The 70,236-nt window shown below is 51.3% G+C and overlaps 1 protein-coding gene and 1 long non-coding RNA gene across 4 annotated transcripts; one reads left to right on the top strand and one right to left on the bottom strand.

The window, feature by feature from the left end:
- Positions 1–5,652: 5,652 nt before the first annotated feature.
- On the top strand, positions 5,653–47,335 carry RIMS3 (regulating synaptic membrane exocytosis 3). Of its 3 annotated transcripts, none has more exons than XM_072771725.1 (8): positions 5,653–5,930; positions 21,581–21,757; positions 27,328–27,575; positions 33,631–33,772; positions 36,914–37,026; positions 39,356–39,457; positions 39,784–39,923; positions 41,454–47,335. In XM_072771725.1, the coding sequence occupies exons 3-8, from the start codon at positions 27,359–27,361 to the stop codon at positions 41,664–41,666; spliced, it is 927 nt and encodes a 308-aa protein (XP_072627826.1). In that variant the 5' UTR covers positions 5,653–5,930; positions 21,581–21,757; positions 27,328–27,358; the 3' UTR covers positions 41,667–47,335. The 3 variants fall into 3 exon arrangements, with proteins under 3 accessions (XP_072627826.1, XP_072627827.1, XP_072627828.1); XM_072771726.1 differs by lacking the exon at positions 5,653–5,930 and adding an exon at positions 7,407–7,538; XM_072771727.1 differs by lacking the exon at positions 5,653–5,930 and adding an exon at positions 19,815–19,928.
- Positions 46,951–54,840, bottom strand: LOC140602360 (uncharacterized). Its single transcript, XR_012005308.1, has 2 exons — positions 53,447–54,840; positions 46,951–47,271 (listed from the first exon to the last, which is right to left on the bottom strand). It is a non-coding gene; the product is annotated as an uncharacterized lncRNA (long non-coding RNA).
- Between the last annotated feature and the right edge of the window lie 15,396 nt (positions 54,841–70,236).

Raw genomic sequence — 70,236 nt, forward strand, 5'->3', positions numbered from 1 at the left:
CCTGCCTTTGGCCCAGGGCGCGATCCTGGAGACCCAGGATCGAGTCCCACGTCGGGCTCCCGGTGCATGGAGCCTGCTTCTCCCTCTGCCTATGTCTCTGCCTCTCTCTCTCTCTCTCTCTCTGTGACTATCATGAATAAATAAATAAAATCTTTAAAAAAAAAAAAAAAGAGTCCAAAGTGAAAAATTCAAGAGGGAAAAATCTTTAAAATAACTACATAAACAGTCTTCTCCAGGGGCACCTGGATGGCTCAGCCAGTTGAGTGTCTGACTCTTGATTTCAGCTCAGTTTGTGATCTTGGGGTTGTGAGATTGAGCCCCATGGCAGGCTCTGTGCTGGGCACGGTGCCTCCTGGGATTCTCTCTTCCTCTCCCTCCAGCCTTCTACCCCTCCTCCTGAGGAAACAAAACTAAACAAAAGCACATACACAAAAAAAACAAAAAACGCCAATCCTCTCCACTCCAGATTTCCCACACAGCTTTTTTTCTGCCAGACTTTCAGATCTTGTCTTGGATGTCAGTTCCTCTAGAAGCTTCTTGGTCTCCCAGGCTTGCCTTTGGGCACTTGGTTTACTTTTTTTGTAATCACCCTTTGCTTTGTCTGTCTCTGCACCAGACGGAATTCCCTGAGGGCAAGGGCTGGGTGTTGTCCACTCTTCCATCCCCAGTAGAGCATTAGACTCCTAGTAGCTGCTCAGTAAAAAAGATAGATGAAAGAATAATAAGTAGCCTCCGAGGAACCTCTGCCAAATCTTTCAGGCCCATGGATCCTCCTTCTCTGTGGGCCTACTAACCTCAACAATTAGAATCTTATTCATGTTGGAGAAACCTTAAAAATCATCTAGCATCTCCTCCTCCTACCATTTTACAGATGAGATGATTGAGGTTCAATTTTCAGGTATTTGCCAACAATCCTATTTTTTTTTTTTTTTAACAATCCTAATTTTATATCTTTGGCCACAATTTCTCCCCTGAACTCCAGACCCAAGCAGCTGCTTCTGCATCCCTGTATCCAGGACACCCCACAATGCTTGTGCATGAAAGCATCCCCAACTGGTCTCAGCACCACCCCCAGGCCTGGTCCTCCTGCAGGCTCCCCCAAACTGGTAAAGAACATCACCACCCACCCTGTTGCTGGGTCCAAGGCGCCAAGATGTTGGGAGCCCCCTGCCACCTCCCACAGCTTCCCACCACCAATCAAACACGAAGGCTAGTTATTTTGCCACCAAAATCACAAAATATCTCCAAATGCTCTCGGCTTCCTTGGTTTAAATGCCCCACAATTCTCAATGGGCCCCTGCAAAGTGCCCTCATTAATTGCCCAAATCTGTTCTTTCCTTGTTTCAATTCATGTTCCTCACTGCAGCAAGAATGACCTTTAAAAAATGCTTCTTTATAGGGCACCTGGGCGGCTCAGTCGGTTGAGCATCCAACTCTTGACCTCAGCTCAGGTCTCAATCTCAGGGTCTTGATCACAGAGTTGTGAGGTTAGGCCCTGCATTAGGCTCTGTCCTGGGTGTGGAGCTTACTTGAAAAAAAAAGCTTCTTTATGATTTAACTACTTTGCTGATAGACCTTCAAGAACTCTCTAAAGAAAATGAAATAATTTTTTAAAAAAGATTTATTTATTTATTTATTTATTTATTTATTTATTTATTTATGATAGACATAGAGAGAGCGAAAGAGGCAGAGACACAGGAGGAGGGAGAAGCAGGCTCCATGCAGGGATCCCGACGCGGGACTCGATCCCGGGACTCCAGGATTGGGCCCTGGGCCAAAGGCAGGTGCTAAACCGCTGAGCCACCCAGGGATCCCCAAGAAAATGAAATAATTTTTATTATTATAGCCAACACTTATGGAAAATTTTTATGTCCTAAGACCTGTTCTAAGGACTTTATATATATTAACTCGTTTAATCCTCACAACTATAAATGTCCCCATGATACAGATGAGAAAACTGAGATTCAGAAGCACCTTTGGGGCTTTTTTGCATAAGCTCTTACCCTATCCTTGACTCGATCTGATTGACTACTATCTAAGCTTCAGATGAGCTACCTTGAGGAGCATTCTAGCAAGTTCTCCTATGGCACATATTCCAGTTTGTAATTATGTCTTATTTTGGTGTGGGGGTAATTTGATTGGTGTCTGCCATCCCAATAGATTTTATTTTTATTTTTTTAGATTTTATTTATTTATTCATGAGGGACACAGAGAGAGAGGCAGAGACACAGGCAGAGGGAGAAGCAGGCTCCATGCAGGGAGCCCGACATGGGACTTGATCCCAGGTCTCCAGGATCAGGCCCTGGGCTGAAGGCAGGTGCTAAATCGCTGGGCCACCCAGGGATCCCCTAGACTTTATTTTCTAGAGAGGGACTGGAGCAAGGGGCAGAGGGAGAGTATCTTAAGCAGGCTCCCTCCCAGTGTGGAGCCCCACATAGGACTTGACCTTCCAGCCCTAAGATCATGACCTGACTTGAAATCAAGAATCAGACACTTTACCAACTGAGTCATCCTGGTGCACCCTAATGGACTTTAAATTCTGTGTTTTGCCCTTTGTTGTGTCCTCAGCATTTGCAGGTGGCACCTACACCAAGTCAACTGAACAATGGAAAAGTTCTCAAAATCTTTGTGTCCAAACTCCTCTGTGCCCAAACTCTAGCTTGGCCCTGGTATACTTGTCCAGTCTCATCTCTAACCAACCCTGGACTCAGGGCAGGTAGACCACTGCTCCTCCCCCAAGTTCTACTCTTCCCCTGTCCAGACTTGTAAGTGTTGCCCCACTCTTTCACCCCACTCTTAAACTCCACATGACTCATTTCAAGGACATCTCCTCCTGCAGCCCTCCTCTCTTCCACTATTCCTTGTGGTTAACAAGTCCTTGGCTGTTTCCAGGATTCCCCATGTCAGAAATGTTTCTCTCCTGTCTCCCCTAATGATTATTTTTCCCAATTCTGAATCCCTAGCACCTGGGACAAAACCTGGAACAAGGTTGACTTCAAAAAACTTTGTTTTATTAATTCTTCCTAGACCTTGGCCTTCTTCTATCAAGAGTGTGGCCAGGAGTCGGACTTTGAGTCCTGATGCTGCCACTTAGAATTTGGACAAGTCACTTCTCTCGGACCCTGTTTCCTCATCTGTCAAATTGAGCTGATAATAAAGTAGACCTACTTAGTGGAGCACCTTTGAGCATTAAACAAAATGCTGCATGTTAAGTGTTTAGTACAACGCCTGGAACATTGTTAGCTCCCTCAGAAGTTTAGTTGTTAATTATTTTAAGAAAAAAAATTTCTACGGGGCCCTTGGCTGGCTCAGTCCATGGAGCGCGCGGCCCTTGATCTCCAGGTTGTAATCTGGAGCCCAGGTTGGGTGTAAAGATTACTTAAAAATAAAATCTTAAAAAAAAAAAAAAAAAAAAAAAATCCCGCCGTAAGGATGGGGAGTTGCATGAACTGGAACCAAGGATGACAGTTCTCAGGATGGCCAGGCGAGGGAAGCGGTGAGCAGCCTCAGGGCCGGCTCTGGCTCTGCTGGTTGAGGCACCTGCTGGGGACCCAGATGGCCCGGCTGGGATTTCCGGGGCTTCCCGGCTCCTGAACAGGTGGTCACTGGCCAGGGCGCTGTGGGAGGAACCTCCGCCGTGTGCTCGGGCCTCTTGAAGCCACTGTCTTCCCTCCTGCTCGCCCCCTCTTGGCTTCGGCCAGGGGCTGGCAGGCTAGAGGGGGCCCGAGCGCGCAGGGCTGCTGGGATTTATCCTCTCCAGTTTGTCCTGTGTCTTCCAAACTTGAGTGTGATCATTTCTTCTCTACAGAAGTTTTTATGGCCAAATTTATCGATGTTTTTTCCTTTGGCTTCTAGGTTTCATCACGCTTAGGAAAGTTCCATCTCCAGGGTTATTAAAACATTTCACTCATGCTTTCTTCTGGTACATAAAAGGTATAAATATGCTCGTCACCTGGAATGTATTTTCGTATAAGGACACAGTTTTCTCTGATTTCCTTAAATGTTTTGCCAGTTATTTCACCCGTTTACCTGAAGTGCCATCTTTATCATACACTGAATTACTTTTTGTAATTTTGTGGTTGGATCCACTTCTCTATTCCAGTTTGTTCCAATGATTGGTGTAGCCCTGCTTCAATACGATGGTGCTTTATGTTTTAATATTATATAAGGCGGAATCTCTTTCCATTCCTTTTTCTCTAGATTTCAAAAAAATTCCTGCATGTTTATTCCACATGCACTTAAGAATCAACCCTGCAGGGATGCCTGGGTGGCTCAGTGGTTGAGCATCTGCCTTCAGTTCAGGGCATGATCCCGGAGTCCTGGGATCTGAGTCTCTTGCAGGGGGCCCTCTGCAGGGAACATGCTTCTCCCTCTGCCTATGTCTCTGCCTCTGTCTGTGTCTCTCATGAATAAATAAATAAAATCTTAAAAAAAATCAACCCTTCACCCAATCCTTTGTCTTTGGGGTACCTGAAATTATATGCAAGGTATACATTTGCACATTCATCCAGAGAAAAGGCCCAAGTTTTTTTTTAAATTTTATTTATTTATGATAGTCACAGAGAGAGAGAGAGAGAGGCAGAGACACAGGCAGAGGGAGAAGCAGGCTGCATGCACCGGGAGCCCGACGTGGGATTCGATCCCGGGTCTCCAGGATTGCGCCCTGGGCCAAAGGCAGGCGCTAAACCGCTGCGCCACCCAGGGATCCCCAAGGCCCAAGTTTTCACCAAATGTGCAAAGGGAACATGATTCCAAAGGGAGCCCCTGGTTTCCCTGTCTGTGATAGGTGCATGGGAAGAGCACAAGGGGATTTTGATTCCTACCCCTCTCCCACTTCCTCACAGGCGCTGCTCTCCCCATCCTTCACCTCCACCATTGTTTCAGCTATTTCTCTGCCCTCCATCTTGTCCCTTTAATCTAGTCCCCCCCTGCTGCTCCAGAACAATCATTCTAAGACACAGGCCCTAGCTCTAGGCCTGATGGAGATGAGATGATAACAAAAGTTTAATCAATAGGTGAATAAAATTGAGTCCTGGCCTCACCTCTGGCCAGTTGTGGGACCCAGCTTCAGGCTCTCCACGTTTCAGGGTCTCACAAAGTCTTTTTCTTCCCAGCAGGAACTTGGGCAAGTCATGTCTCCTTGTCTCGGCTTCAATTGTTCCACCTGTACATTGAATTTGAGTTTGTAAGCCATTTCCCCCATCTCCCACCATCTGACTTTCCTGGATCCGGTCCAGGATGGAGTAGGGGTGCCGTGGTGCCAGTGATGCCCTGCGAGGTGCCCCGAAGAGGAGTAAGGATGAAAAAGTACAGATAGAAATGGTGGTGGAGGGGGGGACAGGCATGAGGCGGGAGTGTCCTAGGGACGTGGAGAGCCTTGAGGCGTCCTCTAGACCCCAACCCTTCGAGGTCGGTCTCAGGTCCGGTCTCAGGTCTCGTTAGCTTAAGGGGTCGCCTGCAACCGGGCAAACCCAGGCTGGATCCGTTCCCCTGGGTCCCGCCCACCGCCCGAGGCCCCGCCCACCGCCCGAGGCCCCGCCCACCGCCCGAGGCCCCGCCCCTGGCCCCACCCGCCGGGCCGAGGCCCCGCCCCCGCCAGGCCCCGCCTCCCTCTTCGCCTCCCGCCGGCCGGGGCTTGGGCTTTGCACCCGGCGGCGGCTGGGAACCGTGGCGGCTGCGGAGCCGGCAGCGCAGGCGGGCGGAGCGGAGCTGCCCGGCCCGGTGGCGGGCGATGCCCCCGTGAGCCTCTTTCGCCGCCCCGCCCCGCCCCGCGCCCCCACGCCCTCGGAGTCCGCCGCCCGCCGGGGACCGGGCCGCGCCCACCGCCGGGTCCGCGGGGCGGGGTCCCCGGGGCAGCACCTGCCCCGCCTTGCGGAGCCGCCTCGCCCGGCGGAGACCCCTCCCTGTCTGGCCCCTGGCCCCACCTCCGGGTAAGTCGGTAGGCCTTGCTCGCCTGGGAGTGGACGTGGGGAGGGGGCTGCGGAGGTCCGGGGGACCACCGGCGGGGGGAGGGGGTTCCGGCCGCGAGGCGCCACGTAGGGCTGTGAGCGTGCGGGGTCTGGGGGGAGGCGGGGGCTCGGAGGATGAGCAGAGTGTGTGTGATGGCTCTGGGGTGGGGGCCAAGGTAGGAGAGGGGAACGCGGGGTGTTTGAGGAAGCCTGGAAAATGGGGTAGGGGACCCCAGAGTCTTGAGTTCTTTGCTGATTCTCAGAGCACCTGGGCCCTGGTCTTCAACAGCATTGCCTCGCATGGCATTTTTGGAAAGTGCTTAAAATCTCTCCTGGAAAGGGAGCTGGAAGGCAGCCTGCTTTCTCCCTCCTGCCTGTGCCCTGGTTGAGAAGCAGCCACTCTTTCCTCCCAATAAAATACCATTGTGGTGCCCAGCGGACCCCCATTCCCCCCACCCCCCCACCCACCCCCCCCCCCGCCCCAGCCCATGAAAGAAAAGGGGTGGTACTCACTCCAGCCCTAGGATAGGAAGAGGGGCTTTGGGGCTTTGGAGAAGCTGGGAAAGACAATTGGTCAATCCATGGTGGAGAGCCCAGGTTTCAGGGAGGCATGGCAGGACTCTTGTGGACAACCTGGAGACCCTTTCATTCAGGCAACTTCACTGGCTGGCCTCCAGGCTGTCTGAACCCATGGCCACATCACCTTCTCTAGGTACCCCAGGCCAGAAGAGTGGGTTTGTTCCCAGTATCCTGGGCCTGGAAACCCAGGGAGGGCCCCATAGCTCCTGTGGTCTTGAATGGAGTAAGCAATGCCATACCCAAGGCCAGAGAACAAGGGGTGCTGACCGGCACTGCCCCTTTGGGGCTGGGGAGCCTGGGTGAACGTCAGTGTCTATCCCTAGACCCAAGGGTGTTGTCTGAGTATGAAGAGGAAGGCTGATACTCCTTTGGTCCTGTCCTCTGCCTATGATGCCTTTTTAAGTCTAGGGTCCTTGGGTTTGGGGCCTGAAATGTCAGGGAAGAGGGCCTTTCTGGGCTAGGCCTGGTCACCAGGGGGTTAACCAGCCAGCCCCCACAGTTGCTGCCAGCCACCAATTAGTCCGTAATCAGGCAGCTGCCAACTGTCCCTGGGGACATGTGGGCAGCCTACTGGGACATTCTCTGGTTGGGGGGAATTGGGGAAGGGGTTCATGAAATCAGTGCTTAAGCCAAGCACTATGCCCTTCTGAACCTGTTCAGGGCCCAGAGACCCCTTTCCTGCCCTCAGTGCCAGGCTGCCTGGTTTAGGGACCTCCAGCCCTAGGGTTTGACACCTACTCAACCCTCTGCAGGGTCTGAAGGCAAACTTGACTTCAAACCCAGGCTCTGCCACTTTCTGGCTGGGTCCTATTGAGGGAATCACTTCCCCTCTAGGAACCTCCTTTGGTAAGACAGACGTACCTTCCAGCTCTGCTGGGAGGAGTGAATGAAATGGTGGATCTGAGCTGCTTCGCACAGTGCCTGGCACTCAGGGAAGCTCAGAAGAGAACTGCTGAACTCACTAGCAACCCCTGCGTCAAGGACTTGACGGGACAGGCAAGCAGAAGCCAGGTGCTGAGGACCCAGCCAGGGACCAGGTTCCTTTCCCTCGGGGCATGTGGTTGTGGGCCAGGCGCTGTCTCTGTCTTAACTCTCATGTCTCCCTCCTTGCTCACAGACATTTCTGGTCCCGGACCTTAATTGGATTTTCCTCTGCAGAGCCTGGGGCCAAGCCGCTACTTTCTGGGCTCCCCCTATCCCTAAACCAGGTGCTAAGCTCTGTGGGGTCTCTCGGGGGGGTCTGGGTGATGTCTGCAGCTGCAACAGCAGCTGGCCCTTTAAGGAGGGAAGAAAACAATTATCTGGCCTGGGCATTGCATCAGCTGGAGCCTGGAGGGTCCCTGGGGAAGGGGGGGCAGGCTGGTGGTTGATTTCATTAGTGCCATGTGAGAACTCTCACCCCCGTCTGCCCGCTCCCCGCTCCCCGGCTGCAGCCTCCTCCCCCAGGCAGCCGCAGCCCCACTGCTTCCCCCTAGCCCACCCCAGGAGCTCTACCTTGGAGGACTCTGCGCACCCCTAGCCCATGTCTTGGGCCCCAGGTAGAGAGTGATGGGGAAGTATCTCTCGCATTGGCTTTTTGCTGACTTGGGGTCCAGGGTATACCTCTTGTACCAGCATTTTGCTGACATGGGGAGTGTCTCCCCCATTAGTGTTTGATGAGGGGTGGGGGGCATTTCTACTACGCTGTCATTTTGTTGACCCAGGGGAGGGGTGACTTCACACTGGCTCTCACTGACAGTGGAGCTGCCTTCTGCACTAGGGTTTTGCTGACCTGACAGAGAAGCTGAGCTGCTTTGGATGTGTGTGAACTGAAGGCCCGGGTGAGAAACAGCTGCTCCCTGGTTGGAAGTGAGCTGGCTGTGAACAGTCACAGGGGCAGAGAGGACACCAGGTATCTGGGTCTCAGCCAGACCTGGGTTCAAATCCTGAATTCTCCACCACCAGGCTCTGTTGCCACTTCAGGCAAGTGATCTCAGACTCCTCTGGAACATACGAATGATTTATACTCCTACTGCCCCACCCCCATCTGGAAGGTGCTTGGGGATTAGATGCAGTGACCAGATGCACAGCACCCAGCCCAGGGCTTGGCAGGTGGAGGGTGCATACTATATGGTGATTCTCTTCCCATTGCAAGTTTGGGCTTCTCCCATTTGGAGCTCAAGATGAAAGGGGAGTGGAGAGAAGGGGAGAAGGGGTGCAGGACCCTCCTGCCTCTGTTGCAGGGGGATGCATTCAGACACCTGACATACCGAGCTCCGTGAGCCAAGCAACCCTGCCTCCATGGAGCCTGCATCCTAGCCCAGGATGGTCCAGGGCACCTGTGTCGGTGTGTTGAAAGGAAGGATTCAGGGAGCCTAGGGCAACAAAGCGTTGAGGAGGGCAAAGAAGCAGGGATTAGGGGAAGGAGCCGTGTGTGCTCAGGCCTGGATGATGGTGGGAGGGGCCTGGTATGGTGGGAGAGGGCAGCTGTGGAGGAGAGAGGAGAGAGGGTGCACAGGTGCCAGAGGCCAGACCTTCCTGGTCAGTAGGATCCTCAAGGCTTAGGAGCTATCTGAGGCCAATGGCAGTCCCTAAAGACCTTGAAGCTGAGAAGTCAGGGTTTCATTTCCAGAGAGTGTGGGCTGGGGTCTGTGGCTTTCAGGCAAAACCTTCTCCGAGTGACCTTTTGCCCTCTCACACCCCCTTCCTTGGGTAGCTTGTAGCCGGCCCTGGTGCCCAGGGAGCTGGTTGTTTATGTGGCTCACCCCAGGAGGGAGGGGGCCGGTCCCAGTCCCTCCAGCTCCCTCTCTCTGGGCCTTGTTGACAAAGTTCACCCCTTGGGGCCAGGTTCTCCCTACCTCCCCCAGGAGCCAGAGGGCAAGAGGCAAGGCTTTGGCACCAGGCTGGTCTCTGTTCACATCCCAGGTCTGCAGTTCATGAGGTGGTTTGACGTCTGGCAAGGCACACCCCATCTCTAACCCTCAGTGTCATCAACTATAAAACTGAGTTGATGTTATTTCTATGGGAAAGATAAAATGAAATTCCAGATGGAAATTATAAAACCCTATCTCCATGTCAGTTGGCATTTTTATCTGTTGCTTGGGGCTGACACCTACTCCAGGCCAGGCCCAGAGCTCGGTGGGGGCGGGGACAAGGCTGGTTTCAGGAGTCTGTGGCTGCAGAGCCCTGGGTTAGGACCCCATGTTCGGGGTCCTTGAAATGCCTAATTTTGCACAAGGGGTCCCACATTTTCATTTAGCACTGGGCCCTGCATATTATGTAGCCCCACAAATTGGGTAGGGGTAGGAAGAGGCAGGGAGAGACACAGACCTGCAAATAGTTCCCCAGTGGAGGAGGTACAAGGTGGAGGGCATGACTAACTGTCCCAAGGTGGGCGGGATGTTAATAATAGTAACATTTATTTAGTGCTTACTGTGTGCTAGGTTCTCTGCTAAGTACTTTACATACTCACCCTCAAACAACCCTACGAAGTAGATACTATTATTATTTCCGTTATATAGATGAGGGAGGTGAGGTTAAATTTCTTGGCCCAAGTCACACAGCTATCAAGTAGCGGAACTGGGATTCAAACCCAGGTTGTTGGACAGCACAGTGCATGTTGGGACCAAGGAAGTCTTCCTGAGGAGGAGGGGCCCCCTGATCTGTGTGCTCAGAGGAGAAAGAGGTGCTGTGGGGGAGGGAGGGCTGTCTCAGCTGGAAAGTGTCTGTGCTGAGGCTAGAGGCTTGGCCAGGAAAGGTGGAGCCAAAGCCTGGTGCCTCCTGGGGCTGAAAGAATTAACCTTTGGATCTCATGGTTCTGATTTGCCAAACTCAGAGCTTCTAATCACTCTGTCCCCAGGCCCTGCTGCCACCAGGACTCCCCCCACCTCTCCTTCTCATTTCACTGCCCACTGCTCTTCCTTCTCCTCCTCCTCCTCAGCCAGGTAATCTCACCACTCTCTGGACTTGAGCGGTCTCTTCTAGGCTCAGGCCCTGCAGGTGTAACTGCTTCCTGGGCCACATTTAGCTATCTCACAATCAGCCTGGGGTCCAAACCCAGGTCCCAGGTCCCCAGCTCTGCCTGCCGGCACCTGCTCTGCCTCCAGCATCTCCAGCTCATCTCTGCTGCCACCATCCACCCACTTGCTCAAGCTGGAAAGCTGGAAGTTCTCCTGGACACCTCCCTCTCCCTCACCCCCACATCCCACAGGCGTCCTCAGCAAGTCGTGTTAGCTCTCCTGTGTCTCTCTCCCTGCCCACCGCCCCTTTCCAGACCACCCTCGGCTCCCACCTGGACCACAGCGACAGCCTAGAGTCCAGGAGCCTAGAGTGGGCTCCTTGTGTTTCTCTTCTTGCCCCACTTTATTTCATTTTTCACACTGCAGCCAGAGTGATCTTCTAAAGATAAACGTTTGATTGTATCGTCTCCCTGTGTAAGACCCTTCCAAGCTTCTTGGAACAAACGCCAGACTCTGACGCAGTCCACGAGGCCCTGTGCGATCTGGTCCTTGCCCACCTTTTTCTCTCATCTGCTACCATTCTCCCTCTCTCAGTGGCAGGACTTTCACACATGTTCCTTCATCCTGGAATGCACTCCTCCTCCTGGTGTCTTGTTAACTCCTACTGAGCTTTCAGAGAGATACCAGCTTGAACATCATTTACACAGTGAAGCCTAAAAACCAGAAACGAAACACCGCCCTCCTCCGTAGGACCTGGTACTTCTTCATGACACTCATCACACTTGAATTGCTTCTTCCTTTCTCTTTCTTGCTAGCCTGTGAACTCTGTGGGGTCAGGAGTCCTGTTTTGCCTAGCCCCAGCACACAGTAGGTACACCATGAGCTGTTCGGTGGATGAAAGGAACAGATGAATCATTGTTGCAGCGTCCTAACTGGCCTCCCTGCCTTCAGGCCTGCCTTCTCCAGTCCTTTCTTCCTGTGGCCCCAGGGCCATCTTTCTAAAACACAGAACTGACCCTGTCACCCCCTGCTACTTAAAATACTTCAATAGCTCCCTATTGCTGACAAGAAAGGCCTCAACTTCTTAGCATGGAATTCAAAGCCCTTTGTGATCCTGTGATCCGCACCCAACTGCCTCTCCAGCTTCGTCTTCTCTGCTCCACCCCCCCCAACACACACTTTGAACTTCTGGCAGTTCCTCTAACACGTCAGGCTGTTTTGTGCCCCTGTGGCTCTGCACTTGCTGTTCCCTCTACCTGTAATGCCTCCCCGCCCCTGCTTTGTCCCCCTGGAGAATGTCCTTCACTCTACAGAGCTGGCTCAGCTACCAGCTTTGTTGCAAAGCCCCCAAGGACCCTCCTGGCCCTTCCTGGGTGGTGTTAACCCACCCTCCTGTGGCCACATCTGTACAGAGTCTATATCTCTACCTTATTTCCAGTTGAGCTAAGCTCATCCAGTGCGGGCCCACTGATTCCAGCCCTGCCCCAGGATTGTTCATCTTTGTGCTTCTAGCTCCCAGCTTCTCCTCTGTCTTAATTAGGTCTTTGCTTGTATATAGAAACCCACTTAGTAATAAAGAAGGGTTTAATACCAGGTCACAAGGGATTCCTGAGAACGGAGGGGCAGAAAGATTGTTAGCTTTTGGGAGGCAGGACCTGTAGGCGGGGAGAAATTGAAGCAGCTGCTTTCTGCACCACCTTGCTGGCAGCCTTTACCTTTCTTTCTCCGCAGACTAGGTTTTCTCTGCTTTACCAGATCCTGGACCACCTAATAGTTGCTGTCTTGTGTCCTAACTCACCACCGCATTCAGAGGGGTCTGACAGATCCAGGTCGGAACTTGTATGACAGGATCTGATTGGCTCTGAGTGGGTCAGGTCCAATCAACTGAACCTGCTGGGAAGGCTCTCAAAGTCAGACCAGCCCACCTCGATCTTGACCCCCTTGGAGAAGGGTGGTGGTAGGGAGGGTCTTTGTTGTCTGAGCAAGTCCGTTAAAAGACATCTGCTAGGATCCTTGGAGGGCCAGGGTGCACCTGGCCCCCAACCTTCCATGGATGGCAGGTGGAGAAGACTGCCCAGGCATTGTGACTTAAAGTGGGAGGCTTTCCTGAGGCAGCAATGCCCAGGGCAGGCTCTGAAGAGCTTGTCTGTCGTCATCCAAAGGCCAGAGCAGAGAGATTGGAAGGTGACACCCTCAGTTTTCTCACTTCTCTTTGGAGTGGGAAGAGAAAGAAGAGGAGGGCTTGAGCAGACAGGATAGTTCTCCTTCTCCAAATCCTATTCATTCTCTAAGATGGAACTCATATCCTCTCCTCAGTGAAGGACCATGCCATGCCTACCCACCCCAGCAGCCATTTTTTACTTGAATTAATTCTATTCTTTGTACTTCCCTAGTAATAAGTGGTTTTCAGTCTTTACTCTGTGCCAGACTCTCTGCGCATGCATTATTCCATCGAATCCTTATGCCCCATATAACAGGTACTATTATTATCCCCATTTTACAGACAAAGAAACTGAGGTTCAGAGAGGTGCCATTATTAGATTAAGAACACGCAACAATATAACTCTAGAGTAAAAGCTCTTACTTGCCTGTTTGCCTTTGGGGGTTGTGAGGGCCTCATAGGCAGATGCAAGTTTATCATTTTACCTCTACTCCCCACTGCCTAGCAAGGGTCCAGCCCAGTGGTAGGAGCTCCAACAAGAGCTCCCCCAGTGATGGGAACAGATGGAGGCAGGTAGCATAGAAAAGGCATCTGGGCGGGAGTTGAGGACCTATCCTGTGTAGCTATGTGACTCTGAACAAATCTCTTAATCTTTCAGAGCCTCTGTTTTCTCATTCAGAAATGGGGATGATAATTCCTACTGTGTAGCTCATACTAGAGGGTGGCTGTAAGGCCAATTTATAAATAGGAAAAAATTGAGCAATATCTAAGGATTGTTATTACCAGAATGGACCTTGGCATCGAGGCTCCAGCTAGCCACTGTGCCCAAGCTCCTACAGGAGGCGGGCAAGCCTCGAGCTTCTCACTGTGGGGAGTAGCACCTTCAGCAAGACCTGAGGTGACTTTCAGCGGCTCGTGGACCTGTCACTATGTAGAATTGGCTCATGTGGTAAGAAAGTTGGCTCCCTTTCAACTCTGTCAAGTCCAAGGTTGTCCCAGGGAGAAAGTGCCAGTGTGTCTTTAACAACTTACCAACACTGCTGCCCTTCCCTTTATAATGAAGAGGTCTTACTGGCAACTCCATGTAGCTAAAATTTAATATTACAGTTGGCTTTTACTGTATTTATTTTACCATCATTTTCTATTTGCTAAAAGCAATAATAGGGGCGCCTGGGTGGCTCAGTCAGTTAAGCATCTGCCTTTGGCTTAGGTCATGATCCCGGGGTCCTGGGGTGGAGCCCCGCATCGGGCTCCCCACTCAGTGGGGAGTCTGCTTCTCCCCCTCCCGCTCCCCCTGCTCACGCTTTCTTTCTCTTTCTCTCTCTCTCAAATAAAATCTTAATTTTTTTTAAAAAAAGCAATAATAGCCTTTGCATTTGTAGTAGTAACACAAAGTTTCTATTTACAGTAAATGTATGTAAGTTAAAAGTGTCAATTTCAAGACTATAAATAAGGAGTAGTGCAGAGAAAGGAGATTTGGCAGAAATCGTTGAGGGGGCACACAGTGTTATGTGGATAATGCACAATGGGGAAGAGATATGGGGACATCGGGACATGGCCTGTTGGCCTAGATAATATCGAAGTGCCCTTCCACCTGCCTGGAAAATCTGGGAATCTCTTCCTGCTCTGCCAGCCTGCTTCCTCTCCTCACCTCGTGCTCTGTCTTAGATTTCTTTCAGAAAATCTTACCATGATTATTCTGCAGGCAGGAGAATTTGTGCCACTCTACCCAACCCTGCTGGAGAGAGAGGCTCCAGGATGGGGTTAGCATGTGCCCTTATCTCTGAGACAGCTCTTGGGCACTCCTGGGAAGAGCAGGAGCTGCAAACTCTACAGTTCTCCTGGTCCCCACGCACAACACAAACCTCAGGGCCCCCTGAGGGTGGGAGTCCCAGGGCGTACAGAGGCTGTGGGAGCTGCAGGTGAGGGCAGGGCCATCCCTGGAGCCTCATGCCCCAAAGCTTGGAGCCCCTGGACAGCAGAGCCGGGGAGGCTTTGAGATCTCAAAGGTCCCCTCTCCCCTGCTTCCCCCTTCCCACCCCTTTGTGCTGCTGTCTGCCCCTGGTAATTGGGCAGCAACCCTCAGAGGCCTCAATACACACAAAATTTATCCAGAGGACTCAACACCAGGGCCAGTCAGGAGGGATAGAAGTCCTGCCTGTCTCTTCCCCAGTCCCATGTCCACAGTGGGAGGGCAGCCCTGGGCTCCAGGAGGGTGGGGGGCCTGGGTAGTGTGAGGCATGTGCTTCTGTATCCATGGTGAATGCCTGAGGGCCTCTGTGAAGGTGTACAGTGTGTGTGTGTGTGTGTGTGTGTGAGAGAGAGAGAGAGAGAGAGAGAAAGTTTATGTGTGATGAAGTAGCTCTGGGTGACATGTCTGAGGCACTCAGTATGTGTGTGTGCACACACAGCGTGTGATGTGTGTGTCTGTAGTAAATGTATTTCGTGGCATATACCTGAGCTACCCTGCGGGAGTTTTTGTGCAGCATGTGGGTTTGTGCAAGTGTGGCCGGGTGTCTGCGTGCAGGTGGGTCTGCGGTGAACTCCTCTCCATGCGGTGTGTGTCTGCGAGGCATATCGTGTGTGCTGGGTGTCTGGGCGGCTGGCTGCTGGGTGTGGTGTGCGCCTGTTGGCCTGTGTAGCCGCCGGCTTTGGACAGCGCGCGTCTGGCTGTGCGGTGCGGCTGCGGGTCCCTGCGCCCCGGGAGGGGTCCGGGGCTGGAGCGGGCGGGGCATGGGAGCGCACCCGAGGGCGGTGCTGTCGGAGCCGGGGGAGGGGGGCGGCGTGTGCTGGGCTCCCGGGGAGGGTCCCCAGGGCGGGTGGCGCCTTCCGGCTGGTAACCCGAGCCCCTTCCCCCGTGAAATATTGATCAGGCCCCCGGCGGCCCTGGCGCAACAGGGGCGGGGGGCGGGGAGCGGGGAGCGAGCTGGCCGGTCGCTGTCCGTGGTGCTGCCGGGGGGGGCGGTGTAGCCGGAGCTCCCCGTTCACCAACATCCTCCGCCGGGCCCCTGCCTCGGAGCATGAGCTTGCCTGTTCCTAGGGCCTGCGACTCAATCCCGCCACCCCTCCTAGGAAGGGGAACAGGGAACAAACAGGCATTTTGGGGACCCAGTATCCCCCAGGGCTAGAGTAACGATAGGGCTGGGTTTGCCTGGGACAGCCGTAATGTACACCTGTGGTCCCGGTGTGATGGTTGGTGAGCGTCTCCGCTCACTCTCAAAAGAGCCCTAGTTGGGTGATAAATTATGCGCTTTGCGGCAATAAGGTTTTGCTCCGAAGACCTCTACTCCCACCTTCTCTGCTCTGCCCTGGGAGGTCAGTAGGTTCTGAGGTGTGCACATGTCATGTATGTGTGTTTGCAAGCTAGGGGATCGTCCTTACTGTGTTTGGGCTGAACTGGAATAAGTGCTTTGGAGCTTCAGCCCCCTTCTCCCCCCCGGGATCCTGCTAAAGTCCAGACCTACTCCAGGGAATCCAGTCCTCTTCTCCACCAATTCAAATCCTGCTTTCCATTCAAACAGCGCCCTTTTTTTTTTTTTTTTTTTTTTTTTTTTGAGCCCGGGCTTCACATGCCCTCCTGCATCCTTGGCTGGGCAGGCCTTTGCTTGGTTTTGATGTCACAGTATGGTAGGGCCTCCAGGTTGGCCATCTGTATACTCATGGTGTCTTCTCTGCCTTCTATGCTGATTCTCCCTGCTTCAATGGATTCTATTTTCCTCTTACCCCTAGCTGTGAGTATTACCGCTCACCCTTTGCTCACTCTGTACTCCCCTCTGGGCATTCTCTTTCCTCTCCATACCCCACTTTTCCCTTCAGGGTATGCATCCAAATCCTGCCTAGTCACAGTGCTCTCCTGAGCTCTACTGAATCTGCTTACCTGCCCAACGCCTCTCTGTGGGAGTTGCAGTATTATGTCAGACTCATCACATCTAAGATGGGACTTATCTTCCCCTTAAGCCAGTGCTTTCCTCTGGGACCTCAAGCTTTGCTGATGGTGCTTCTTAGTCTCCACCCTTCGTGTAAGTCACTTTAGATTCTGTTTTTTCCTCTCCCCAACTTTGTCCCGTCGCTAACTCCAAGCAACCCCCCAAGCCTTCTCGTGATTCCTAGCCACCCCTTCCCTCTTCCCATCTCCATTAGCTGAAGCAATGCAGCCTTCTTATCTGCCTTTGACTGTTCTTCCTTCTGTCAGGCTTTCTTCTGATTCTGCACTCAGTGTCAGATTGATCTCTGTAAAACATTACATCTAAGTCATGTCAGATTTCACTCCCTACAGGATTAAAGCCAAGCTTCTTAACCCTGCATTCAGAGCCCTTCATTGGCTGTTCCTAGCCTACCTTTCTAGCCCTCCCTTCCACAACTGTACCTGCCTCCTGTTCCAAGTGCACTGCTCTATTCACTATCCTGTGAACAAAGTACTTTCTCCCTGGACCTTCCCAGGCAGTTCCCATCTCTTCCCTGCCACCTCTACCTCTCTAAATCCCACCTATCTTTTGAGGTGAGGTACTCTGCAATGCACTTCCCAATGTGCCTTTTCTGGTCTCCCTATCCTGAAGCATTCACTCTTACAGAACAACAAGAATAGACCAGCAACAGTGGGGTATTGCCTGAGACCTTGTTAAAATTGCAGTCTCAGGTTCCACCTGGGACCCATGGGACTGAAATCTGCATTTCTTTTTTTTTTTTAACAGTTTATCTTTTTTTAAGATTTTATTTATTTATTCATGAGAGATACAGAGAGGGAGAGGCAGAGACACAGGCAGAAGCAGGCTCTATGCAAGGAGCCTGATGTGGGACTCGATCCCAGAACTCCAGGATCATGCCCTAGGCCAAAGGCAGGCACGCGAAACCGCTGAGCCACCCAGGGATCCCTAAAATCTGCATTTCAACAAGATCCCCAAGTGATTTGTGTAAATATTCAAGTTTGAGGGTACATTCATTAAGGGTAGGATTTTGCTTGTTTGGGAATGGTCTTCAACCAGAGCTGGTGATGTTCTCAAGCGCCAAGTCTAGCAGCTCCCATCAGGTGACAGGTACCACATCTGGACAGATCCTACAAGCTACGGGAAGGGGTAGATGGCTGAGAAGCATGCATACATTGCTTAGATCCCTCTCACCTGGAATCTACTCCTCCCAAGGGCCCGGGAGCTCAGGCTCTATAAATCTGACTCCAGAAAGCACTCTAGCGACACAAGAAGGAATCAATTAATCAATGAAAAAGTAGTTATCAAGCATATAGCAGAACTTCTTCCTCTTCACAATACATGTATTGGTGGAAATGGTTGTCATTTTAATGTATGTTTTGAAAAGAAAAATATGTATTTTAGTTTTTCTTTATGATAACATCAATATAGTTTCTGAAGTGGAAACTTAGAAAAACACAATATGTCACATGAAGAAAATAAAAATGACTCACCATTCTACTATCCAACTATAAATACTGTTAATTTAATATTTGTTTGAGATCATCATTCATTCATTCAACAGTTTTACAGAGCCCTACTGCGGGCCAGACCTATGCCAGGCACTGGCGGTTCAGGGTGAAGAAGACATGGTGTCTGTTTTTTGGCAGCTCACAGCCAGGGGCTGGGGGTGGGAGACAGGCACTGAACAAATTAGGAATAGCAGTATATGAGCTTCCTAGGGGAGCTCTAACAAAGTACCACGAATTGGGTTCCCTAAAACACAGAAATGTATTCTCTCATAGTTCTGGAGGCTAAAGGTCCAAGATCAAGGTGTTGGCAGGATTGATTCCTTCTGAGGGAAATGCTGTTCCATGGCTCTCTCTTCACTTCTGGTGACAGCTGGCAATCCTTGGCATTCTTTAATTTGTTGCTGCTCACTCCAGACTCTGCCTACATCATCACATGGCATTCTCTCTGTGTAGCTGTATTCTTATAAGGACACCAGTCATATTAGATTAGGGACCACCCAACTCCAGCATGACCTCAACTTAACTAATCACATCTGCAATGACCCTATTCCAAACAAGATCATATTCTGAGGTACTGGGGTTACTACCTCAACATATCTTTTGGCATGGGGGACACAATTCACATACCAGGTAGGGACAGAACAGACTCTGGGAGAGCATGACCAGGGGACTCACTTTGTCTGGGAAGACTCTCCTAGAAAATGACATTCCAACTGGGACCAAGCAACAAGTAGGGATTAGCCAGGCAAAGGTGGCACAACAGATAAATACGGGGCTTCAGTACATGAGGGTGGGGATGGGCTGGAGAAGAGCATTCCAGGCAGACAAGAGACAAAGGGTACTTTTGAGGAATGAGAAAAAGGCAAGTGCCGCTGGAATACAGAAGGGCAGGGGCATGGGATGAGCTGAGTCACTCGGCTTATGGGCCTTGGTGTGAGGGGGTTTTACTTTATCCTGGAGGAAATGAGGAGCTATGGGTAGCTGTCATGCAGGAGTGGTTCTTTCTTCTTTGTGAGCAATCTCACAAAACTGAGCTGTCTGAAGGCTGTATGGTTCCTCTATATCCCCAGTTCGGAGGGAAGACACTCAGCCATGTCCTCAGGAGTCTCCTGGCTGAGAGAAGATACATGGCAGCCCTGTCTGAGGAATGAAGGCATGACCATGCCTCCAGCAGCCCCTAGTGCAAGTGGGGAGGACAAGCCCTGCCCTCAGCAGCCTTGATCTGAGCAGGACACAGGGTTCAACGGCTCTGGGTCTCTCTTTCCCTTTGGTGTCCTGAGTCCTTGGAGTTGGGGACACAGATTTGGGCTTGGCCACCCCACCCTCTGCTCTGCCATGAGGACTGTGTCTGAGAATGTGTTCAGGGCAAGTGCATGACCCACATAGGTCCCTGAGGCAGATGCTGAGGGAGGCCAGGGGCTAGGTTTAGCAGGGGCCATCTTCTTAGTACTATGATCCCCTCAAAGAATGTCTGGCTCTCGCCTTTCTATGCAGGAACCAAATTGGCCCTCAATCCATCCCTTACTACATCCTCAGAGGGCCACCTCTTTACTGTGTGTGATGGGAGAGGGCCCCCCACCCTGCCCAAAGCTGCTTGTCCTCCCTTGCCTAGGCTGGGTGGGCCAAGCTGGGTGGAGGAGAAGTGGGTCAGCTCGGTAGCCATGGTGACAGCAGCTGCTCCCTGCCAGCCTTCTCATCTCCTCACCACAAACCTCACTGAGGAGCTCTTTTGTCCGGCCTGCAGGGATGGGGGCCAGGAGAGTGGTACTGGGGGCTGGAGCGGGTATGAGTGTGTGTGTATTCAAGCTCACACGAGCGGCTGCTCAGAGCTGGTGTGCATGCCTCAGCCAAGGGAACCCAAGATCCAGGTAAGATACTTCCCACTTCCCTGCCCCCTGAAGGGATGGGCTCTTCCCACCTCTCTGGGCTGGGCAGAGGCCAAGGAGGGGGTGTGTGTATGAGTGTGTGTGAGTGTGTACACATATATGAGTCTGCAAATGCCAGTGACTGTCAGTGTGACTGCTTCTGTGTGCCTTTGTCTTGGGGGTGCATGTGCGTATCTGTGTACGCATGTGATTATGTCTTTACGGGTATATCATCTGTCTGGGTCTGTATGGTGTGTGGTCATACATTTGAAATTGAGTGCCCTACGTTTCTCCCTGTGTGTATATAGTGTTGTGTGTGTGAGTCTGGCTTGGGAGAGACAAAGGTCACGTAATCAGGAGGGAAGCTGGCCTGGTGCTCCGCATGCAAGCTGGGTATGCTCCCTTGGCCCAGCCTACCTCCCCCACCGTGTGCCAGCCCTGTCACCTACCCATCTTTTCCTGAGGGGGGAAAGGAAATGCTGGAAAAAAGAGAACCCTTCTCCCCTTCTGTGGATGCAGACACTGGCGTCTGGCATGGGCCCAGACTGGTATGGGAGACGTGGTGGGCAGCCTTGGTGCTGGATTAAGGTTGGGTCGGGGGTCTCAAATGCCAGACCCACATCCAGTGAGGGACCAGGAGCTGAGATGCTGGGAGAGATGAGTATAGCCTTACATGCCAGCTTCTCACCTTGGCTGAGAGGCACAGATCCCATGCCATCCCGGGCTCTGCGTAGAAGCAGCCCGGGCTGGAGTGAGAGGTGATTTTGGATTCTGAGCCTTCCCATGAAGTGGCTGCACCTGATGTGCAATCCAGACCAATAAGCATTAACACCTGTGCAGTCCTTCACAAGGCACCGGTATGAGGAGTAATAGTGGAATTGTTGCCCAACTGAACAGTTAGTACTGTACCGATGCTTATTTTGCAACATTTCATCTAAGACAGGCATTATTATCCCCACTCTAGAGATGAGGAGCAGTAGGCTTGAGGGGTTTGTTAAGGAAATTGCCCTGGGTCATACAGCTTGTTAAGTGACAGATCTAGGTTTTGAACCAAGTCTGTCTTTCTCAAAAAGACCAAAACAAAAACAACCTCTGTTTTTAATCACAGTGTTTTCCTGTTCTTCATTATCCCATCTGACACCCAGTCCAGACTGGAGAGTGCAGCTGGGTCCAGGTGGCAAGTAGACTCATCACATAGAAGAAGAGATGGAAATTCAGGGAAGCTGAATGACTTGCTTAGGGTCATATGGCTAGGGGTGGAGCCAGGAGTCCCCCCCGAACCCCACCCACCCACCCACATACACATACTGGGCAGGGACACAGACCCCATTAGTCTGGGAGGACTGAGGAAGGAAGGATAGGGTCTAGAGCTCCTTAGCACTTGGACCTCCATGTGTCCCTTATGTCTTAAAACCCTTAAAGTTGTGGAGAGGCTTCAGCAACAGCAGTTTGACATTAAGGTGCCAACAGGAAGATTAGAGGACCCAGGAGCTGGGACAATTTTACAAAGTAGGAAACAGAATCAGAGAGTTTAAATGATTGGCTCAGCATCACACAACTATCCCTAAAGTCTTTTTACTCCACAAGCTACTGGAACCTCTTAAGGACAGATGTTTTCACTAGCCCTTCCTCTAAACTTCCCTCTTTCCTTTCAGATTCTTATCACTTCATCTCCTTGTGGGACCTACCCTGACTGCCTTTGCCTCCTTTCTTGGAAACTGGTGTCTGGACAGAAGTGACCTAAAGCCTCGTGTAAATGCCCTAGGGGTGTGCTGTTGGGAGGGGCACAGCCCCCTGTGATGTGGAACACCACGCTCAGATTCATCAGTTCAGTGAGTTTGGGTTTTCTTCAAAGTGGGGAGGAAGGGCAGCCTGGGTGGCTCAGCGGTTTAGCACCGCCTTCAGCCCAGGGCATGATCCTGGAGTCCCAGGATTGAGTCCCACGTCGGGCTCCCTGCATGGAGCCTGCTTCTCCCCCTGCCTATGTCTCTCTCTCTCTCTCTCTCTCTCTCTCTCTCTCTGTGTCTCATGAATAAATAAATAAAATCTTAAAAAAAAAAAAAAGTGGGGAGGAAGCACCTACCAGGTGATGTGGGATCTGAGAATTACGAGGCTTGAGTTGGAGCTTTGGTTTTGTCACCAACTTTTTGTGTGACCCTGGGTGTGTCTCTTTCCCATCCTGGGCTTTGGTTCTCACTCTGTAAAATGAAAGACTTGGGCTGGAATAGGATTGGCAAATCTATTATATTTTTAAGATTTTATTTATTTATTCACAAGAGACACACACAGAAGAGAGGCAGAGACATAGGCAGAGGGAGAAGCAGGCTCCATGCAGGGAGCCCAGGGTCTCCAGGATCACGTCCTGGGCTGAAGGCGGCGCTAAACTGCTAAGCCACCTGGGCTGCCCAGCAAATCTATTTTATTTTATTTATTTGTTTATTTATTTATTTTTGCAAATCTACTTTAAATCATGAGCCAATTCTCACCAGTTGGTACTAGAGCTATGTTGAGAGGGATTCTGAGGTTAAATCTGGCCTTGATGGGAAAGAGATGGATTAGTGATGTCTACTGTGGGGGGACCTTCCAGTCTATCACCCTCTGACAGATTTCTTGGTTTCTTCTGTTAGAAGAAGGGTGGGTAGCTAGGTTTATCTTGGGCTTTCAGATGGCCTCATTGACTTTCAAAAAAGGCTTATGATCTGGTTAGACACATGGTCAAAGGGACCAAGGGGCCTGGGTAGCCCGGCAGAGCCCTGAGACCCCTATTGTTAGGATTCAAGAGATGGTTCAGAGGGCTAGGGTACTGAGACTCCAGGGTAGAGGCCAAATATCCACACCTGGAAAGAAAACAGTAGCTTCCTTCCTTGAGGACCTTGGAGGGTCTCTGCTGGCATGGAGCTTTGGCAGGAGTTGGAATAGTAGTCCTTGTCCCAGGAGAGGAAATCTGAGCCATAGTAGTAGATGCTGCTGTGGCAGTAGATGGGAGTCATCGAGAGAACTCTAGAGTGAGGTCCCCATGACCTGGTGAGGAAGTGTTCCCTTTCTTGGGGAGCCATGAACTGGGCTGGCAAAGGGACAGCCATGCTCAGAGGCAGAGAATTATTGAGGTGACTTCTGTAGGAAGGAGGTAGTTCATTTAACAATCCTTCAGAGCTACCAGTCTATGAGGTGCTGGGTTCTGTGCTGGCCGCTCCCCACTCCCCCATTTCTGCCTGCTGCTCCTTTCCCATCTCTATAGTGTCATGGCTCAGGAGTCACTGTGAGTAGAACTTCCTCCTCATAGTGACCAGGTGGCCAGCTCTGTCTCTTTGTCTTTTTTTTTTTTTTTTAAGATTTTATTTATTTATTCAGGAGAGACACACGGAGAGAACTAGAGACACAGGCAGAGAGAGAAGCAGGCTCCCTGCAGGGAGCCCGATGCGGGCCTCGATCCCAGGACCCCAGGATCACACCCTGAGCTGAAGGCAGACACTCAACCACTGAGCCAGATGTCCCTCTGTCTCTTTGTCTTAACTCCTCTGGAGCTAGGCCAGCTGTCAGAGAAGCAACTGGAGCCCCAATTCTGAGCCTGCCAATGCAGTATATGTTCACAGGCTCTGCTGTCTAGTTAAAGGGCTTCTAGAGATCACCTAATGCAACTTCTTTGTTTTACACACACACACACAGGTAAGGAAACCAAGGTCCAGAGAAAGTGACACAAGGAGTCTGTATACATTTTAATCCCACTTCCTGATTCTTACTTCTCTCACGCCACCCAATCCAGCACTCTTGTACTAGGGGTCAGGCCTCAAGACCTTGGGTCCACTTTTCCTGTCCCCTTGGGGGTGGCCTATCTGGCAGGACCCTCTGAAGCATTCATCAGCTCACCAGGCCCTCTGGGTGATCCCTGGGTGGTTAAAGACGAGAAAGTGGCTCCAGATGGTGCTGAGTTCCTGATGTCAAACCATCTGCTTGTCAATGTCATTCATTATTCATGAGGAAACATGAGCCCCTGGGTTGGCGGGGTCAGGAATTTTGTCCCATGCCTTCCTCCCTGCTCAGCTTTGGGAGTGGTACTCTTGAGCTTCCTGTAGGCTTCGCTGGGGAAGCACTTGCTTCTCCAGCTGTGGTCTGGGTAGGGTTCCTTCTGCCCCTCACATGCTCATGCCAGCTGTGAAAACCTGGGCCAGAGAGGTTTTTCTCATCAGAGATCTTTTTTTTTTTTTTTTTTTCCAGGGTTTCCAAAGAACCAGAGACTCAGGGCAAAGGCTGAATGGGAGGGATGGGCCCACACCTTTGAGTGAGCTCTGGGTTGGAGGGGCAGGAGCTGCTGAGTCTGTCTACATCCTTTTTTTTTTTTTTTTTTTTTTTAAGATTTTCTTTATTTTGAGAGAGAGAACACATGTGAACCTGCAAGAGTGCGCAAGTAGGGGGACGGGCAGAGGAAGAGAGAATCTCAAGCAGACTCCCTGCTGAGGTGGGAGCCTGAGAACTCGGGGCTCCATCCCATGACTCTGAGATATGACCTAAGGCAAAACCCAGAGTAGGATGCTTAACCAACTGAGCCACCTAGGTGCTCCTATGTCTGCATCTTCTTGGGAAAAGGAGACCTAGGTGTGAGTCCAGGTGCTACAATTTCTTAGCTGAGTAGGATGGGTAAGGCCTTGACTTTTCAGAGACTCAAGTTTCTCATCCTGAGACATAGAGATTATGTGGCATAGAGATTACCACGCACTTAGTAGAAATACTTTAAAGAGCAAATTAGGCTCATGTTGTAAGCCCTCTCCCACCACCCACCAAAACACCATGCAGATACCAAAAAAAACCCACACAAACTGGCACCAGAATTGGAAACTAAAGAGAAGAGATCATCATAGGCCCAAGTCCAGGGGGACTTTCCATTAGCTGCAAGGTTAATGGGGGATAGATAAAGAAATATAATACGGGGCTCTGCATACATCACAGGGTGAGTGAAAACGGTCCAGACGACCACAAAGGAGGGAGAACACAGCTTTGACTCATCCCCACTGTCAGCCCCAATTTGCCTGGTTGGCAGGAGCCACGCTGACCAGGAGGCTAAGTGGCTACCATTCACAGCTCTCTGGGGACTGAATCCTCTAGAGTGGCCCCTTCCCTTCTCCCTCATTCTTCTCCACCCACCCACACACTTCAACTATGTCCTTTTAGAAAGTCAGATTCCCTCAGGGTGACAGGCCTGAGGGCAGAGGGTTAAGCAGAGTGACCTGAGCCCTGGGATCAGGAGCTGACCTGGGAAGAGCTCTGTAGGCAGAGACAGAGCTGGGAAGGGCTGTAGGCAGAGCCCGCAGGATCAGCTGCTTTTCCTATACTCTGAGCAGAGGACACCCACTGCTGCATTGGACTTTCAGCCAAGTTGTAGAGGCCGACAGCTGGAGATCCCATCTCTGTGCAGAACCGAGCTATGGATGCCTGCTGCCCCGCTCCCGCAGAGTGGCTCCCAGTGCCCTCTGTCTTCCTAGCCCTCATCAGAACTGTCTGATTTAATATTTAATTACATAATCAGTTATTTACTATCTGCCTCTCCTCCTGGACTGGAGGCTCTGGGAGGGCAGGACCAAGTCAGCCTGGCTCACTGCTGTATCCTTGGCACTCAGCATAGGCCTTGGAACTTTAAGAGCGTAAATATTTGTTGAATGTAGCTTTGGAAAGGAATTTGGCAATATTTTCCAAGAATCAAAGAAATGTTTATATCCTCGGTATCAGTTGGGACGCTTTTGGATGTAACAGAGAACACTTGATTCAAACTGGCTTAGCACATTATCTCCCATAACTGGAAGGGCAGAGAAAGGCAGGCTCCTGGGTGGCCTGAGGTCCTTTCTGTTGCTGTGCTGCACTCATCGACACTGGCTTCCTCCTGGACCTGGTGCTCTCTAGGGGGAAGGGTCTTGAGGGAAGAACTGGGGCAGGGGAGAGGGAGACCCTACCTCTCTGGTAAGCATGGAATCCAAACCTCCCCCCCCCACCCCTTAAGTCAGATCTGGCCAACTTAGTCATATGCCTGCCCTCGGACCAGTAGTACGTACGAAGGTGAGTGCCACTCACGGATTGGCTTGAACTAATCCAGATCAGCCTCTGAAATGGGATGGGGTGGTACCCAACAAAACCAACCCTCTGTCAGGAAGCAGGGAGGGAGAGTGGACGTTGGAGACGCTCCCAGCAGTATCCACACCCAGCCCCCTCACTCTGTTTCTGGGAATCAATCCTAAGGAAATAAGCGGATCCAGGCAGCATAGAAAGATGTTTATAGCAGCGTTGTTTAAAAGGCAGGAGAGAGGGGAAGAAGTCAGACCTGATCTAAGGGGTCACTGTATTGAAGTAGTTAAGTCAATTATGCTCCCTCTATACAGTGGAATATTCTAGTGGTATTGAAATGTTAATACCATATGTTAAAACATGTTAATGACTTTGGGAAACGCTTGCGATATGATGTTAAATGAAAAATACCGGGGTGTAAAATTGTATTGGCAGTATGAGTTCCATTTTTTTAAAGATTTTATTTATTTGAGAGAGAAAGAAAGTGAAAGAGAGAGAGAGAGAGAGAGAGAAAGCACAAGCAGGGGGAGGTGCAGAGGGAGAAGCAGAGTCCCAGCCACATGCGGGGCTCCCACACATCCACAGCCCAATGCAGGGCTCCGATCCCAAGACCCTGGGATCATGGCCAGAGCCGAAGGCACATACTTAGCCACTGAGCCACCCAGGTGCCCTGAGTTCATTTTTAAAAATGCATAAGAAAGACCCTGGGAAGGAATGGGGTAAAACACCTCCAGTGGCTGCCGCTCTGTGGTGCGCTTAAGAGTGACTTGTGCCTCCTTCCTTAGACTTCTCTGTGCTCCCCCTTAGCGGGAGGTCCCCTTCCATAGTCCCCGCAGACTGGGGCCAGTTTTGCTCTCCCTGTTCTTATTATTGGCTCTGAAAGTAATCACACCTGCTAAATATTTACTCCATGCCTGACACCGTTCTAGGCGCCTTCATTCACATGCTCTAATTTAATCCTTACGACAGTCCTATGAGGTAAGTGCTTTTATTTCTCATTTTGCTGAAGTGTTCACTGAAACCCCAAGGTGCTTGGTCACAAGATCACACAGCCAGTGTGTAGAGGCCTTTAGAATTCAAGAGGGGGTTGTATGACTCCACAGCCTCTGCCTTCACTGCCAAACCAGGTCACTTGCCAGGACAGCCGTGTGCTAATAAGAATATTCTGTTCCATTTATTGAGCCAGACCCTGTGTACGCTCTTGACATTTATTTATTTACTCGATCGCTACAGCGTCAGGGAGGCCAAGTGACTCACCCAGGGTCACACAGCTTGGTGGAAGCGGTGGGCTGCAGGATAGTGGCCCCAGGGCCTGAAGGGGGACCCCATTGTCTCCCGCCCTCCCCCACAGGGTTGCCTGACGCCTTGCCTCCCCTCGGACCATGTTTAACGGGGAGCCGGGTCCGGCCTCGGCCGCGGCCTCCAGGAATGTGGTCCGGAGCTCCAGCATCAGCGGTGAAATCTGTGGCTCCCAGCAGGCTGGGGGTGGCCCCGGGACCACCACAGCCAAGAAGCGGCGCAGCAGCCTTGGAGCGAAGATGGTGGCCATCGTGGGCCTGACCCAGTGGAGCAAGAGCACACTCCAGCTCCCCCAGTCCGGTGAGAGGGCCGCGACGCGCAGGGCCTGGGTTGGGGCCCCTTGCAATGACAGGGCACCCAGGGAATGTCCTCACACCCACCAATATCCATATAGCACTTACTGTACACCCAAGTACTGAGCCTGGGACACATCCTGACTCACTGAATCCCCGCAAACTCCACAAGGCAGGTGCTAAAGCACAGAGAAGGCAACTGAGCTGCCCCAAACTACAGAGCTGGTGGGTTAGTGAAGCCTGAACTCAAACCCCAACAGCCGGGCTTCTGGGGTCGCACTCCTAAACTTTACGCTGCGCTACCTCCACGCACAGACTTACACATTCATCATCAATCATGTATTTATTGAAAGATTTATTTATTTATTTATTTGAGAGAGAGAGACAGAGAGAGCATGAGCAGGGAGGAGGGGCAGAGGGAGGAGCAGACTCCATTCTGAGCGGGGAGCCACGTGGGGCTTGATCTCAGGACCCTTGGGATCATGACCTGAGCTGAAGGCAGAGGCCTAACTGACTGAGCTACCCAAGTGCCCCTCATCAATCATCTATTAAACAGCCATCATATTCCTGACACCATGCTAAGTGACACAGCTTCCTAAACACACATCCACAGGATTCAGTCGCACCTGTGTTTTCTGAGTTTCCTGAGTACAAATGGCCACACGAATGTCATTACAGGTGTACATTACAAGTCACAGGACACACACACACACACACACACATTTTGCATAGTCATAGAGATAGTGTGCTCAATTGCTCAGGAAGCCATCCCTACTGCCAGGAAAGCATATTACGGTCATTCCCACTGTTTGTGGTCACAATAAAGCCAGTTGTGCACGTCACACAAGCACAGCCCTCTGAGTACTAATGCACAGACCCAGATCATAGAGACATAGTTACACACATGCATACACAGCAGCCCGTGATCACAGAAACGCATTGCACGTGTATATGCACAATCTCATGAAGCCACATTCACACCCACTTTAACAGCTACATCCTGAAAAATACATTCTCTCAGACACCTAGTTTTAGAATCCTAGTTATGCCCAGACCGGCGGTGGGGGGGGGGGGGTCACCTACTTTGTCACACACAGTCACATTGGACCCCACATCACAGAGGAGCCAGCCCTCCCCTCCAAGACCTCCTCACTTTGTGGCATCAGCCCAGACACCAGCTGGTTTTGTTTTAAAATCTCTTCCTGCTTATTTTGTTCAGTGTAACAACTTCCCCAGGAAACCTTCAAATAGGGCAGCTGGATGGGGGTGGTGAGGGGGCGGGGGCTCCGGAGGATCCAGAGAGAATGCTCATCAAGACTCCCAGTTGGGGCTGAGGGTGGGAGACTTTTCCAGGCCTTAAAATAGATTTTTACAAAGCCCTTCACAGGAGCACGTGGGATGGTCTTTTCCAGCAATCAAGCTGCGATGTGGTTTCTGGCTCAGGGAGATGCTAGATGGGGAGGGGGCTTGAGGTTATCCATGCCCCAGGATGGGCATGGCCTCTGTGAGCATGCAATATAGGCTTGCACTAGGGAGTCAGGGAGATGGGGATCCAGGAGTCGGGTTTGTAAAGGACAAAGGGGTGGGATTAAGGTCAGGGGATTAAGATTAGGTTGAGGAGGTATTGGGCCCCAAGAGTGTGGCTTCAGGAGACCAAGCCCTGCTGATCTCCAGCTGAATGCACCTGATGCAGCTTCAGACCCAAGGGCCTCCTCATGTCCAAGAAATTTGGACAGACGGTCATCCAAGGGCAGGGCCGGGGCCTGAGTCACTGGGAGACCTTCTGGTGGTCTGCCTGGGGCTATTCACCTACCCAGACTCCACAGTCAATGGGCAGGGATTGGAATAGATGCCAAGACCTCAAGCCTCCACGGGGGATGGATGACGACAGGGCTTCTGGATCACTTGTCTCTGTCGTATGCAAGGGTGCAGCTGGAGGCCTGGAGCCTGAGCCAGGTGGATGGCCCAGATGCCCTTTTAACTGAAAGTCTCTGTGAATCATCCAATCTTTCGATGTGAGAGCAGGGAGGGCCCCCTTGGGATCATCTAGTCTGATTTACTCATTTTGTTGATGAAGCATTGGAGCCTGGAGAGGAGAAGGTATTTTCCTGGAGAACAACTTGAAATTGGCCTTCAGAGCCACACCCTGTCATTTGCTAGTTGGATGATGCGGGCAAGTGACTTCATTCCTCTGAGCCTGCTTCCTTGATTGTAAGGGCAAGATACCTGCCCTTCAGCATTGTCCAGGGAATTACAGGAGACAGGGTATGCAAAGCCACCCACCCTCTTGCCTGGCACATAGTAGATACTTGGTAAATTGTCGGTGTTATTATTGGCCATGGTTACGCAGTAGGACCAAACAAGAAATGAGTTCTCTAGCCCCCACAGCTCTGCCCCTTGCTTGTGGCATACTCCTCTCCCATCTATAATTCTTTCTCCCCAGCTTTGAGGATGCCAGTGTCCCAGCTTGGAGCCCCATCCTGGGTAGGAGAGTCTGGCCCCAGAGGGATGTACGGGCTGACTTGTCATGGGCAGTGGCCCTGGAGACTCTGTTCTGGGCACAGATCCTAGCAGGGTACTCCTACTGCCCCCAGATGGGATAGCTCATTCCCTGCAAGGCTGGGCTGCGTGAAGTGGGGAAGAACTCCTCTTCTGGACCCAGTCTTGTGAGCTCTAGGTCTGCCCCTCTAGGGGCTTCCCTCCCCCTGATCTGTCCATACTCCGCATTGGCTCCAGCTCTGCCCTTCTCTTCCTCTTTGTTTCAAAGCCTCTGTTTTTTTTTTTTTTAAGATTTTATTTATTTTTATTCATGAGAATACACAGAGAGGAGAGAGAGAGGCAGAGACACAGGCAGAGGGAGAAGCAGGCTCCATGTAGGGAGCCCGACATGGGACTCGATCCCAGGTCTCCAGGATCAGGCCCTGGGCTGAAGGTAGCGCTAAACCGCTGAGCCATCAGGGCTGCCCTCAAAGCCTCTGTTTTAGTTTAGGTCCCATGATATCTCACCTGGACTATTGCCCCAGCCTCCTCTCTAGTTCCCCTGCCCTTTCCTCTTTATTCCTCACATTTTCCTCAAATGGCCTTCCAGAAACTCATCCTGAAACTTTAGAGTTTAGTTCTGGTTCTGTAACTCCCCCATGGGACCTTGGGAAAGTCACATTCCCACTGGGTCTCAATTTCCTCTTCTGTAAAATGGAGCTATAAAAACTACCTCCCAGCTTCCTTCTATTTTTTAAAGGTTTTATTTATTTATTCATGACACACACACACAGAGAGAGAGAGAGAGAGAGAGAGAGGCAGAGACACAGGCAGAGGGAGAAGCAGGCTCCATGCAGGGAGCCCGACATGGGACTCGATCCCGGGTCTCCAGGATCACACCCTGAAGTGTGTGAAGGCGCTAAACCTGAAGGCGGTGCTAAACCACTGAGCCACCCAGGCTGCCCTCCCAGCTTCCTTCTAGATCTAACATTCTCTAAGTTGTAGGAGCAAAGGTGAGGGGAGGAGCAGAGCTTTGGAGTCCCAGGACATAGGTGGTTCTGACCTGGCCTTAGGCTGGGTCTACTCAGGGCCACCCTGGGCCATTCCAGCCTCTGCCCGAATGGAGCTTCCCTTTTCAGTACCAGGGACAGCAGCTCTTCCCACCTGGGCTCTGGAGAGGAGAGGGCTCAGGATGTTCCAGGAGATGCCATGGGGGGTGCTGCTGAAGGCTTTGCCTCTCCCTTGCACGTGGTGGGACAGATGGGTTGGTTCCTGGAGTCTTTCAGTCTCCAGGCACCACAGAATTATTGTAAGCAACTTGGCCCAGTTCTCTAGAGAGAAAAACAGAGACTACATAAAGTTACTCCCCAGATCAACAGAGTTCAGACTGGACAAGTATGAAACCAGTAGATGAATTTTCTCCGAGGTTGCAAGAATGTTCTCCCTATCCAGAAGACATGAAACTTAATCTCTGCTGAATCACCTCTCAAACCAATGTGGACTTGATGTAGAGTAGTGAAAAGTAGACTGTCAGTAGACCAGGAGAATGTGGGCCTGGAGTCTGGCTCCAGCCCTATGAGTATGTGGCCACCTCGTTCCCCAATGGCAGCAGGAGGCTAGCGAAATGTCTCTAACACTTCAGGATTCTGTGACACCCCTACCCAGGGGCTCACAATGGGTTGGGTGGGTCAAAGAAGGTAAATTTTCTCCCAGGTGGGTCTGAAGAGGGGGGTATTGGGGCCATGGTGTGGTGAAGCTGTGGCCTCAGCTCAGGGTATGTGTTGTGGGGAGAGGAGCTATGAGGAGAGAGGGTGACATGCAGCTCCCACAGACCCATCTGTCTCCTAACTGGGTTAGAGGGGATGTGGCAGTTAGGATCCAGGGCCAGGGCAAGTCCCCTACACCTACCATCATTGCCCAGTCCTCTGTGTGGTAGGTCACATACCATTTGTGAGTTTGTATCTCTGTGTGTGATTGAGTGGAGGGGTTCAATCCAGGGGTTATGCTGTGACAGTCACATGTATGCGGCAGAGTGTGTGGTGTGTATGGATGACTAAGACCTGGCAGGACTGTTCGTGACTGTGCCCGCTCTGTGAACCTACATGACCTGACTTGTGAGACCACTGTCCTCATATGTGATTGTTTGCACTCTGCTTGTGTGAAAGAAATACATATGAGCCAAAGTGACTGTATGTGTGCATGAGAGAGAGAGGCACAGAAGGTCAGTGGTCTCATTGACTTGTGGATAGTAGCCATTCCAATATCCCAGAAGCTGGGCTGGTTTCAGAGAAGACCTTCCTCCTCACCACCAGCCCATCCCCCCTCCCAGTCCCCCCATCGCATCGCCTAGTGATGCCAGCCCTCTCAGCCTTCCCTCCCCCATTGGGACTTCCTGAAACGTAAGTAGGGTGAAGCAGGACTGGCCTTTTGAATAACCATCCCCCCCAACCCCTCATTGGGTGTGGCCTAGACAGGAGATTGCCAGCATAACCAGCTCCCCACTCCCCACTGCTTTTGGAGGCTATGCTGTTGGCCCCACTCCCAGCGTTCCTATCCCCATTGGCAATTCCACTCTGAATTTGCCCAGGTCTCTAACCAGTGACAGCAAATGGCCTCCTTTGGTGCAGTCCTTATCTGAATGCTGCTTCCCTCTCTATCAAACTCTTGGGGTGCTTCAGCAAGGGAAGGCCCTGCAGACCTTCAACCTGTCTTCTACTCCCCCCGCCCCCAGGAGGAGAGGGTGTCTAGAGGGACCTCACTGCAATGCTGAGGAGGTTGCCATGGAAACCCAGGCAGGATGGTGTGCTGCTAGGAGAGGCAGAGTGCCCCATGTTCCCTGCAAGGCTCAAGAGGGGGGCTGGGGTGAGGGTGGAAGGCCCTCCAAAAAAGAGGTACAGAGACACGGAGTGAGCTCTCACCATGTGGCTCCTGGGGTTCTTCTGCAGAGCTTTCTCTCAAAGCCAAGGTCACTTCAGGTCAACCTAGTGGTCCCTCTCAGTCTTGCTTCCCTAATGGCCTCTCCACCCCTCCACACACATCCCCCTCCACATTCAGACACACCTTGAGAATGCGGGTTAGTGTGAGAATGGCCAAGCTTTCCATGGGGATTTTTATAGGGCCTATAAAATATCACAGAGAGTGGAGTATGAGATCCGGGTGTGATAGGGTTCATGCGGGTCCCAGGAAGGAGGAAAGCAAATCTGGGAATGCCAGAGAAAGCAAACTTTCCAGAAGAAAAAGGAACACCTAACCATTTGGGGCAAAGGCTAGAACTGAATTGGGAAGGTGGCCACCAGCGAGCCTGGCAGGGTGAGGGTGAGCACTGCAGGCCTGGGTTCCACCTGCTGACTCCCCACCCCACAGCCGCACCATCCCGATTCTGCCTCCAGCCATCCTAGTCTCCTTTGTCCCTGTCACTGCCCCGAGTAGGGTCAGGAGTCAGGCTGCAGGCCGGCTCAGGAAGGCCCCTGCCTCCAGTCAGAGGCAGTCCTGCCCCCTCCCAAGAGGTGACCTTGGCAGCCCTCTCACCGAAGCCTCCTCAGTGAACTGACCTTGTCCCCTTTCTATGTCTTTGGGGGTCACAGAAGGGGCCACCAAGAAGCTGCGCAGCAACATCCGGCGGAGCACAGAGACAGGAATCGCAGTGGAGATGCGGAGTCGGGTCACACGCCAGGGAAGCCGGGAGTCCACGGATGGGAGCACCAACAGCAACAGCTCCGAGGGCACGTGCGTGCAGCCCACCCCCACTGCTCCCACCCTCCCGCGTGGCCCTCTAGTCACAGAGGGGGGGAAAGTGTGGGGAAATCCTCTGGCTGGGCTTCCATCTGGATGTCTGGGTTCCTCTGCATCCCTCCCTTCCCTGGACACCCACCGCCTGGGCCTCAGTCTTCTTGTTCCTGGCTGCTTGCTTCCCATCCGCACACGCCAGCGGCCCCGGGGGCAGTGCATCCCCTCTATGTTGCACACCTCCCCACCCCTGACCCTGCCCTAGCACCTGCACACTGCCCTGCTCCAGAGGAAAATGTGGACCTAAAATCCTTTTCGATCTGAAACCATTGTTACGGCTCAGATGAATGAAGTTCTCACAAGTGGTCTTGCATGGAGCTTATAGGAGGAGGTTGGACTAGATCAGTGTTTTTCAAACTGTGGTTGATGACTCAGGCAGGAAGTAAAATCAGTTTAGTGGGTCAAAACCAGCATTAGGGAAAGAAATAGAAATTTCAGACATATCCTGTGGAGTGACAATGCATTACCTTGTGAACTTTCGGTTTTTTAATAGATGGATGCACAGAGGTCTCTGATGGTAAATTTATTTTTTCCATCGCATGGAGGCTGCAGTCAAAAATGCGGAAGTCACTAGATTTAGATATTCCCTTGGTCTCTCCTAGATCTATGAAAGCGGTTATATGACAAAGATTTTTCTGGGTTTGGCTTCATCAAGGCCCATGATTGCAGGGCCCTGTGGCTCTCTTATGTAGGATTCTGAGATCTCGTGTCTCGCTCCTGTGTCTACATCTATGAATGCAGATGGCCAGTGGCATGTACTGCGCCCTATGGTATGCAGGGCCTCCCTGGGCACATCTGATGAGTGCTCCTTTTTTTTTTTTTTTTTAAGATTTTATTTATTGGGATCCCTGGGTGGCGCAGCGGTTTAGCGCCTGCCTTTGGCCCAGGGCGCAATCCTGGAGACCCGGGATCGAATCCCACGTCAGGCTCCTGGTGCATGAGCCTGCTTCTCCCCCTGCCTGTGTCTCTGCCTCTCTCTCTCTCTCTCTGTGTGCCTATCATAAATTTAAAAAAAATAAAAATTAAAAAAAAGATTTTATTTATTTATTCATGAGAGACACAGACTGAGAGAGAGAGGCAGAGACACAGGCAGAGGGAGACGCAGGCTTCATGCAGGGAACCCGATGTAGGACTCGATCCTGGGACCCCAGGATCACGCCCTGGGCTGAAGGCAGGCACTAAACCACTGAGCCACCCAGGGATGCCCAGATGAGTGCTTCTTACTCTGGGATCTCCCAGCCACCATCAGACCAAAAATTGTGTCTCATTTAACACTGGGGAATGTCAGCACTACCATTATCTCCACGGTCCACATGGAGAGACTGAAGTACCTTCCCCAAGATCGCCACTGTTCGGTGGTGGAGTCGGGATTTGAATTAAGACCATTTGACCCTACGGCCTTTGGTCACAACCTCTCAGCTCTCTATACTGAGCTCTTAAAAAAAATTTTTTTTAAGATTTTATTTATTTATTCATGATAGACACCGAGAGAGGGAGAGAGAGGGTCAGAGACACAGGCAGAGAAGCAGGCTCCATGCAGGGACCCCGACGTGGGACTCAATCCCGGGTCTCCAGGATCAGGCCCTGGGCCAAAGGCAGGCGCTAAACCGCTGAGCCACCCTGGGATCCCGAGCTCCTAAAATTCTGTGACCTTGCGAGTCTATGACCTTAGTTAACCTTCTCAGAACCCACTTTCCCTCCGAGTATGGTATGAGGCTGCCGCTGATGGTCAGTAAGATTGGAGGGGTGGGGGGCTTGAATCAACCCTTCCCTCGGAGTGGAAATCCAGGCCCTCTCCAACAAGACGAGCGTAGTCAACCTCTCTTTCTCCCTGCCTGTCGCCAGCCAAGAAGGACTCAAGGACAAATTTTCCAACAGGGGAGTCAATCTGATCTCTCAGGCCAGACACCCGGGCTGTCCTAGGAGGTCTTTGGTCCATTGCAGCCCCTGAGCAGACCCGGGTCAGACGTCCCTCATTGGTCCTTTCTCTGCTGCCACCCCCCCCAGAACGTCTGGGCTTGAGCTCATGAACAAGTAGCACTTCCCTCGGTGTTACCAGCAGCAACATCAGAACTACCATTTTATTGTTTCCTGCTTGTCTGGAACCTTCCATGCACCAGCTGCCCTGATCTCCACCATAACCCTAGGATCTGGGCATCATCTCTGTTTTGCAGTCAAGACCAGCCTCTTACCTCTCGGAGCCTCTGTTTTCTCATCCGTAAAACCGAAGCAGGGCCCCTGCCGCACAGAACGGCTGCAAGGATGGAACGACACGATGCGTGCGGTGCATTTAGCGAGCCACTGGCTCCCGGCCAGCTTTCAATCACTGTCAGTTTTGCTCGTTCCTATTTCCAGGACTCCACAACCAGGGACCACCCACCATCACTCGCCTTTTATCTCAACCCAGTAATTGCGTTATTTTGGTTTCAGTTGCTGTTTTGGGCACCACCTCACATTATTGACTTGGATTTCAAACATATGGTCAACTGAACCTCAGTTCTTGGAACTTGCTCCAGGCATTGACATTTCTGGCCTCTGTTTCTGGTTCTTGGCATTCGTTGCCCCTGGGGAAGACACAGGTGTCCAGCAAGCCCTACCTGTTAAGGATCACCTGAGAAATCCTGGTGCTTGAGGATTCGATAACATTATTATGTTGTTATGCTTATTTATTTCTCAAAGGACACCAAAGTATTCCTCTTTATTTACTTTAAAGATTTTATTTATTTATTTGAGAGGGAGAGGGAGAGAGAGAGCATGAGCAGTGGGGAGAGGCAGAGGGAGGAGGAGACTCCTCACTGAGCAGGGAGCCCAACACGGGGGCTTGATCGCAGGTCCCCGGGATCATGACCTGAGCCGAAGGCAGACACTTAACCAACTGAGCCACGCAGGCACCCCAAAGTATTTTTCTTTAATGTGCAGAGATGAACCGTTCTGTTTGCCCCCAGCTAACATGGTGCACTCGTGCGATGTGGGGGGGGTGGGAATGGAGGCCCAGAGGGGCATGGCCCAGTGTCCGGGGGGCAGAGCCGCTGCACCTCACCACCCAGACCATAGCATGTGCCCCTCTGCTTCTTCCTCTAGGTTCATTTTCCCCACCACTCGGCTTGGGGCTGAAAGCCAGTTCAGCGATTTCCTGGATGGCCTGGGACCAGCCCAGATCGTGGGGCGACAGACATTGGCAACGCCACCAATGGGTGAGTGTTCCTGAGGGCCGAGTGGGTGGGGTGATGGTGGCCACATAGTGGGAGGGGTGAGCTCAGTGGGGGCCCCGTGAGGTGCAGGGCCGGCTGCAGAGGAGAGCCAGCTCTGGCTTTTGCACCTGTGAGGAGGGGTTGGCCCAGCTCTCCTGCTGACCCTCCCTCATCAGAGAGGACAGGGGTTCCAGCTTTGCTCTGCCGCTTCCCCGCAGCAGCTTTACAGCGCTTTCCCTCCCTCACCTCCTCACCACCCACCCACTCTCCACGGCCAGCTGCATGCCAGGCTGTGCTGTGTGCCTGCAGGATGTGAAATGGTGAACAAAAGTCATCCGGCATTGACATTTGGCCAGTCTGTTCTTCCGCTGGTGCTTTGCGTGACCTTGGGCAAGTCACTCCCCCTCCCCGAGCCTCAGTTTCCGCATCTGTGTAATGGGAATGATAATCCCTGCCTTAGTTCTGTGATCTAACAGCAATTCATTGAGTGTTCCCATTCGATGCTTTAAATGAAATGTGCCTTTTTTTTTTTTTAAGATTTTATTTATTCATTCATGGGAGACACAGAGAGACATAGGCAGAGGGAGAGGCAGGCTCCCTCCAGGGAGCTCGATGTGGGACTCGATCCCAGGACCCCAGGATCACAGCCCGCGCCAAAGGCAGATGCTCAAGCACTGAGCCACCCAGGTGCCCCTGAATGATGTGCTTCATTTACTCCGTAGGAACCATGTCTTATTGGACTTGTTACTTCTGCCTGGCACCCAAAAGCCTTTAAAATAATTTCCTCATCCCCTTCCCTGCAGCTGGGACCTATTTCCCGGAGCCTGTCCTTGGTCCTCTCAGCTGTATTTCTGGCTCCCTCACACCTCCCCTGCTCTCCCTCTGACTTAGATACTGGCAGTGTTGGCTTTAGGTTGCTCCTCCCAGGAACTAGCTCCCCCTGAGGTGCCCCCCTTGCCTCTTGCCCTTCCCCATCACTCCAGCCTGAGCAGTCTGCCCCACATCTGGACTCAGTCCTCATTGGGATAGTGTTCGGCCTTCAACCTGACGGCTCGTGAGGAAGCTGGGCTCAGACAGTGCTCTCCTGCAAGCCGTGCAGTGGAGCTGGGTTTCTCTCCCAGGCCACTAGTGTTCCCACTGCACTGCCCTGTTTTCCTCTAGCAGGCTTCCACTCGAGCTTTTGTCTGCTGGACTTGGGGCGGGGGGTCTATGGGGACCCTTGGAGGGTGAGCACCAGCTCTCCTGTGGCCCTGGGTGGGATTTGGCTAATTCCCGACCCTTGCTTACAGGTTCTTAAGGGCCTGGGAAGTCTGCTTTTCCCAGCCCCAGGCCCAGCCAGGGGCTGGGAGGCGGTGAGAGGAGCCAGTCACCTCCGCGAGGCTTTCGGGCCTTCCCAAGCCTAGAACACTTGTGTGTGGTGCCTCCTGGTGTCTAGAAGCGGGAAGGGCAGGCTTGCATCTGCTCATCCTCTTAGGGATGTTACAGTGAGCTCTTCCCCTTCCCTCCCCCACGGGGAGGTCAGAAATAGCTAGAGGGAGGGTGATGACTTCTAGGATGTTTCCTGAAAGTATAAATCCCCATCTTCCCAAGTATGCAAATACAAACAATTGCATGATAGCTCAGAGTATCTAAAATGGGTGGCTGAACCCAAAGTCTGGCCAATTTTAATTTTTCTGCATCAGGCTTATGATTCTGCATTCCTTTGAAGGACGCTCCAAGTGACTAATGCATAATTTCAGATTCCGCTAACCGATGTTGAACAAAGCTAAGAGTTCTAGAAATAACTGACATGACTTCATACAGAACTTGCCTTGGCGAGGTAATCGTTTGGGGGAGCGCAGTGAGGAGTTCTCAGTTCTCTGCTCCCAGGAAATCCGGCCTGCCTCCCATCCTTTGAGCCAGGGTACGATCGGGCCCTCCTTCCCAGGCAGCGCCTGATGGCCGGTGCAGGCTCCTATCTCGGCATCTCTCCAAATTGATATTCCGTAAATATTTGTTTGATAGATATTTAGGGGAGCGGCCAAGGGCTGCTATCCTGCTCAGTAAAAAGAAGCCCCCCAGCTAACCAGACTTCCCCGGGAGTTGGGCGGGCATTCGTGGTTACCCAGGCATGTCCCTTGAGGGTCGTGCCCCTGCCTCGCCCCAGGGGAGGTACCAGAGTATTTCTCAGCTGCTTTCACATGCTCTCGAGAGCAGTTCAGGCACATGCAGTTTTCTGTATATTATGCCCTTTCCACACCGTAGCGTCCTCTGCAGACTGCGTCCTGCACAGCAGCTGGCCGGCCTGCCCCAGGGCCTGCCTCTGCTGGACTGTCCCTCTTCTCCCCTGCAGGGGACGTGCACATTGCCATCATGGACCGGAGTGGCCAGCTGGAGGTGGAAGTGATTGAGGCTCGGGGCCTGACCCCCAAACCAGGCTCCAAGTCCCTCCCAGGTGAGGCAGGGCAGTGGGGAGAGGGGTTTTGGATACGGGGTCCTGCAGCTGAGCTCCAGGTCAGGCGTGTCCCCAGCTGTCCCTTGACCTAGATCCGTACTCTCAATCCCAGAGTCATGATTTGTCTGGGAGGTCGGTGGACAGGGCTGGGGGGAGGGAAGGATGGACGGGTCGGTGTTTGAGTCTGTCTTTCCTACTGCTGTCCACTGGCCAGCTCATCCCACTCACCTTGCTCACCTCCAGGACCAGCTGGGTGTTAGGGGATGGAGCAGGCCATAGCGGCCTCTCCCAGACCCCTCCCCATCATGCTTTCTCCCATCCCTCAGCCACCTATATCAAGGTTTACCTGCTTGAGAATGGGGCCTGCTTGGCCAAAAAGAAGACAAAGGTGGCCAAGAAGACCTGTGACCCCCTGTACCAGCAGGCTCTGCTCTTTGATGAGGGGCCCCAGGGCAAGGTGCTGCAGGTGAGTGTCACGGGGACCTCAGGGCCCACGGGGCAGGGTGACTCTCGAAAACTGCAAGCTGTAATTTAAAATCTTTCACGTATGCTGTGCTCTGTGCTGGGCACCGTACCGGCTGCACTGATGCACATGACCCATTTGTTTCCACAGCCCAGTGAGGGGTTATTGCCCCTGGTTGATTCATGAGGAAACCAGGGTCGGGGGGTGGGGTGGGGAATAAACCCACTGCCCTCCCCACCCCCACCCCCCGGTTGCTCAGCTGGTGGGTAGAAGCAGGGTTTGCTCGCCACCTTCTCTTTCTGCCTGGTGCTAAAACTTACTGCGCATCAGCTCCGTGCCAGGCTGTGTGTGAAGCGCTTTCCAATCCTGACCTTGCATCCTCGAGATGACCCTGCGAGGTAGGGACGATTCTCTCCATCTTACAGCCTCAGAGAGGTGAAGTGACTCGTTTCCAGCCAGTGACTTGCAGAGCCGGGGTGACGCCACCCCAACTCCGAGAGGGTGCGCTGCCCTTCGCCACGGTGCGGGGAGGGAGGGGCGATCAGGCCCATTCACAGATGAAGCACCTGAGGTGCGCGGGAGGCTGAGTGGGGTTAGAGCACAGTGGGGGCTGGTCTCTGGGTTCAGGCCTGGGTTCCAGTTCCAGCTCCATCACAGTCTGCGGGTGGCGTATGGTGAAGAGTAAGGAGAGGTGTGGAGGGCCTCATGAGCGTCTGACCCACAGACAGCTGCTCATTGAGCATTGGCAGTAGTGGCTGTGGCTGGTGGCCTTGCCTGGGGCCACATGGGTGGCAGGTGAGAAGACTGAGCCAGGGCTCAGGGCTGGGCTGCATGACTGCTCATCTAGGGCTATCCCTCTGCGCTGACGTGGTTGTGTGGCAAGGACCCTTGGGGCTTCAGATGGCGAGGACCGCAGGACCCTCGGGTTCTGTGGGGTAGGGGTGATCATGGGAGTCTATATGGATTCCATTTTGAGAAAAGGATCCACTGATAAAAATACAAGTTTGAAAATCACCGAGCTAATCTATTCTGCTCTTCCAGTTTTATGGATGGGGACACTGAGGTCCAGTGAGGGCAGAGGGTCTTCCCAAGCTCCTCTGTGAGCCCGCAGCAGACTGGTTGCTGTGACTCAGGTCCCAGACTCTCAGTCTGCTCCTTCATGCTGTCATCTGGGAGGCTGGGGGAGGCTCCGAAGTCAGACCCGCGTTCCAGTCCCAGCTCCGCCACCAATTTCTTTGCGTCTTGGGGTTAATTAACCTGAGCTGTGGTTTCCTCGTGGTCGATATGACGACATGCAGCACCGTCCCCTAGATGGCTGTAACAGTCATGGTCATGGGTAGGGGTCCATAGGACCGAGCCTGGCACATCGTAAGTGCTCAATAGTCGTAGCCCTCAAATCAGTCTCAGTTCCGGCTCTGTCTCATCTGTGCTCTGGCGAAGCTTGTAGGTTCCTGGGCCCGCTGCCGAGCCCTGGAGTCGGGGTGTTGGCTCAGCGCCCCTGTCTCCTGCTGCCCCCCCCTCCGCCCCCGGCAGGTGATCGTCTGGGGAGACTACGGCCGCATGGACCACAAGTGCTTCATGGGCATGGCCCAGATCATGCTGGACGAGCTGGACCTGACTGCCGCGGTCACTGGCTGGTACAAACTCTTCCCCACGTCCTCAGTGGCAGACTCTACGCTTGGATCCCTCACCAGGCGCCTGTCCCAGTCCTCCCTGGAGAGTGCCACCAGCCCCTCGTGCTCCTAAGGACCTCCGGACCAGGCCGGGATGTAGCGTGGGGAGGGGTGCCTGACGGCCTCCCCCGCCCCTGTACATAGTCTTCATGTCTCTCTGGACCCCTTGCCCTGCTGCATGCCTGTTGGCTACTGGGCCCGTCCCAGCTGGCAGTGGAGACTGTAGTGTGTGTGTGTCTGTGTGCGTGTGTGTGTGTGTGTCTGTGTCTGTGTGTGACCATGTTATATCTGTTCACGTGTCTGGGTATAGTCAGTCTTGGTGACTACATGAGCTAAACTCCACATCTCTCTGTGTCTCGTTGAAAAGAAACCCAAAGGAGTGTTGTGTGGGCACGGGTCCCCGAGTCCAGGGGCGGAAGTCAGGGACGTGGCCACCAATCCACCCTGCCTGGCCCTGCGCCCGCGGCAAAGCCCACGTGTCCCTGTCCAGGCTGCCTCTTGGTGGTCCCTGCTTAGTTTCCTGTCTCGTCCTTTGTCCCACCTGTGCTTCTCCCAGCACCACTGCTCTTTTTCGAGGAATGTAGCACCCACTGCAGCTGGTCACACTGAGGCCCCTCTGGGACGTGACACTCCCCTCCCCCCGCCAAGCACACTGACAGCTCTTCCCACCGAATGCATCTGCAGCATGTAGCATGCTCATCTAGTGCCCTGGCCAGGGGCCGGGGGAGCAGAAGACGCCTGGGAAGCTGAGGGCTTGGACATCGCCTCCTCCCTTTGGCTGGAGCCGCCTCCTCCTATAAGCGAAACACTAGGAAGTCTTAGTTCCCAGGGTTGCTGGCCCGGCCCCTTAGAGGGAAGTGCTGGCACCTCCCTTAGCGTTGTTCTTCACCTCCTGTCTTCCTCTGAGCCTCCTCACTTCCAACATGCCAAAGGAGCTCTCCCAGTGGGACCCCAGGAGGTGTGGATTTGGAGGATCTTGACATCCCAGAGGCTGGCCTCAGAGGGGATGTTATCTGCCAAAGCAGATAGTCCCTGGAGGCGCCTGTGTCCTCCCCAGGCCCTGAGGGTGGCTCTGTCCCCCTCTGGGCTTGTCCTGGTGGGGCCTGGCTTGTGGAGGAAGTGCTGAGGGTAGGGCTGTTTGCGGGAATGAGGAGGGTTGGGGCTGACCTGCCCTGCGCCGCTGTTGGGAATCCTGTCTGATCTTTGGGGATTAGCTGCATGAGGTTGATCATTTGGGTCTCTCTTTGTTTGCTCATTTCCAGACCAGGGTCCCTGTCTGGGAGCTCAGACTCACTCGGGCTCCAGCTTCCCGGCCCCATGGACAGCCTGGCTCTGGACTCAGCTAGACTGCCACAGTCACCAGCTCTGTACAAGCAATACTTTCCCCTCTCCGCCTCCCTGCCTCCTTGCGCTCCCGCAGCTGCCCTCTGGAGAGTGGCCTGGCCTGCTCTCGGCCCCTCACAAGCCTCTGCTTTCTTTCTACCCTTGTCTGGTTGGAGCTTCCCAAAGCCACTCAAACCCTGACTTGATTTGACAACTGGGCCCTGGGAGGGGGTGGGGGATACAGCGGGGACCAGGGCCTGGCCTGGACCTGTGAGATGTCTGCTAGGAATGCCCAAATCTGTCCTCTCCTCCTCAGGTCTGGGGCAAAAGGTGAGAGGTCGTCCACGGGGTGGACACAGAAGCCCTTGGGTCCGTGTCTGGTGGGGAGGGAAGAGGTGGCAGGAGGGGTCCAGGTATGGAGAAGACCGTCCCTCTGCCTCTTCCCCAGACGTCGGCCCCGGGTGCTGCGATGACTGTGACCCACATGCTCAAGGTGGAGGCGGGGAGAGGTCTCGGGGCCTGAGTGCTTGGACTCCATTGGTAACCAAAGCCGGACGGATGGGTGTAGAGGGCAGGTGGAGGAGGAGGCTCTCTGGAGATAAAGGCACCTCCGCCCAAAGGGCCTCCCTTTCTGGCAGGGACTCACATCAGGTTGAAGCCAGAGCCTGGTAACCTCCCCCGACCCCCCAGGAAAACCCACAGACGTGGGTAAGGGCGTAAGAAATAAACCAAATGGGCTCCTGGCTTATGATCAAGACGAGGACCGTTGCGGGTGTAGGACGAGGGAGGCGGCAGCTGGGTCAGAGTTTTCTCTTTAGGCAGAAATTCTCTCCCGTCGTCGGGAGGGGGCAATGCACGCGTTTCTCGTGTTTTCTAAAAATAAGGCAAAGGGCTCTGTCGTCTTTGACCCTAGGGTGGGGAGAGGGAGGAACCTCGCTCCCAGAAGGGTGTTTTGTGTCCTGCGATGTGTTCGCCGCTGGAGCAGTCGCCCTCAGGTCGGCGTGCACACACTCTGCACCTTTGGGTGGGGTGAGCGGGGACTCCTCGGACAGCGTGGACATTGGCTGACGTAGTGCTGAGAGGTGCTCCCCACCCCATGCGGTCGTCCCCAGGGAATGGGGGGGTATCAGTGAGTGGTATCACCCTCATTCCTCTCGGGGTCCGGGAGGTTGGGGGGGCTGCCGGCAGAGAGCCTGGGGCCCCCTTGCCTCTGGGGCAGGTTAGTTAGCATCGTGGAAGTTCTAGCCGGAGCTCGGGCCTGACGTGTTGGTACCTCGTGCTGGCTGCCCACACGCCCTAGCTGCCAAGCCGCCCCAGCTGGGCCGCTCGCCATCCCACTTCTCCAGGGGGATGGCATTCTCCCCACCTTAGGGCACATTCTCCTTCACTAACCCTTTGCACCAGTGACGAATCCCCACCTGATCTTCCCCCCATGGTGGTGAGGCTGACACGTGTGTGATGGTGAATGGCTGGGTTCCAGGGTCTGTTTCTCGTCCTCCTCGATCCAGGGGCCAGCCTGTCCCAGGAGAGGAGGGAGCACAGGGTGCTCCTGGCCTTCCCTGGGGGAGGGGGTGTGTGGAGGGAGCACCTTCAAAGAGGGGATGGTGGGGAAGGCGGGAACGCGATCTCCCCTGGAGTGCTCCCTGGCCTGGGGCTGAGGCGCTGCCGGGGTCCGGGGTCCGGTGTCCCCGGCTCTGAAGGCCTCCTTCCCCAGGTGAGACCCAGAGCGGGCAGAGGATGGGGCTCTTTGTCACTCCCCGGCCTCTGCTCCGGCGGGGTTCGCGGAGGTTCTCGGAGATGGGGGTGGCCCTGCAGCCCCGCCGGGCTGCTGGGCTGTGGGCAGGAACCGTGATGGATGATTCAGAGCATCTGTCTTCACGTTCCTGCCCTGCTCAACGTGTCCCACTTCTTCAGAGACTCCTTCCCCTCGGGGACGTCTGAGGGCCCCTGGTATGAATCAGGCTCCAGTAAATGGGGCCACGTCTGGGTTTGCCAAGGGGGATTTGATCCTCCGGGGAAGGACCAGCTCCAGAACGACTCCCCATCCCGTCTCTCCCACCTCCCAGTTCTCCCAGGAAAGGAGCGGAGGGCTTCGGAGGCTCTCTCAGGCACGCCAGCATTCCCGGGGGTGAGGCGGCCCCAGGAGCCCTAGAGACAGGGCCCCGTGGAGCTTGGGGCTCGCGGGGGGTCTCCCAGGGGCGTGACACCCACCAGGGCAAGCATGCCTGAGCTCTTCTTTACTGCCAGCCTTGAGGAGACCAGGCCCCTCTCCCCACCCCCTTAGAGACCATAGAGACCTCCAAGGGTACGTCTTTGGAAATGAAATGTAGCACAATCTTCGACTGCGTTACCAGGAACCCTGACCCGCACCCAGGGTTCTCGCTCCACGCCCTGCTGCCCGGGAGACACCGAGCTCCTCCCCCGGGGGCACCAGGGCTCCCCATGCCTCCGATCCCCTATCTTCCTCGGCCCGGAAAGCAGCAGAGCTTCAGGAAGGCTGCTCTTCTGTCTCTGATTGCTTCCTGCACTGTGCAAACTCTGTGCAAGAAACGGCTGCCTTTGCTTGACGATGTAGACGAGTCATCCTCCCCCTGGGTGGAGAGAGGGAGGGCGCACTGCCCAGGCCTGGGGGTCCAGGCGATGGAGCGGAAGAGGCCTGCCCTCCTGCCGGCGCCTCCCTGGACTGTGCTCCTCTCCTCCTGAGCCTGATGCGGAAAGAGGCTCCCGACCATGCTGCTTCCTCCACCGGATTCGCTTCCACCCACCGGAGAGGGAGGAGATGGGCCTGCAGACTCTCCCCCGCCTGCCTCCTCGAGTCTGCTTTTCACTCAGGTCAGAAGAGGATGGGGGCAGGACCCAACACTCAAGACTAAGGGCAGGGGAGCCCCGCCCAATCAGGTGAGGCCCGGTGGGCTGGGAGAGGGTGATTTTGAGAGTGCCTGAGCATCTCAGAGCGATGTCGGTGATGCCAAAGAGAGCAACTTGGTCTCCCCGCTGGGCCTTGGCCTGCCTGATGGGGGGACCCAGTTCTCTGACAAAGGGCTTAATCTTTCCATGTAGCAAAGCAACTCCTTCTCCCCCCACCCCTGAGCTCGGGCTTTCCTGGGCCCAGCATGGCTGTGCCTGTGAGGAAAACCACTCCAGTAAGAGAAACCGAATTCTTTCAAGGGCCTAAGACTAGCTTGGGGCGGGTGCTTGTTGAAAAGGGCGTCACCGCTTTGGGGAAACCTTCCCGGGCTCCAGTTGGAAGCACCTGGGGCCTTGCGCGCCCCCTCCCCCAGGGGGGTTCACCCCCATGTCAGGGAAGGGTCCCCTGGGACTGGGCTCCAGATGCGGGCCCGGGAATCCAGGGGCAGCAGAGCACCCGCCCCACGGGGTCGATGGCCCGGACAGCTGGCTACAGGGATTCCAAGGCTGTTCTGTACAGTTCGATCCCAAACTGTGACCTTGTCCAAGACTCCTCACTTGTCTAGGCCTCAGCTTCCTCATCTGCAAGATCAGAGCATTTGCTAGTTGCTCCGTGGTTCCCTCTGGGTTTTAAAAATCTGATCTGGAGCTGAGGAGGGTTTCCAGCCTGGTGCGCCCGGGCCGGTTCCTTCCAGCCCCCGGTGCCCCAACTGGGTGCAGGTCCTTCTCCATCCACGCCCAGAAGCTGCTTCGGACAAGAACTCGGGGAATCCTAACAGACTCTGCTTCCACCTCCTTGTGGTTTGTTGTCCCTCTTCTTGTGTAACGACGAGAAATACTTAAGAGTTGTCTACAACGGACACTTTTCAAGGTGCTGATGTGACGTCACCACCTCAGCCGCCTCCTGCGTAGGTCAGTACCCCCACCAGCAGATGAGACTGGGCCAGTCCTCACTTCTGCTTCTAGAACGTCGTCGGTGGGCAAGTTGAACACCTGAGAATGTTCGAGGCATTGCTCTCTGGTGGAAGGAGAGAGGGCACTTATTTCCCATCAGCGTAGTTTGCTTCTTAAGACCACCCCTCTCTCCAGGATCTCTCGCCAGACATCACCTCAGCAGGCAGAGTGGCTGCTTCCTTAGGAAAAGTTGGCCTGATTATTCCATCCACTCCTTTAGAATGTAAATTCACAGGAGGCAGGAACCCCTTTTTTAGAATTTCCAAATGCATCCTGCAAAGAAAGAGATAAGCTGATAGGGCCTGACAAGCACACTGTTTAGATAAGAAGCAATTAGCCTTTTATATCTGTGCTCTATACATTTTCTATGTGCAGCATCTTTCCAAACTTGCTGTGGCTCCTAGGTGGCAGGTGGACGGCTGGGGAGGACTGCCGGCTGTTTCGTACAACATTCTTGCCAATTCCCTTGAGAAGAAAATTCTTTCACATGGCTTCTGCATGTACAATATTTGGGCAGCAAAAAAAAAAAAAAAAAGATTAAAGTCAGTTTGAAAATGGTTTCACGTGTCGTTTTCTGAAGACGGTTCTTGATTCTAGGAGAGAGAAGACAGAGTTCCAGGTGACTAAAACGTGGAGGAGGAAGAGGCACCAAGGCCCAGAGGCGGGAGAGAGCAGTGCATCTCAGGAAAAGGCCTCTAAGGTCTGACGGGGCCTCCGACTCCCGTGGGGGAACTCTGTTGCCACACTGATGGCTGTGGGCTGTGGAATCTGGCTGGGCCAGGTGGCTTCCCAGCTGTCCCGCGTTCCCGCTCATGGGCCCTCGAAGCCTTCTGTTGCTTCGAGGCTCATGAGGGAGGCCCAGAGGCAAATAGGGGGGAAGGTAAGAGGGAGCCAAGGCCACTGCTTTTGATCCTTCTCATAGGTCTCTTTCTGAGCTCTCAGGTCCAGGAGTTCTGCTCAGGCATAAGGCCAGGGCAGTCTTGTTTCCTGCAGCCACACTTGATACAAGCAGTAAACATAGCAGTTCACCCCCAGTGCTGTGAACTACAGCAATCATTGACCCCTGGGGCACCCCATTCCCTCCCTGCCTCTTAGGGAAGGACAGAAAGGTATGTTAACATTTAACCACTTCTGGGCCGTGTCCTTGTTCCCTAGGACTGGGTCTGTGGGTTCAGAAGATGGATAAAGGAAGTGTCCCAATGTCATATGCCTGCTGGGAGAAAGGCTGGCATCCTCCTCCCCCAGGGTCCTCCAGCATGACCCCCACTGCTTTGGCTCTGGCTCTTGGCTTTGTAGAAGTTCTTCCCTCTCTTGAGGGAAGGCTCATGAGACCAGGCTCACTATATGAGTTTCAGTGCTTCCCAGGTTTCTGTCTTTCACTTCTTTCCCACTCTTGCTCTCTGGATTATCTGGGTGGGCCCAGTCTTGTCACTTGGATCTTAAAAAGTGGAAAATTGTTCGTAGCTGTAGTCTGAGTGAGATATGATTGCAGAAGAATGGTTAGAGAGTTGCAGTGTGAGAGAAATTAAAGACTATATGGAGAGTAAGTCATACCATGTTCATGGAATGAAAGACACAGTATTGTGAAGATGTCAGCTCTCCCCATATTTATCGCTAGATTCATTATACTTTCAGTAAAAAAATCCCAACAAGCTCTTTGGAGAAATTGACATGCCAATACTAAGATTTATTTAGAAAGGCAAAAGGCCTTGAATAACTAAAGCAATTTTGAAAAAGAAGAACCAAGTTGCAAGAGTTATATAACCTGACTGTATGACTTACTATAAAGTAATGCTGGTCTTGGCATAAGCATGGACCTATAGACCAATGGTACAGAACAGTGTGCAGAGATAGACTTACCCATAGCCAATTGACTTTTGACAAAGGTGCCAAAGTAATCCAAACATCTTTTCAACAAATGTGCTGCAACAACTGGATATTTGAATGGAAAAATATGAACCTGGACCCTTACGTCACATTATGCACAAGACTAACCCAAAGTGAGTCATAGACCTAAATATAAAAGTTAAAACCATAAAACTTCCGAAAGAAAATTTCGGGAAAAAAAATCTTCACAACTTTATGGTAGGCAGTGGTTTCTTAGAACATTAAAAACACTAACCCCGAAATAAAAAGAAATTGGATTTCATCCAAACAAAAATCTTTTTGAAAGACACCATTAAGGGCAGCCCAGGTGGCTCAGCAGTTTAGCGCTGCCTTCAGCCCAGGGCGTGATCCTGGAGACCCAGGATCCAGTCCCACATCGGGCTCCCTGCATGGAGCCTGCTTCTCCCTCTGCCTGTGTCTCTGCCTCTCTCTCTCTCTCTCTCTCTCTCTCTCTCTCTGTGTGTGTGTGTCTCTCATGAATAAATGAATAAAATCTTAAAAAAAAAAGAAAGAAAGAAAGAAAGACACCATTGAGACTCCTATTAAGATGACAATTTAATAAGAGAACATAAGTAAAAATGGGCAAAAAGTTGGAACAGATGCATCACCAAAGAAGATGTACAAATTGTCAACTGGCATATGAGAAGACATTCATCAGTTAATCATCAGGGAACTGCATACCCAGTAGAATAGCTCAGATTAAAGACTGGCAATAGGGGGATCCCTGGGTGGCTCAGTGGCAGGGGATCCCTGCCTTTGGCCCAGGGCGCAGTCCTGGAGTCCCGCGTCGGGCTCCTGGCATGGAGCCTGCTTCTCTCTCTCTCTCTCTCTCTCTCCATGTCTGTTATGAAAAAAATAAAGACTGGCAATATGAAGTGCTGGCAGGGATGTGAAACATATTGCTGGAAACATAAAATGGTACAACCACTTTGGAAAACAGTTTATCAATTTCTTTTAAATTTCTTTTATTTTTAAGTATAGGAGATCATTATTTTTTAATTTTTTTTTTAAATTTATGATAGTCACACACAGAGAGAGGGAGAGAGGCAGGCTCCATGCACCGGGAGCCTGACATGGGACTCGATTCCGGGTCTCCAGGATCGCGCCCTAAGCCAAAGGCAGGCGCCAAACCGCTGCACCACCCAGGGATCCCGAGATCATTATTTTTTTAAAAAGATTTATTTATTTATTCATGAGAGGCACAGAGAGAGGCAGAGACACAGGCGGAGGGAGAAGCAGGCTTCCTGCAGGGAGCCCGATGTGGGACTCGATCCTGGTCTCCAGGATCATGCCCTGAGCCAAAGGCAGACACTCAACCGCTGAGCCACCCAGGCTCTTTTAAATTTCTTATACGCTTATCCCATGACCCAGCAATTCCACTTGTAGGTTTTTATCAGGAAAAGTGACACCATGTGCCCACCCAAGACAAAAATGTTCATGGCAGCTTTATTCCTAATAGCCACAAATTTGAAACAATACAAATGTCTAACATATCTCTCAGGGGCCAACCAGGATACGGAAACCACACAGTAATATGATCAAGGAAAATTTAATTTTAAAAATTACTACCTCAGCAGTGAGGTGATAAGAATAATAAGAGAACTCTACAGAGTATTCTAAGGCAGAAGGAGAGGATCCAAGGAGGGAACGGATTGGAAGAGGACCCTCTCCATCAAGCTGGGATTCAAACCTTGTTGAAAAATGCATAATGCTTGCCCCATTGTCTCCAGGTCAGTGAAATGGTGGTGGCAGAGACTAGCAGGGAGGGCCTGGGGGAGCCGAGTCAGGAACCTCCTTGCAGGCAGAGTAGTGAAGGTCTGGGGTGCAGGTGCCTGTGTCTGGAGGGCCCACTGGAAACACTCCCCCAGGGATCTGGTGGGGGAGGCCAGAGGGTTGGCAACACAGGGGAGTCGGTGCCCTGCTCACCTGCAGGGCATGTGAGGCTGGAGGTTTACTGAGTCCACGACGGGAGGGCTGTAGCCAGGTGGGCCCTGCGCTGCCTGAGCCTAAGGCCGTGAGCCCCCAGGACTGTGTGCTCTGGATGCATAGCTAGGGCAGTGCCATGGGGGTCCCCATGCATTCATCTCTGGCTGCAGTCGCAGGCAGAGGAGAAGCAAACAGAAGCACACTGGGTGGGGGAAGGGAAGCGTCCTCCTCCTTAGTGTTCCGCCAGCGCCATCTACTGACATGACATGGCTCTGGATGTTCTCACCATAAAGGAGAATTGCATCAAGGGGCTATCCTACTACTGCCCAGCAGGTAATGAAGGGCTGATTTGGGGTTGAGAGGCAACAGATTGATACTTGTCATACCTGGCAATAAGTGCAATGGAAAAACAGGTTGGTATGTTAATATCATGGGATCCTACTCAGCACTACATAGGATGAACTACTGATACACAGAACAACGTGGAGCGAAGGCAAACAGCATACTGAATGAAAGAAATCAGACACGAAAAGGTAAATACTGTTATACAAAATTCTAGACGACACAAGAATAATCTAGAGGGAAAAAATTCCAACCAGTGCTTCCTGAGAATTAGACGTGGGTGGTATTGACTGCGAAGGGTCACAGCGTGACTTGGGGTGATCATGAAACCCTCTATATCTGGATGGGGTTACGTGGGCATGTATAAGTAACCGTGCTCACTTGGCGGGATGAGCACTGGGTGTTATGCTAAATGTTAGCAAATTGAACTCCAATACAAATTTAAAAAAAAATAAAATAAAATAAAAATAAGTAGCAGTGCTGCTTCGTAAATTCCAGGGTAAGGGCCATGTGAGAAGATCACAGCTTTGATAGGAACGTTGGAAATCTTTCCTCTTTCTGCAAGAGGTGCATTCTGAGTGGGAAGGCCTCGGTGGCCATAGAGCATTATTCTGGGTGTTGCTGGGATACAGATGAGATGGTGCACGAGGAGGGAATTTACCCAGGAAACTCCAGCCACAGTCTCTCTGAGGGTGGGCTCCTGCATTCTTCGCCAGCTCACCATCACTAGTCCTGCATCTTTGTGGTTTCGCCATAGGTCCAGGCAGTGTCAGGACAGTTACAGAGGGAGGTGACCTTCAAGACCGGCCAACCAACCAGACAGGGATAAGGGACATGGGAAGAGCAGCCTGCCTAAGAAGAAGGAACTTACTAAAGATCCCTCTACATCTGAAACTGTGAGGGTTTATGGACTGACATAGAACAGTAATCACTGTAATTAGTAATACTAAATAATAATTTTAAGACAAAATTGCAAAGAAGTTGCAGAAGATGTCCGACAAGCAGTGCCTGACAGTAGATGTTGACCCGTTTGCTAATGTTGGCTGGTGCTGGCGGTCAAGTAGAGAGTCTACACAGTCTTGATTCATGGGCATGTGTACTTGCCTCCAAACTCCAGAAACTGATAAAGAACCACCACTGAGATCCAGGAAAATTTGTAAAATATCGGCTGATTATAAAAGGCCAAAAGTTCTCTTGTGGGTTTGAGAAAACTATTTCACTTCCTTGGTCTTGGACGTAGAATGACTTATCGAACTCAGCTTATGAACATATTTAATGAACAACTTCTCATCCTGACAAAACACTTGGACATGAATGATGGAGATTAGACCCTTTAACTCCGGGCCCCAAGAACCCTCCCATAGAGTCACCAGTGGGCATGTAGCAGGATGGTTGGTTTGGAATCGTCCACCGTGGTGGAGAGTCAGAGGGTCTAGGTGTGGGGCTGTCCCCGGGGAAATGGAGGAGTGTAATCTGGAGGAGACGTTCGGCAGGACACAGGGTGGAAGTTAGAAGCAGAGATGACACACACACGTAGGCACATTTTGAAAATAGTGCTGGGTGAAAGGTAATAAGTAGGATGAAGTCTAGCACATAATCTCACGTATGAAAATTAAAAATACAGTGGGATCCCTGGGTGGCTCAGTGGTTTAGCACCTGCCTTTGGCTCAGGGCATGATCCTGGAGTCCCAGGATCAAATCCCGAGTCAGGATCCCTGCTTCTCCCTCTGCCTGTGTCTCTGCCTCTCTCTCTCTCTCTCTCTCTCTCTCTCTCTCTCTCTGTGTGTGTGTCTCTCATGAATAAATAAATAAAATCTTTAAAAAAAAGAAAATTAAAAATATTGCTCACAAAATAACACCACGGATTTTGTGAGAATACATACACATACGTGTCAAAATATTTTGAGTAGTACTTTCATGAGGGGAGGAGAAGTGAGACATGGGCATAAAAATGAATAAATAGAACAGGAGAGGGGCCTCAGGCAGGCAGGCCAATGATAAAAGCATGATTAGCTCAGTTCTCTGATCCTGATGTTAAAGAAGAAAAAAAATTTCCTTCTCCCAGGGGCAATGTGTTCTATGGCCGAATGGGCCTCATCTGATCGATATGATATAGAAGCTGAAAGATCAGAACCAAGTTTTCTGGATTGGATAAAAGGGCTGGAAAACAGAACGTCTCAGAACATTCCATTCACACCATCATCAGGCCACAGCTGCCTCACACCATGCTGATCTCTGTGCAGGGTTATGGTGACCTGGACCTGCTGGTACACACAGCGCTTGTCCGTGTGTGTGTATCAGGGTCCCTGACTTCGGTGTTGAGATGAATAAGGAGCATCAGGATCCAGCAATCTGCCCCAAGCTTTACACCCTGTGGAGTCTCTAATGTAAAATAATAAGATCCCCATTTACATGTGACATAAGGAATGAAAACGGAGGCATGTGCTATACTGGAGCAGCAAGAAAACCACATGGGGGTAGCCGAGCACCCCATCTTAGGAAAGAGACCCTTACCTGAGTGAGGGAGGTGCCCCTCCTGGTTCTATGCCTGCTGGCCATCATCCCCCATGTCCACTGGGTCACCAGGATGCTGGGTACCATCTTCCCAGGAGTTCTGGCATGGGCCAGGGGCCCCATGGGGAGAGACGCGAGGCCCTCACGATGGAGCATGGGAATCATCAGGCCTAGTGAGGGCTGCTTGGGGCAGATGTCCTAGCAGGAGCAGGAGAGGCCTATCTGGGCCCAAGGCCCATGCAGGTGGGAGAAGAAGCAGAGTGAGGAGGAAGGCCTGGGGTAAAGGGAGAGGGGTGGGGGAAGAGGGGGGCAAGTCGGAAGGGGCGGCGGATGCAGGGAAGAGGGAGAGGGGGAAGGCAGGTGGTGGGAGGAGCAGGGGGGCAGGCGAAGGTGGAGGGGCCCCAGGCTGGGAGGTGGGAAGAGGTGAAACCGGTAAGAGGAGGCAGGCGGTCTGGGCATGAGGTGGGAAGAGGACCAGGTTGGTCTGAGTAACTGGTGACCGAGGCAGGCGCAGGGCGGAGAGACAGGGAAGTCATCGGGACAAGAGGCAGGACAGGAGGCAGGGAGGGGGCCGAAAGCCCAGCTGGGGTCGGAGAAGTATGATGAAGAGGATGTTGAGCAGGAGCGAGGCCAGGCAGCTTCTTCTGCATGGCTCAGTTGAGAAATGAGGGTCTGTGTGATGGGTTCACTGCTCTGCATTCTTTCTTTGCTGGTTCCATTATGACTCCGATTCCATTAGAGGAGAGTCCAAGATTCTACAGCATTTTCACTAGGAGGATACTTTTGAGAGCCTCAATTACAGCCTTCTCCATCTTATAAATTAAGAAACAAAGGCCCAGGGAGTTGTTCAAAATCACCCAACAACAGTCAGGGACACGGTTGGGACAGAGCCCAATCCGGAGCTCATAAAAGCAATCCCAGGGGGCCTGGGTGACACAGTCGGTTAAGCATCTAGCTTTCGGTTTCCACGCAGGTCATTGTTAAGTTTTTTAGTAACTAGATGGAAATGAGACCGCCAAGGCAAGCGAGGGTCCAAGAACAGATTTTATTGCAGGCACCCTCGGGCGAGGTTCCAGGACTCACGGGGGAGAGAGAGTGAGTCCAGGAAGTCGCGCCAAGACAAGGTGGTCGGGGGGTTTACATAACGTTGTAAGGCAGAACGGTTTCCTATTGGTTGGCTCATATGCAAAGGGAGGATTGCAGTTTGACCAGTCAAAGGTGACTTCCTCCTCTGGGGTTTGAAGGGCATTGGGTTCAGTTGGGGAAGTCCAAAGGAGAGGTGTCAGGGTCTGCTCAAGCTGTCGTCCCAAGTGGAGGTGGTGACAGGAACCTCAGCCATTTTGGCGTATCCGCCATCTTGAGGAGTTTCCCTTCCCGCCTGGCCCCAACAGTCATGATCTCAGGGTCCTGAGTTTGAGCTCCACATCAGGCTCCCCACTCCGCAGGAGGTCTGCTTGGGACTCTCTCTCCCTGCCGCCCCATCCCTCTCAAATAAATAAATCAATCCTTTTTTTAAAAAAATATATTTTTAAAATTTATTCATGAGAGACACAGAGAGAGGCAGAGAGACGCAGGCAGAGGGAGAAGCAGGCTCCATGCAGGGAGCCCGAGGTGGGACTTGATCCTGGATCCCGGGATCACACCCTGGACTGAAGGCAGGCGCTCAACCACTGAGCCACCCAGGCGTCCCTAAATAAATAACTCTTAAAAAAAAGAAAAGAAAGGGATCCCTGGGTGGCGCAGCGGTTTGGCGCCTGCCTTTGGCCCAGGGCGCAATCCTGGAGACCCGGGATCGAGTCCCACGTCGGGCTCCCGGTGCATGGAGCCTGCTTCTCCCTCTGCCTGTGTCTCTGCCCCTCTCTCTCTCTCTCTCTCTCTCTGTGACTATCATAAATAAATTAAAAAATTTAAAAAAAGAAAAAAGAAAAAGACAGCACAAAACCAAAACCCATCCCAGGCTGACTGGCAGTGGGTCAAAGTGTAGGGCTCTCCAGAGAGTGGCAGGGGGCCCCTCCGGGCCGTTCGGGTCTGCCCTAGATGGAGAGGAGGAAGGGAGACTGGAAAGGCACCTTCTATCCCTGTCCAGCCATTACCCAGAATTTACAATTAGCCCCTTATGTCCCTTCCACAGGAAAGCCCACCGCAGGCACCCAGGAAAGAGACTGAACGTGCAGAGAAACAGCTGAGCTCGCATCCAGGCCTGGGCCTGGGGCCCGGGGGCAGAAGGCGCTGGAGCAGGAGTGGAGGGGAGTTTAGAGCTTCCCTCTGGCCATTGCGTGAGATGTTCCCACACCTCTCCCACTCTGTCCCCTTAGAATTTCATAGGACAAGGGTGTTAGAAGAAGACACGATGCCCAAATAGGAGTAGAGACAGTTGCCCAGGGCCACACAGCCTCGGAACAGTATCAGAACCAGAAACCTGGCACCTGGTTCTTGGCTCTTTTCATTAGATGACTACATGGGGAAGTGGGATGGGCGTGGAAGAGGACACGGATGTAGTGACAGCAGCCACAACTACCCTTTCTGTCTCCATTGTGTCTCTTTTACGATTTTAGAATTCCTCAAATGTTTGGGATTTTCTCATACTCCTTAGTCACTGATGTGTCCCTATTAGGGATTCCTAATCATTTCTGGTCCACTGAAGACATTCCTTCTTAGTCCCCAGTATAAAAATGGATTTATTAAAAATATTTTTCTTTCATTTCTTTTTTTTTTTAAGATTTTATTTATTTATTCATGAGAAACACAGAGAGGAGGGAGAGAGAGAGGCAGAGACACAGGCAGAGGGAGAAGCAGGCTCCATGCAGGAAGCCCGACATCCAGACTTGATCCTGGATCTCTAGGATCAGGCCCTGAGCTGAAGGCAGCACTAAACCGCTGGGCCACCCAGGCTGCCCTCTCATTTCTCTGATTCAGCACAAAAGCAGGATGTTAGAGGGTTACAAAGCCTCCCACCTTGGGCCAGAACCCCTGCTTTATCGGTGAATCCTGCCCTGTGACTGCATGCATGTATGTGCATGTGCCCCTTCCATGAACTCTTTTTTTTAAAAAAATATTTATTTTGAGAGAGAGAGAGAGAGAGAGAGAGAAAGAGCACGCATGAGAGGGGGGAGGGACACAGGGAGAGAATCTTTTTTTTTGGAGAGAATCTTTCAAGCAGACTTCCTGCTGAGCCAGGAGCCCAACTTGGGGCTCGATTCCCGATTCCCTGACCCATGAGATCATGACCTGAGCCGAAACCACGAGTCGGACAGTTAACCAACTGAGCCCCCCAGGCCCCCCTTCCCTGAACTCTTAACATGCTGTATTAGTCATGGTCTCCAGAGAGACAGAACCAATAGGGCAACAACCCTCTGTGGTCACAAAACAGTTGCCATCTAACGGGACACAAGCAAAGGGTCATCAGAGACCGCAGAAGAAGTGCTGCTAGGGGAGGCCCAGGGTGCCCCCAAAGCACAGAGGATGGGGCTGAGTCAGACCTGCTGGTTCAGGAAGGAGACAGAGACCCTCAGGGGACTCCTACAAGGAGAAGGGGAGCACAGACACGTGGCTGGGGTGGAGCCCTGAGAGCAGTCAGGGCCCTGAGGCCTCACTCAGGCCCCCAGATTGAGAGGGTGGGGATGGGGAGAATTAGCGGAGCTAAAGGGGTGGGGTTGCTATAGCAGCAACATCCAGGGAAAAGAAACAACACGGAAAATCTGGCCTCAATAATGTGCCCTGGGGGGATCTGGCGGGGGGGAGGTGGTTCAGTCATTGAGCATCCACTGCCTTGGCTCTGGTCATAATCCCAGGGTCCTGGGATTGAGCCCCACATCAGGTTCCCTGCTCAGCAGGGAGATGGGGGGCAGCAGCTGCTTCTCCCTGTCCCTCTGCCCCTCCCCATGCTCGTGCTCTCTCTCTCTCTCTCTCAAATAAATAAAGTCTTTAGGGGTAGCCTGGGTGGCTCAGCGGTTTAGTGCCGCCTTCAGCCCAGGGCCTGATTCTGGAAACCCAAGATCGAGTCCTGTGTTGGGCTCCCTGCTTAGAGCCTGCATCTCCCTCTGCCTGTATCTCTGCCTCTCTCTGTGTGTCTCTCATGAATAAATGAATAAAATCTTTAAAAAAAAATCTTAAAAAAGAGTGCACTGGGTGTCCCACTGCAGTGACAAGCTCATTGTGAGTGGAGTTTCAGGAGTTTGCAAGTGTGATGCTGGAGAGCTGAGCTGTGTTCTCTCCTGGAAGGGCCTTGTAGGCCGCCTTAAAGAGAATGGACTTTACCCTACGAAGAGTAGGAGGCTCTGAAAGTTTTTGAGAAGGAGAAAGACATGGTTCGAATCATGGTTTAGAAGCTCTGCTGGGATCCCGCGGGTGGGCTGTACCGAGGGAGGAAGCAAGGAGCGCAGTTAAGGGGCTAACGTTCTGAACCTGGAGACAGGTGTAGAGTGGTCTCCCCTGGGCCAGGCCGTGCGGATGGAGGGGGCAATTTGAGACAGATCAAGCGGCAGAATGGGCAGGTCTTACTCCTGGGGGAGTGAGATACCAGGAGAGGTCAGCTTAGCACCCACGTTTCTGACTTGGGAAACCGGGTAGATGGGGAATATTAGCAGAGTAGGTTTTTCTGATGGGATAAAGAATGGAAAGGTAATGGGTTCTGGTTTTGACCTATTAAGAATCAAGTGCCCTGTAGGACCTCACCTGGCTTTTGGGTTGTTTGCCTGTAACTCAGGAGAGAGATCTGAGCGAGGCATTCCATTTGAGAGGCATCTGCAGAAATTTACGCCTCAAAAGGTGTATAAAGTGAGAAGCGACAGCATCCAGGACCAAGGGACAGCATGTATGACCCCAGACAGACAGACAGGCCTACAAACTGGACTGCAGATGAGCGGGCCGAGGACCAGAAGGAAACCTGGGAGCGTGGGGTGTCGTGGAACCCAGGCAAGAGAGTGTTTTAAGAAGAGAATAATCTGAGAGGTAAACTAAGGATTTTTTGAATTTATTATTTTTTAAGAGTTTATTTATTCATCAGAGACACAGAGGTAGAGGCAGGGACACAGGCAGAGGGAGAAGCGGGCTCCTCGTGGGGAGACCCAAGGCCTCAGAGTACCTGCCTCTTGTGGCCTTACGAAGGGAGCCAAGGCACGCTGCCTTCTGCTTGAACCTACCCTGCCCTGGACATTTAAGGAGAATTAGTTCAGTGGATAAGAACCCACAGAATTACCCCCCTCACGGGTATGCTGTAGGAGAACCCCCCATCATTGGGTCAAGGTGATTGAATTATCAGGTTAGCAGTAACCCAACTCAACCAAGCAACTCCCTAAAGGTGGCAAGAACTACAGCTGTGCCGAACAAAGCTCGCCTTGTTACTCTTAAAGGAGGCAGCCTGGGGAGGTGTAGCCCCTGCTCAGCTGAGACCACCCTGACTGCGAGCTCCAGAGCTTTCGGTCTGCACTGGTGAGTGTTGGCCTGGAGGAAAGGCCTTCCCTCCCCTGCTTCCTTTTGTGAAATGATGCTCACTCTGCACATATTTGCTCTTTGCCTTAGGCATGAGAGGGCACCCAGAGAGCTTATCTTCAGAACTAGAATTTCTCAGCTCTTCATGGTTTGAATGGATTTGGATGTGAATTGAATTGAATCAGGTGGTTTCTCCACTTAGGCCTAAAAAAACACCACAGTGCGGGTGTTGGAGCTGGTGGAGGGGAGGGTTGTTCCCCACCGGTTCTGGGGGCCTGGAGTCTGGATTGCTCTGTCTGCAAGTCTGCTGCAGGCCCGCCTGTGCTTGAGCGCAAGGCACCCAGGTCGCAGAGACACTCCCTGAGCTTGGGCCAGGGTGGCCGGTGGTGGGGTGGCCCCAGCCCAGAGGAAGGATTTGTCCCTGAGCCAAGGCCCACTGCGCCTCTTATTTTGTGCCCAAGTGTTTTCCCCTTGTCAGGACAAAGAGAGTGGCAGACACATTAATGGGGGAAAAAATACTAAGAGGAAGAGAGCGAGCTAATTAAAGCTTGCCAGCTGGCACGCAGAAGACGCTGGCGTCTGATTGATCAAGTGGGAAAAGGCTACAATAGAGGGAAATAGTGAAGTGAGGTACGTGAACCGCATCTCAAGTTTGGATCCATCACTGTTGCCTAAAATGTGTTTCGAAGAGATTCTACTCTGGCAGAAGCACTGAGACGCAAACTTGCCGTAGTGATAGCAACACGAATGCTACAGCTGACCTCCTGCGCTTGCTGGAAGCCAGGGGCTGGCTTAGCACCTGACGTGGGTTCTTAAGTCCTCCCTTCTCTCAGCACCCCTGGGAAGGAGGTGGGGGTCTCTCTTGTGCTTTCCCGTTCTGCTTTCCTGTTCTGCAGAGGCGCCAGAGGGGTGCAGGCCTTGAGGAAGGGCTTGGGTTTTGGGGGTTTTTTGCTCTTGTTTTTTTTTTTTTTTTAAGATTTTATTTATTTATTCATGAGAGACCGAGAGAGAGCGAGACAGAGAGAGAGAGAGAAAAGCAGAGGGAGAAGCAGGCTCCATGCAGGGAGCCCGACGTGAGACTCAATCCCAGGACTCCAGGATCATGCCTTGGGCCAAAGGCAGGCGCTAAACCGCTGAGCCACCCAGGGATCCCTTTTTGCTCTCTGCACATGGAGAAGTCAGTAACACTGGAAAGAGGAGGGCCAAGTCCCTGAAGGGAGCCAGGGTGGGGCCTCAAGCTCAGGTTGGGGTGGGGGATTCGGCAAGGCTGTTTTTAAGGGGCGAAGGCAAGAAAGAGCATCCAGCCAGCCAGAGGCAGGCCCCTGGGGGATGCAGTGGCAGGAGGGGAGGGCTCCCCTTTCTGGTGGCCTTATTCTTTTGGTAAAATGTAGGCCTCAGCTGCCCTTCTTAGCACGTGGCTGGCAGCCCCGCGTTCAGCCCTCGTGACCCCCCCACCCCATCCCCCAAGGGGCATGTGGAGCCCATGCTGCAGAGGAGGAAATAAAGCACAGAGAAGCTCAACAGCTTGCCCAGATCGCCCAGCTACGCCGGGGCCAAGGGGACCCCCTCCACATGATACCCTCGCCCTGACTCTCGAGCTGCCTCTGAAAGCCGGCAGCGCTCGGCAAGCCGTGGGATTCCCGGGCGGTACTGAGTACTCTGCAGAGTGAACCGAGTTGTTACAGTGATCTTTTGACTTGGCAGCAGGATCCAGTGATCTTGCCAGTGGATGTGAGAGACCAGATGCAAGGCCCGTGGGATCCCAGAGTGAGGGCCCCAATCGCCCTGCAGGGGCCTGCAAACAAGACGACCTAAGGATCTCCCCCACTCTGATGGAGGAAGGAGGCAGGAGGAGACTTGAGAAGGGCCTTCTCCCGGGCAGTGCTGTGGGTGCCAAGCTGAGGGGCCTTCCTCCCCTTCGGTGGTGGGGTGGGAGGATGCTCCCCTGGAACCTCAGCCTAGGGAGGGGGGCCTCAGGGCACCCACTGGGACGGCTGCGAGCCGTGCTCCTGGGCCGGGAGCAAAGGGGCTGAGGCACGATGCTTGGGAGAGCTGCAGCAGCCCATGGACGTGGGAACCTAGAGGGCCGGGGCTGCTCGGGGAATCCTTCTGCACTGGGACAGACCTCCCACCTGGATGTGCCATGGCAAGGGGATACTTTTTTTTTATATATATAAATTTATTTTTTTATTGGTGTTCAATTTGCCAACATATAGAATAACACCCAGTGCTCATCCCGTCAAGTGCCCCCCTCAGTGCCCGTCACCCAGGCACCCCCACCCCCCGCCCTCCTCCCCTTCCACCACCCCTAGTTCATTGCCCAGAGTTAGGAGTCTCTCGTGTTCTGTCTCCTGGCAAGGGGATACTAATGCTTCCTGTGGCCCAGAGGCCACATAGGAGCTGGGGGCCTTGTGTTGGCTCCCACCCAATGGGGCTGTCTGGATGGTTGAGGAGACCTTGGCGGACAGAGGCTGAGAGGTGGTGCTTGGTGTCAGGGCGGAGGAAGGAAGCCTGAGCAGCCTCCTGGGACAGAGGTGCACTCCTCTGAGGCAAGCTCACCAAGGAGGGTGGTGTCCGTGAAACCGCTGAATAATTATCAAGGCACCAGGAGAGCATTGGCCTTCTTCAGCTACCAGACCCAACCCAATCCAAGGGCCAGCTTGCACCCAAGAGCTTGAGACCAGATTTCAGGAGCACCAGTTCCCATACTACATCAATTCCTCCTCCTCCTCCTTTGTCCTTACACTCTGGTGGGTCCCCAACAAAGGTTAATGAATAGGGAGGGGGTGAGCAGGAGAGGAGGGAGCACAGTGATAAAGACCCTTTCCTGCTGCAAGCTTCCTACCACGCGTGGCTCCTACCTGGAGAAGGCAGGAAGGCTCAACACTAAGTCCTATCTGGACTTTCTGGTCTCTCTATCCAGACTGGGTTTGGACCAAAAGTGAGTGTAGGACTGTTTGCTAAGAGAAGAAAAGTTACAGATCTGTTGGACTCTCTTCCAGGGAAGGAGATGACCCCCACTAAATAAATATTAAAGGGACGGTAAGAGACAAATCCACTTGATTATGTCATGGGTGGTACTTACTCACCACATCTGTCTGCAGCCAGGGAGTTAAGGTGAAGGCAGTCAGTGTTGTAGGGCCTTTTTCCTGCAAAGATAAGCTGTCTGAGTACCGGCCCGGAAGTCAGAGTTGGGGTATCAAGGGTTAGGGGTTTCCTAGATTAGTACGGGCAGTGGAGAGGCGAGAGAGGGTTGAAATCGTTTTAAAAGATCCAAAATGATGGACCATGAGATCTGTGCTGGGAAAGTGGGAAAGAGGAGGTAGGAGGGGAAGGAAGGGGAGTGGAAAGTAGTGGACCTCGGGTCCTGAAGGTCACGGTGAGAATGAAGAATTATTAGAATGTGAGCACCAGAGGAGCCGAACTGGAAAGATGGGGGTGGTGGTCAGTGATGCTAAGTAATTTCTGTCAAGTCCTAGAGCCACCAAGAGGGGAAGTTGTTAGCCAGATATCCAACTGGTCATTCCAAACTCGGGTTCATTGTCTCTGTACTATTCGGAAACCCTGGAATAAATCTGACCTTTCCATCTTCACAGCATCCTCCCCTAGAAACCATCGTGTCAGTCCTAATAAGGACTATATTTTCTACCACAACTTTTCTCCCTTGTTTTCTACAGTTTTTCTAGGGAAATTCTGTCCTTTCCCAACGCGCACTGCTGAGCTGGGTCTCCACCACTCTATGACCGAAATACGATATTCCTTGTGAGAGCATTTACTGCTGTCACACACTTTTTTTTTTTTTAATTTAAATTTTGTTAGTTAACCTATAGTGCAATATTGGCTTCTGGGGTAGAATTCAGTGATTCATCACTTACATACGCACCCACTGCTCATCACAAGTGCCCTCTTTAATGCCCATCACCATCTAGCCCATCCCCCACCCACCTCCCTCCGTCAACCCTCAGTTTGTTCTCTATTGTTAAGAGTCTCTTAGGGCTTGTTTCCCTTTTTCCTTTTTTCTTTCTTTCCCCCTTCCCATATGTTCATCTGGTTTTCTTTTTTCTTAAATTCCACATTGAGTGAGATCCTGTGGTATTTGTCTGTGACTGACTTTATTTAACAAAATACACTCTTCCATCCATCAGTGATAGCCAAACTATGGAGAGAGCCCAAATATCCATCAACTGATGAATAGATAAAGAAGATGTGGGGTGTGTGTGCGTGTATATATATATATATATATATATATATATGCGTGTGTATATACACGCACACACACACATATATATATTAATGTTAATCAGCCATCAAAAAGAATGACATCTTGCTATTTGCAACTACATGGATGGAGCTAGAGTGTCACACACTTTCTAAGTAATCATAATGTCTCTACCAAATTTTCTACCTGAAACATCCAATTTTGTTTATTTTGCACTTGGTATAAAAACCTTACGTGGGGCAGCCTGGGTTGGCTCAGTGGTTTAGTGCAGCCTTTGGCCCAGGGCGTGACCCTGGAGACGTGGGATCGAGTCCCACATCGGGCTCCCTGCATGGAGCCTGCTTCTCCCTCTGAGCCTCTCTCTCTCTCTCTCTCATGAATAAATAAATAAATAAGTAAATCTTAAAAAAAACCTTAAGGGATTCTTTATCCACTGTTTTTTTTTAAACTTATTTTTATTTATTTATGATAGACATAGAGAGGCAGAGACAACACAGGCAGAGGAGAGGGAGAAGGGATCCCCCTATTCACTGTTTTAAGTCACAGAGCTCTACCTAATTTTCTAGGCCATCCGTACTTTACCCTGCTGTACTGAGAGCCTTCCATGAAATCTGAGTTCCAGTCATAGAAGATATAAATAAAGGGGATCTTGCTTTAAGTGATCTCCTTGATATCTGCAAAAATGATGATTCTGGTTGAACTTCCAGAATATTCCAAGTGACCTACATAGTACTGGCCAACCTTGGCTAACTCACAGAGAGGACAGGCATTTCCAGACCACACAGAGGGGCTCATGGGGGAAGAATGAGTAGGCCAGCCTTTACACTCAGATTGCCTGGTACTCTGTGAATGCCTGTTAAATGAGTGAATGGCTTTCAATGCAGGAACATTTACTAAATATATCCATCCAATTAGACTGTCAAGGACAATTCATGGTTGAATTTAAGTCAATTTGAATGGGTAACTGAAGCTCTGGAAATTTTAAGAGCAAGTGAGTAAAGTGGCTCTGAGGACTTTATGGCTGGAAGGTTAACAATATTTGGAATTAAATGAATATCAGGATTACACAAATTCATTTTGAGGGTTGCAATTCATTTAAGAATAGAATAACATGACTAAATTAAGCAAAGCTTGGCTCGGTATCCCATATGTAGAGATATGATAAAACTGTATTCAGAACTGGTGGAGAGGGAGATGGAGAGGCTGGGAGAGAGAGCCAGGGCCCTAGTGCGACCAAAGCTGCCTTCCTTATACCATTTTTAAAAAGAACTTAATGCTAATTATTGCTCCACGGAGAGTGCTTGAAATAAGCCATGGTTGTCCTTGATGTCCGAGTGAAAGGGCTTGCAATCAGAATTCCAGATGGTGAAGGGATCAGAAGCTCACCAAGAATTACCAGGAGCTACACACTTAGAAACTATTAAGGAACAGGACACCCCTGGCCTGAGAGATACTCCTCCTTTGCAATTCTGAAGATCAACGTGCAGGCAAAGAGCAGGTGAGAAATAGATCAAATGCAGAGATAACAATCCTAGTCACTCAAGGGTGACATTTCTGAGATTTGGGAAGTAGGGACAGAGGTGAGAAGTAACCCTCCGACGCCTGAGAGCAATCTCTGGGTTTAGGCATTAATTTGGCATGGCTTAACACAGACCAAGATTTTTTTTTTAAAGATTTTGTTTATTTATTCATGAGACACACAGAGAGAGAGAGAGAGAGAGGCAGAGACACAGGCAGAGGGAGAACCAGGCCTCATGCAGGGAGCCTGACATGGGACTTGATCCCAGGACTCCAGGATCATACCCTGGGCCAAAGGCAGGCACCAAACCACAGAGCCACCCAGGGATCCCCAGACTAATATTTTAAAAAATAGCAAAAACCACTCTTTCCTACTGAAGAGGAAATTTTGGGAGAAAGACTTGATAAAGTTGCCTGAGCTGCTTACGGACGAGTTTGCCAAGTACACTTCGGTGCTCCCGATGGCCCAGGTTAGCAGGAGGATTCAAAAAAGGGTTTCTCCCTCCCTCCTGGTGCTAAGGAATGGTTCATCCTTCTCCCCCATAACCTACCCGTGCGGACTGATCAATTTACTTGGTTGATAGCAGACTTTTAAAATAAAGGCTTATTTTTGGGGATTCATGGACCTTCCAAAATGGGGATGCCTTTAATCCCATCCCCAAATTGCACACCCCCAGTCTCAGACAAGTGTGCTGACAAAGCACTTCAGGAGGAGGCTTCTCCTCACTCTGGCTTGTCTCCTGAAGGGACCTCACCCTTAGCTCTTTGCTGGCTTCCGGAGAAGCCAAGGTGTTAGATGCCTTAAAGGGTCATCAAGGCAGGATGGATATCATAGTGGCCCTGCCCCTGACCACTGCTCAATCACGGTGATCTGTCTGCCTCTCCGCAGCCTGGGTTTCGAAGCAGACACCAGCTTCTTCTGGAACTCTATTGAGTGCCTTTGAAAAAGCATCAGAGTGGGATCCCTGGGTAGCGCAGCGGTTTGGCGCCTGCCTTTGGACCAGGGCGCGATCCTGGAGACCCAGGATCGAATCCTACGTCGGGCTCCCGGTGCATGGAGCCTGCTTCTCCCTCTGCCTGTGTCTCTGCCTTTCTCTCTGTGTGTGTGACTATCATAAATAAATAAAAATTAAAAAAATATCAGAGCCCCATCTTAAGCTTCCCACAGAGGGGTTGGAGGGGTTGCTTGGAGCCTATTGGTTCACTCATCCTCTGGCCTGATGTCAAAAAACAGGGCTTATTCATCACAGGACCAATAGCTTCTTACTTAGAGAACAAAATGTTCCAGTACCAGAAATCCTTTTCAGGGAGAAATTGCTGACAGGTGCACAATTATTTTTATAGTCTTTAAACAGTGCTTGGGGAACACATTCGTGGGCCCCCCTGGGGCAGGGTGACAGGAGATTGTGCTAACGACTCAGCCTGTTGTTGCTTGCCATGCTCACGGCTGGAAGCCCCCTTCTCCTCCTCCCGTGCTTTACTTCCTTTAATTACCAGCCCAGCAGACTCTGCAGGCATCGGTACCTTAACAGGATGTCCCAGGCCCCATCTTAATTGCCATGGCCAACATTCTTAATGACCAATCTCTAGGAAGCCCCAGTTCCATTTAGAAAAGGAGTATAAAGCAGGGGGTCCCCAATCTGGAACTTAGGTGCTTATGGAGGCCTTTTCACAGAAGTGCTGGATCATAGCCTCCTGGGGTGGGACCCAAGATAAAGTATATGTATATGATTTTTTCAATAAACTGTATTTTTAACCAGCTATTGTGTTGATTCCAATCCCCAGCTGCATCTGGGAACCACGGATACAGCTTCAGTTTAGGCACAAATTGCACGTTGATGCCATTCCATGGGACTATTTGCAGTCACTAGGATGATGGCAGAGCGTGCAGATTCTTTCAGTTACAGACTGGATTTATGCTGATGTTTCTAATTTAATCATTGCTGCACTGAGGATGATTTCACCATTACCCCATCCTCCTATAGGAATTTCTCCATCTGTGTTTGATTTCTCATATATAATAGACTCCAACCAGATCCCCCTTATCAAGCTATACATTCCCACACCAAAGTGTGTTTAATGTTATTTGAGACTTTAGAAATAACATCTGCTCTTGCATGTGTGTGTGTGTGTGTGTGTTCTCTCTCTCAAAAAAAGGGGGGGGGAGGGGGAGGAGACATAATTTAAAAGACAAGTTGTGGCAGATTGTCCCCATTAGCTTTTATTTGTGGGGATGTCCTATTTCCTTGGGCCAGTTGATATGTATTTTCCAGTCCCTGAATTCTACTTCCCAACTTCAATCAATCTACTGGTAACAATTTCTTTCTTTTTATTTTTTAATTTATTTTTTTAAATTTTATTTATTTATTCATGAGAGAGACAGAGAGAGATGCAGAGACATAGGCAGAGGGAGAAGCAGGTTCCTCGCAGGGAGCCCGATGTGGGACTCCATCCCAGGACCCCAGGATCACACCCTGAGTAGAAGACAGCTGCGCAACCACTGAGCCACCCAGGGGTCCCAACAATTTCTATATCTAGTGGGTTCAATGCACAAAAGTGCCACCTAAGATTTTGTTTCCTAACATTATCCAAACATCCCAAAGCACAGTGATTCTCCACCTTCGGAGGGCAAGGGGAGCTTTTACAAATGCAAATCCTTGGTCCCTACACCTACAAACTGGTTAAGTAGATATAGGGGAGTCTGAATTTTTATTTTTTTTTTTTATTTATTTTTTTTTTTATTATTATTGGTGTTCAATTTACTAACATACAGAATAACACCCAGTGCCCGTCACCCATTCACTCCCACCCCCCGCCCTCCTCCCCTTCTACCACCCCTAGTTCGTTTCCCAGAGTTAGCAGTCTTTACGTTCTGTCTCCCTTTCTGATATTTCCCACACATTTCTTCTCCCTTCCCTTGTTTTCCCTTTCACTAGTCTGAATTTTTACAAGACTCCTGGATAATTGTGTATACTGGTGTCTTGTGCACTAAATACTGAAGTAGTATTTACATGCTAGTACTCACCTTGAGTAATTCTGATACAGGTGATCTGCAAACCACATTTTGAGAAACAAGAATACTCATGTAAGAGACGTTGAAGTGGAAAATTTCACGTCTCTCAAGATCAGGTTTTATGCAATGCATAAGGCATCATTACCTGAGAGAAGCAGCACTATGGACCCATCTTTCATGATCACCTAACTTCTTTTGGCAAAATCTTGTACCACAGGATGGATTGTGGTCTGAACCCAACTCTTTATAAAGGACTTTTTTCATTATGGGTCCAGGATATCACATAGTGATCGTTCCCTTTTTTTTTTTTTTTTTAAGTTGGCATACAAAGTTCTGTTAGTTTCAAGGGTACACCATAGTGACTCAATGACTCCACACATTCCTCTGCTCACCACGACAAGTGTAGTTACCATATAAAGTTATTACAATATATTTTTTAAAGACTTTATTTATTTATTCATAGAAACACAGAGAATGAGAGGCAGAGACACAGGCAGAGGGAGAAGCAGGCTCCATGCAGAGAACCTGATGTGGGACTCAATCCAGGGTCTCCAGGATCACGCCCTGGGCTGCAGGCGGCGCTAAACCACTGCACACTGGGGCTGTCCAAGTTATTACAATATTATTGACCATATTCCCTATGCTTTTCACCTTTATAGCTTATTTATTTTATAACAGTTTGAACCTTTTACTTCCCTTCACCAATTTTACCCAACTTCCCGCCCACCTCCCCTCTGGCAACCACCAGTTTTCTGTATTTAGGAGTCTTGAGGATTTTTGTTGTTGTTGTTTGTTTTATTCTTTAGATTCCACATATAAGTGAAATCATATGGTAGTTGCCTTTCTCTGATTTATTTCATTTAGCATAATACCGTCTAAGTCCTTTCAGGTTGCAAATGGCAAGATTTCATTCTATTTTATGGCTGAGTAATATTCCATTGTGTGTGTGTGTGTATACACCACATTTTTATCTGCTCATCTATCCAGGGGTACTTGGATTGCTTCCATATCTTGGCTGTTGTAAATAATTCCTCAATAAACATAGGGATGCATATATCTTTTTCAATCAATGTTTTTGTTTTCTTTGGGTAAATACACAATGGTGGAATTGCTGGGCCATATGGTATTTCTATTTTTAATGTTTGGGGGAAGCTCCGTACTGTTTTTCATAGCGGTTGCACCAAAATACGTTCTCACCAACAGATACAAAGATTCTCTTATTCTCCACATCTTCGATAACACTTGTGATTTCTTGTCTGATACTAGCCATTCTGACTGGTATGAAGTGATATCTCATTGTAATTTTGATTTGTGTTTCCTTTTTTTTTTTAATTTTTTTTAAATTTTTATTTATTTGTGATAGTCACAGAGAGAGAGAGAGAATGAGGCAGAGACACAGGCAGAGGGAGAAGCAGGCTCCATGCAGGGAGCCCGACGTGGGATTTGATTCCGGGTCTCCAGGATCGCGCCCTGGGCCAAAGGCAGGCGCCAAACCGCTGCGCCACCCAGGGATCCCGATTTGTGTTTCCTTGATGAGTGATGCTGAGCATATTTTCATGCATCTGTTGGCCATCTATAGGTCTTCTTTGGAAAAATGTCTATTCAGGTTCTCTGTCCATTTTTTAACTGGATTGTTTGCTTTATTGGTGTCTAGTGGTATAAGTTTTATATAAGTTTTTCTAAGCAAAAGCTTTTTATTTTGGCATAGTCTCAATAGTTCATTTTATCTCTTGTTTCTCTTGCCCACAGAAACCTATTCATAAATATGTTGCTAAGGCTGATGTCTAAGAGATTATTGCCCATATTTTCTTTTAGGAGTTTTATGATTTCAGGTCTTACATAGGCCTACATAAGTCTTAAACCCATTTTGAGTGTACTTTTATGCATAGTGTAAGAAAGGGATCAAGTTTCATTCTTTGGTATGTAGCTGTCCAGTTTTCCCAGTGCCAGTTTATTGTTGAAAGGACTATCTTTCTCCCATTGTATATTCTTGCCTACTTTGTCTTAGATTAATTGATGATATATGCATGGGTTTATTATGGGTTTTTCTCTCTTGTTCCATTGACCAATGTATCTAATTTCACAGCAATAACATACTGTTTTGATTACTGTAGCCTTGTAGTAGATCATGAAATCTGGGATTGTGATACACCCACAGTTCATTCTTCTTTCTCAAGACTGCTTTTGCTATTCTGCATTTTGTGGTTCTGTATGAATTTTATGATTATTTATTCTAGTTCTGTGAAAAATGCTGTTGGTGTTTTGATAGGGATTGCACTGAATCTGTAGATTGCTTTGGATAGTATGGACATTTTAACAATACTTGTTTTCCCAACCCATGAACATGCTATATCTTTCCATTTATTTGTGTTGTCTTCAATTTCTCTGAACAATGTCTTATTGTTTTCAGAGTATAGGTCTTTCACTTCCTTGGTTAAGCTTATTCCTAGTTTTTCTTTTTAGTGCAATTGTAAATGAGATTGTTTTCTCAATTTATCTTTCTGATATTTTGTTAGTGGTGTATAGAAATGCAACAGGTTTCTGTATATTAAATTTATAAACTGCAACTTTATTTAATTCATTTATCAGTTCTTTTTTTTCATTTATCAG

The sequence above is a fragment of the Canis lupus genome, chromosome 13 (assembly GCF_048164855.1).
Source record: "Canis lupus baileyi chromosome 13, mCanLup2.hap1, whole genome shotgun sequence".
NCBI lineage: Eukaryota > Metazoa > Chordata > Mammalia > Carnivora > Canidae > Canis > Canis lupus.

Coding starts and splice junctions, on each gene's coding strand:
- RIMS3 (XM_072771725.1), top strand. CDS start 27,359: ATGTTTAACGGGGAGCCGGGTCCGGCCTCGGCCGCGGCCTCCAGGAAT. Junction 37,027..39,355: donor ATTGGCAACGCCACCAATGG/GTGAGTGTTCCT, acceptor TCTCCCCTGCAG/GGGACGTGCACATTGCCATC. Junction 39,458..39,783: donor AGGCTCCAAGTCCCTCCCAG/GTGAGGCAGGGC, acceptor CCCATCCCTCAG/CCACCTATATCAAGGTTTAC.